The sequence below is a fragment of the Aquarana catesbeiana genome, linkage group LG12, assembly GCF_042186555.1.
Source record: "Aquarana catesbeiana isolate 2022-GZ linkage group LG12, ASM4218655v1, whole genome shotgun sequence".
Lineage (NCBI taxonomy): Eukaryota > Metazoa > Chordata > Amphibia > Anura > Ranidae > Aquarana > Aquarana catesbeiana.
In genome coordinates, this window is record NC_133335.1 from 97,843,999 (window position 1) to 97,916,087 (window position 72,089).

Genomic DNA, 72,089 nt, shown 5'->3' on the forward strand with positions numbered 1-72,089 from the left:
ATAAAATGAACCCATCTATCTCTCAGGAATGTTGGCGATATGACCACTCACCCCAATACTGGGGGGAGGTGGTTTTCTTAGTAAATAAGAAATGCCAAAATGTCTGTCACCTACCATGAATGTATGCTTATTGGAGGAGCTGATCCCTACGGTTGCGGAAAGGACTTTACTTAGCTTGCTCTTTTAACCACTTAAGCTCTGGACCATTTTGCTGGCCAAAGACCAGAGCACGTTTTGCGATTCGGCACTGCGTCACTTTAACTGACAATTGCATGGTCGTGCGACGTGGCTCCCAAACAAAATTGACATCCTTTTTTTTCCCCACAAATAGAGCTTGCTTTTGGTGGTATTTGATCACCCCTGCGGTTTTTATTTTTTGTGCTATAAACAAAAAAAAGCATCAATTTTGGAAAAAACACATTTTTTACATTTTGCTATAATAGCCCCCAAAAATATATAAAAAAGGTTTTTTTTCCTAAGTTTAGGCCAATATGTATTCTTCTACATATTTTTGGTATTAAGCATTTGGTTTGCGCAAAAGTTATAACGTTTACAAAATAGGGGTTAGTTTTATGGCATTTTTATTAAATTTTTTTTTTTTTTTTACTAGTAATGGCAGCAATCGGCGATTTTATTGTGACTGCGACATTATGGCGGACACATTGGACATTTCTGACACATGTTTGGGACCATTGTCATTTATACAGCAATCAGTGCTATACAAATGCACTGATTCCTGTGTTAATGACACTGGCAGTGAAGGGGTTAACCACTAGGGGGCAGTGTAAGGGTTAAGTATGTTCTGGGGAGTGATTCTAACTGGGGGGGGGCGTGGGTACGTGTGACATGTCACTGATCTCTGCTCCTGATCACAGGGAGCAGAGATCAGTGACACTGTCACTAGGCAGAACGGGGAGATGCATGTTTACTTTAGCATCTCCCCGTTCTTTCTCTCTGTGAGGTGATCGCGATCGAGTCCGCGGGAACTGACTCATGGAGGTCCCGGCTGGCACGTGCACACGATGGCATGATGGCAAATTTAAAGGGACGTACAGGTACGCCCATTTGCCCAGCCGTGCCATTCTGCCGACGTACATCGGTGTGCGCCGGTTGGGAACCGGCTAAAGCAAAAGCCATCACCATGTGTCCTGGGTAAAAAAAATCTGCATCTCCCTCTCTCACTCTAGAAACACTTGATTAATGTTAATTTACCCCTGTACAAAGAGACGTATGCGAATAGGGACTGTCCGAAAAAATATGACAAAGTATGGTCCAAGTGGCTAGCTGATCCAACAGCCTCTATGATTGATAGATCATAATTATATAGGTCTCTGAGGTCCTTAGTGACATTTTACCTATTTTTGGTTTGGGAACATCTCCTTTTGCTACGGTATCATGTAATAATTATTACGGAACAATTAATGCCATATTGTCTCTGCCAGTTGGACAACAGTCGCCCCATCTATTGAACTGACAGGTTATCACCTTTTACTGCCCCTGTGAGGGTGTACTGTGTCCTGGCCTATTATGCAGATTGTTTTGTTTTATTGTGTTTTGTGTTATTCTTAATGCTTAAACACCAATAAAAAGATTTATAAAAAAAAACCTCATGTGAATAACCCATGTAAAAGGAATTCTGACTTAACAATATATAAAGGAACAGAATCCCCTGATGGAAACCTGAAGGATAATACAGCTAATGGGAACCCTCTGATATAAACATGCCTTACATGATTCCTCTGTAGTGGGTGGTTATGGCAATCTGAGTTCTCCAGCTTTAAAAAGATGGTGGAGCACTGAAGCACTTTTCTGAAGCACCCCTTGTGTTTTGGATAGCACTATTTGCACAGCACGTTGGCACTTTGAAGGACTGTGGAGCTTAATTTGCAATTTTAGATGGCATGCTTCTTTTTGTATAGGAATATTTTTATTTGCACTTTTTTCACTTTAAGTGATTTGTCTGAATAATTGCACTTATATGTGATATAGCACTGTTTGATTATTACAGGTCAGCGCTGTTTATAGAGCAAAGGTATAATGTATATCAACCTACATGCATACCTAAAATCACACAACTACACATACCCTCACACACAAATATTATATATACAGTAGCTCACAAAAGTGAGTACACCTCTCACATTTTTGTAAATGTTATCTTTTCATATAAGACTGAAGAAAATACACTTTAATGCAAAGTAGTGAGTGTACAGCTTGTATAACAGTGTAAATTTGCTGTCTACTCAAAATAACTCAAAACACAGCCATTAATGTCTAAACCATTGGCAACAAAAGTGAGTACACACAAGAAAAGGACAATTCCATAGCTCAACTCACCAACCAGTCTGCTGACCAACCAAATTTACCTGTCTAACCGTATGTTAAAAGCAGGGGTTTAGTTAGCACACATTTGCAAACGCATGTGAAAGCTGCAAGGCCTCGTCAAGGCACCCTGTATTACTTGCAGTCCTAACACTAAATTTATAAGTGTCTCCACAGTGGAAGCACATGCATTGAATGGATAGGTGTGAGACAGGTGAGCCTGGAGGCCGCCCTAGCCCCCTTAAAGGGACAGGACACACACTGGACACCCAGCAAGAGCAGCAAAGGCGTCCAGTGTGTCCCCGACCCAAATATACAAACGGTAACAAGACACTGGTCACCGCCCACACCCATAACTGGCCTTCACAGTAAGGAGCACATGGAGGGCATATACATACAAGAAAAGGACAATTCCATAGCTCAACTCACCAACCAGTCTGCTGACCAACCAAATTTACCTGTCTAACCGTATGTTAAAAGCAGGGGTTTAGTTAGCACACATTTGCAAACGCATGTGAAAGCTGCAAGGCCTCGTCAAGGCACCCTGTATTACTTGCAGTCCTAACACTAAATTTATAAGTGTCTCCACAGTGGAAGCACATGCATTGAATGGATAGGTGTGAGACAGGTGAGCCTGGAGGCCGCCCTAGCCCCCTTAAAGGGACAGGACACACACTGGACACCCAGCAAGAGCAGCAAAGGCGTCCAGTGTGTCCCCGACCCAAATATACAAACGGTAACAAGACACTGGTCACCGCCCACACCCATAACTGGCCTTCACAGTAAGGAGCACATGGAGGGCATATACATACAAGAAAAGGACAATTCCATAGCTCAACTCACCAACCAGTCTGCTGACCAACCAAATTTACCTGTCTAACCGTATGTTAAAAGCAGGGGTTTAGTTAGCACACATTTGCAAACGCATGTGAAAGCTGCAAGACCTCGTCAAGGCACCCTGTATTACTTGCAGTCCTAACACTAAATTTATAAGTGTCTCCACAGTGGAAGCACATGCATTGAATGGATAGGTGTGAGACAGGTGAGCCTGGAGGCCGCCCTAGCCCCCTTAAAGGGACAGGACACACACTGGACACCCAGCAAGAGCAGCAAAGGCGTCCAGTGTGTCCCCGACCCAAATATACAAACGGTAACAAGACACTGGTCACCGCCCACACCCATAACTGGCCTTCACAGTAAGGAGCACATGGAGGGCATATACATACAAGAAAAGGACAATTCCATAGCTCAACTCACCAACCAGTCTGCTGACCAACCAAATTTACCTGTCTAACCGTATGTTAAAAGCAGGGGTTTAGTTAGCACACATTTGCAAACGCATGTGAAAGCTGCAAGGCCTCGTCAAGGCACCCTGTATTACTTGCAGTCCTAACACTAAATTTATAAGTGTCTCCACAGTGGAAGCACATGCATTGAATGGATAGGTGTGAGACAGGTGAGCCTGGAGGCCGCCCTAGCCCCCTTAAAGGGACAGGACACACACTGGACACCCAGCAAGAGCAGCAAAGGCGTCCAGTGTGTCCCCGACCCAAATATACAAACGGTAACAAGACACTGGTCACCGCCCACACCCATAACTGGCCTTCACAGTAAGGAGCACATGGAGGGCATATACATACAAGAAAAGGACAATTCCATAGCTCAACTCACCAACCAGTCTGCTGACCAACCAAATTTACCTGTCTAACCGTATGTTAAAAGCAGGGGTTTAGTTAGCACACATTTGCAAACGCATGTGAAAGCTGCAAGGCCTCGTCAAGGCACCCTGTATTACTTGCAGTCCTAACACTAAATTTATAAGTGTCTCCACAGTGGAAGCACATGCATTGAATGGATAGGTGTGAGACAGGTGAGCCTGGAGGCCGCCCTAGCCCCCTTAAAGGGACAGGACACACACTGGACACCCAGCAAGAGCAGCAAAGGCGTCCAGTGTGTCCCCGACCCAAATATACAAACGGTAACAAGACACTGGTCACCGCCCACACCCATAACTGGCCTTCACAGTAAGGAGCACATGGAGGGCATATACATACAAGAAAAGGACAATTCCATAGCTCAACTCACCAACCAGTCTGCTGACCAACCAAATTTACCTGTCTAACCGTATGTTAAAGTGAGTACACCCCTAAATGAAAATGTCCAGATTGGGCCCAATTAGCCTGTAAGGAAACGTCCCACCCTGCGTTTGAGTGCTTTCGTCATATACCGCTTCCTCCCAGTCTGAATATAGATATCAGATTTTCCAACCGCTCACAAGCACAAAACAAGACGATACTTGTTTAGTTGCTGAACATGAACTGTTTTATTGTAACCAAAATACAAGTCTTATATACAGTAGAAGAGGAGGTCCCCCTCCTGCTCATATCACTCTAACAATACACCTGTAACCAGAAACATAAATTAACATGAGCTAATTAATCCCTTAAAGCAGCCTATGTGACTCCCTAACTACACTACACATTATCATACATCTCATTATCAACACAGAACTCCTTCATACAATTGCAGGGTTAATTAGCACAAACAACTATGGGTGAAAGACTCTTCGAAGCTGTGGCAAGCCGGGCTAGACTTATTTACATTATAGAAGACAACAGACAGGTGGCTGGAGTTGATGACATTAGCATCTAACAGTATGTGTCCCAAGAGTATGAATCTGTCACTATTTCTAATATGGCATATACAGGGTTCCCAGAGTCTGTGTGTGTCTTGGGAGGGATATGAACCTGAATCTAAAGTAACACCACCTCAAGGCTCCCCAGGCACACAGCACACAAAGAGCACCATTCCCCCAAATGCCAGGGCACATGATCGGTAGGCAAGAGGCTAGCATTCAGTCCCCTCCAAAAGCCTCTGTCCTGACCAAGTTTGTCACAAAGCCATTTTCCCTCCTGGTGTCATGGGACTCGTAGTGTTACAAGGTCTCAGGTGTGAATAGGTTGCAGGTGTGTTATATTTGGTGTTATTGCTCTCACTCTCTCATACTGGTCACTGGCACCTCATGGCAAAGAACTCTCGGAGGATCTGAAAAGAATTGCTCTACATAAAGATGGCCTTTATGTAGAGCAATTCTATAATTGCTATAGAAGATTGGCAAGACCCTGAAACTGAGCTGCAGCATGGCCAAGACCATACAGCGGTTTAACAGGACAGGTACTACTCAGAACAGGCCACGCCATGGGCGACCAAATAAGTTGAGTGCACATGCTCCGTGACATTCATACCCCTTGAAATTTTACACATTTTTGTCATGTTGCAACCAAAAACGTAAATGTATTTTAACCACTTGCCGACCGCCGCACACCGATGTACGTCCGAAGTTTGGCGGCGGATATCGTTGTTATTGCATACCCCCGGTATCCCTGTTTTCGTGCGGCAGTTGGCTTTCAGATAAAATTCTCTGCGGCGGATTCACCGCAAGATCACATTTATCTTTGGTGGGAGAGGGCCCCCCCTCCCACCGTGATCCGGTGCCCTCCGCTGCTTACTGGAGCCGTCGGTAGCGGCGGAGGCGATCACGTCTGTCTCCCTTCTGTGCCTGGAGACGACTGAGGCTAAGATGGAGCCCACTCGTCTCCATGACACTGCTGGGCGGAAGCGACGTCAAAACGTCACTTCCGCCCATACGTCTTAAAGTCACAATTTTTTCAATGTCATTTTTTTAAATGACTTTTTTTTTTTTTTTTTTTATTGCATTTTAGTGTAAATATGAGATCGGAGGTCTTTTTGACCCCAGATCTCATATTTAAGAGGTCCTGTCATGCTTTTTTCTATTACAAGGGATATTTACATTCCTTGTAATAGGAATAAAAGAGACACCATTTTTTTTTTTTAAACCGTGTAAAATTAAATAAAATCATGTAAAATAAAAATTAAAATTTTTAAAAAAAAAAAAAAACCCCCGTCCCGACGAGCTCGCGTGCAGAAGTGAACGCATACGTGAGTAGCGCCCGCATATGAAAACGGAGGTGAAACCACACATGAGGTATCGCTGCGACCGGTAGAGCGAGAGCAATAATTCTAGCCCTAGACCTCCTCTGTAACACAAAACATGCAACCTGTAGAATTTTTTAAACGTCCCCTATGGAGATTTTTGAGGGTAAAATTTTGAAGCGTGACATGTTGGGTATCAATTTACTTGGCGTAACATTATATTTCACAATATAAATAAAATTGGGCTAACTTTACTGTTGTCTTATTTTTTTTTTTTATTCAAAAAAAGTGAATTTTTTCCCAAAAAAGTGCGCTTATAAGACCGCTGCGTATAAAGTATTGCATTGACTGCCATTTTATTCTCTAGGGTGTTAGAAAAAAAACAATATATAATGTTTGGGGGCTCTAAGTAATTTTCTAGCAAAAAAAACTGTTTTAAACATGTAAACACCTAAAATCCAAAAACGAGGCTGGTCCTTAAGTGGTTAATGGGATTTTTTGATAGACCAACACAAAGTGACAACCAAGGTGGAAGGAAAATGATAAATGGTTTAACATTTTTTTTTTTTACAAATATCTGAAAAGTTTGGCGTGCATTTGTATTCAGCCCCCTTTACTCTGATACCGCTAACTAAAATTTAGTGGAACCATTTACCTTCAAAAGCCACCTAATTAGTAAACCGAGTCCACCTGTGTGTAATCTTGGTATAAATGCAGCAGATCTGTGAAGCCTTCAGAGGTTTTTTGGAGAACCTTAGTGAACAAACAGCATCATGAAGGCCAAGCTTTGAACATTTCACGGATCACTATTTAATCCATCATCCGATGGGGGAATCTAGGATGGAAAAGGACCTGGGGGTCCTAGTAGATGATAGGCTCAGCAATGACATGCAATGCCAAGCTGCTGCTAACAAAGCAAACAGAATATTGGCATGCATTAAAAGGGGGATCAACTCCAGAGATAAAATGATAATTCTCCCACTCTACAAGCCTCTGGTCCAGCCGCACCTGGAGTATGCTGTCCAGTTCTGGGCACCAGTCCTCAGGAAGGATGTACTGGAAATGGAGCGAGTACAAAGAAGGGCAACAAAGCTAATAAAGGGTCTGGAGGATCTTAGCTATGAGGAAAGGATGCGAGCACTGAACATATTCTCTCTGGAGAAGAGACGCTTGAGAGGGGCTATGATTTCAATTTACAAATACCGTACTGGTGACCCCACAATAGGGATAAAACTTTTTCGCAGAAGAGAGTTTAACAAGACTCATGGCCACTCATTAAAATTAGAAGAAAAGAGGTTAAACCTTAAACTATGTAGAGGGTTCTTTACTGTAAGAGCGGCAAGGATGTGGAATTTCGTTCCACAGGCGGTGGTCTCAGCGGGGAGCATTGATAGCTTCAAGAAACTATTAGATAAGCACTTGAATGACCGCAACATACAGGGATATATAATGTAATACTGACACATAATCACACACATAGGTTGGACTTGATGGACTTGTGTCTTTTTTCAACCTCACCTACTATGTAAAATGGAAAGAGTATGGCACAACTGCAAACCTACCAAGTCATGGCTGTCCACCTAAACTGACAGGTCGTGCAAGGAGAGCATTAATCAGAGAAGAAGCCATGAGGCCCATGGTACCTCTGGAGAAGCTGCAGAGATCCACCGCTCAGGTGCTAGAATCTGTCCACAGGACAACTATTAGTCGTGCACTCCACAATCTGGCCTTTATGGAAAAGTGTCAAGTAGAAAGCCATAAGAAGTCCCATTTGCAGTTTGCAAGAAGCCATGCGGGGGACTCTGCAAACATGTGGAAGAAGGTGCTCTGGTCAGATGAGTCCAGAATTGAACTTTTTGGCCTAAAAGCAAAACACTGTGTGGTGCAAAACTAACACTGCACATCACCCTGAACACACCATCCCCACTGTGAAACATGATGATGGCAGCATCTTGTTGTGGGAATGCTTTTCTTCAGCAGGGACAGGGAAGCTGGTCAGAGTTGATGGGAAGATGAATGGAGCCAAATACAGGACAATCTTCAAAGAATACCTGTCTGCAAAAGACTTGAGACTGGGGCAGAGGTTCACCTTCCAGCAGAACAACGACCCTTAACATACCGCCAAAAGAGAGGGAGGCGAATGGCATTATTATGCTAGTATAGTGCCACATCCAGTATTGTAGAAAGAGAGAAGTTTCCCCTAGATACACTTTAAAAGCACATTGTAGTATCTAATGTAGGAGTAATCAGAGTAATTGTAGTAGAAAAAGATTTTTTATTAATAGTTAAACAACGTCATTAAAAATATAGAAATGAAACAATGCTTGTCTAAACAATTACGAATATTGTTACCATGCTAAAAAGCATATAGAATATCCCCCCCCCATCAACATGTTTCATGGTACAATTTTTGTCCTCCTTCAGGGGTATATGAAGAGGAGAATGTATCTATGACATAATTAAAAAATAGTTTCAAAAATGGGAAATTGTAATCATAATACATATTTGTATCAAATATTTGGTTTGTCGACTTACATAGTGTTTAATAGCAAGGTGGTTTTCAACATTTCATTATGTAACGTTTAAAAGTTAAGTAACGCGAAGAGCTGTGTCAATAAGGTTGCTATTTCAAGGCACATAGACATCCAAAAAGAGTAGTCTGAGAGAGACTTATTACTGTAGCTGCTGTGCCCAAGAGAGAAAAGTCTCTCACATTCCAAGGCAGGGGGATGGCCAGAAGGATATACTGGGGCCCAAGGTGGAAAGCCCTGAAAATAGAAAAAATTATACTGAATTGTAACTCCGAATAGGAGCAAAGATATATTTGTGTATACATTAATTTCCATGAGTATTGTCACAAGTAAAAAGATATAATGTACCTGAGTATGGTAGATGCACACAGACTGGGCAGGAGGGCCACAAAATATTGATAAAAAGTGACAGCAACTGCAAAATGCATAATGTTGATCCATCAGTTAGAAATTATTTAGTGGATATTTCTATATTTAATATATTGGATTGGGATTTAAGTGTGTGTGTGTGTGTGTGTGTGTGTGTATGTAAAAAATATATATATTTATTAAACTGGTGATAGTACATAATATCATATCTTACATTAACGGCCATAGTATATGTATTGTTATGACAGTTGAAATGGGGAATATTGTATATATTTAATTTAATTCAAAAATTGCTCTCTGAATTTTTTTATTTACAAGGGGTTAAATCCTAGTCATATAGGTAATTGTTATACAAATCCTTTTAGTGGCATGATTTAAAACATGATAAACTTGTGGAGAGCGTAGTGGTATTTGAAGTATACTAACAAAATGCCCAGGGTGATATAAATGAGCACGGTAGTAAATCTTATCCAAATCTATGGTTTTTTACCTTGAATAGAGAGTAGTTAGACATGCCAGTCGCACATCCCGACATCCAGCATATACGTGATGGGTGTGGGAGTATGCAGGCAGTGTCTTTATGTCAAACCCTCTCCAATCAGCTGGCGCAAGTAATTGCAAACAGCTGATGGAGAGGGGAAGAAAGCCGGGAGATCCTGTAAACACCCTCTGGGCTCTGTGTGCGCGCGGCCCCGCTCCCACAGCGCCTGCATGTCGGAGCGACGTCACGCACATCCAGCCCACCGACACAACCAGCCTGTCCGCCGGAGTGGCAAGATGGAAGACAGGCAAAATTTTATAACTATTTTCCCACAAATAGAGCTTTGTTTTGGTGGTATTTGATCACCACTAGGGTTTTCATTTTTTGCGCTACAAATAAAAAAAAAGACAGAAAATTTAGAAAAAAAGTTTGTCTTCGTTTCTGTCACAAAACTTTGTAAATAAGGAAGTTCCTCCTTCACTGATGAGGCTGCACTAACAGGCACTATTGAGGCAGTACTGATTGGCACTGATGATGAGGCATTTATATGCAGCACTGATGGACACTCATAGGTGGCACTGATGGGCACTCATAGGTGGTACTGGTGGGCACTTATGGGTGGCACTGTCAGATGGCACTGTTTGGCAGCACTGATCAGGAGGCATTGGCAGGCATCCCTAATGGGCACTGATTGGCACTAATTGGCATCCCTGAGGAGCTCTAATGGGCATCCCTGGTATCCAGTGGGCATCCTTGGTGGTCTCCAGTTGGCATCCTCGATGGGTCTGCACTGATGGTCAATGCTCCGATTATTAGCGCAGACCCCCCCTGTCAGGAGAGCATTAAATTGGCTATCCTCTATGTCACAGAATGTCCCACACTCCGCTTGAGTGCTTCCGGTCAGTATACCACTTCCTTGTAGTCTGGATACAGATATCAGATATTCCAACCGCTCCCAAGCATAAAACAAGGCAAAACTTGTTTCACTGCTAACATTGACTAACTCTTTATTTGAGATCTCACACAAATATATACAGCAGAATGACTAAAACCTAACCTAATTAACATGAGCTAATTTACTAAATCATTTACCCAGACCAGATGACTCAAAGACATGACCTGTAGGACACAGACTTGTGGGCACCAAGCTTCACACAGTAGTATAAACACAATAGCAGGAGCTAATTACAATTAACAATACAAACCACAATCTCCCCCCTCTTCAGCCTAGTCATCAACAACTATAGTAGGAGTAGACTGTTCGTCTCCTAGCCAGTCCTGGAGGCTAATGTGATCAGCTCACTCAATTAAGAGGTTGAGTTCAGAATCAAACAAACCAATAATAGTCTCTACATACATCCTGGGAGATATTGTGGACAAATATTACTGTCCCATTTTAATTAGTTCAAGATATATTTTTTCATTCACCCTGTGCCAGGATAGCACAGGGTGACTTAGACATAAGAGGTGTATGGGGAGCTGAAACAAGGGCATCCCCTACTTTCCAAGGGATTCTGAGTTCCACGGGCCCTCCCGTCACACTCTACTTGCACCTGTCAGCGTGAGTAGAGGAAAAGCCGATAAACAGCACTTCCTGGTTACCATGTGATGAGTTGTGATTGGACACAGCTGATCACATGGTAAAGATCCTACATCATAGGCTCTTTACCAAGTTCGGAGATGCGGTGTATCAGACTGACACACCCCACCACCGATCGCTGCGTGCATGTGCTAGTGGCTTATTCTGCTGGACGTCGTATGACATGTGCCGTGACTTATGGCTCTTGCGCGCACGTGCGGGAATGACTTTGTGCGGCTCCAGTCAGTCACAGAGCCAAAGTCCGCCGCCCGGAAGGAAGAGGAGCAAAGATGGACGTGGCCTGCGCAGAGGAAAGCGCAGGCTTTGTTTGCAGGTAAGTGTCACATAATGAGCGAGCATGCAATGCATACTCGCCCATTTATGCTTTTAATTTGCAGGGAGCAAAGGAGGAAGTAAAACCCATCAGGGTTTACTTCCTCTTTAAATATACAGTATTCTTTTCCATTTATATCAATGAAAAGGATGGATATAATAAATAAGACAGTAATGTTAATAACATTGTATTAGGCTCCAATAAGGGACCTTTAAAAATAATAGTAATACTAATAATAGGCTCCAACAGGGGACATTAACAATAATAATTATGATAGGTGAAAAGAAATGTCCAATACATGTGGAAAAAAGTAGGAAGAATCAATGGAAGTGCAAAAAATCACATGTGCAAAAGATGCAAGAAAAATACATAAATGAGTACATTAAAAATAGATCACTAAAAGGAACAAAAAGTTAATGTTTTCTCGTCTTCCACAGAGAATGGTGAATACAGGAGAAATAAATGTCCATGAAGTGGTGAACAAAGATGGTGTGGTAATGAAAAACCGAATCAGTGCTCATCAGTGTCCATATATATCTTCATAAATTAATTCTCGAACAGTCAGTCTCACAGAACTCTCACCTCATATACTGTATTAAATCCCATGGTTGAATGGATATAACTCTCCACCGCTTCCTTTTGGTTCTTTTTCCCGCTCATATATACTTCAAAGAGGGGCTAGGAGTACCTTCTCCAGCTGCACTCAGCCGTCCCAGTGCACTCCGGTGTATTAATGCAGCAATGATGGGGAAGAAAAAAAACAAAAGTGCCTCCAATAGTGTGGTGGGGTTTAAAAGACTAGGGTGCGTTTTATTGAAAACAATTAGGTGGACTCTTACATGTAAAAAAACAGGCAAGAACAGTTTAAAACTGGCGTTTTCGGTGCCTCCTTACGTCACTTCCGGTGTGCATCTGACTCCAGCCACTCCCTACGCGTTACGCCACATCACGTGACTGCATCTGGGGAACCGGATTGGCCGTACAGGCATTGTTTTTATGTGCTAAAACCGGAAGTGTTTGAGCGGCCATTTTCTTATGGACCGCTCGTTGTTTACATTGTGGCCATTTTGTTGGTTATCCATGCACACCACATGGCGGCCATTTTCTTGTAGTGTGATCGTTATTATTTCACACAGATGAGATGATAGTGTGAGGAAATTCAACCAGGCATAAGCTGGATGATGTAAATAACTGGTGGGCATCGAATAGGATATAAATGAGAATAATAAATATCATATAAGCCAAGTAAGTTCAGGCAAACTTGGAGAGGAGAACAAAATTTATATAGATGATAAATAAGCAAATGATTGGCTCCACAGATGTACTATGGCCAGGTAGGCTCTATAATATATAAGGAAAAAGATAAAACAGTGCTGCGTAGAATGTAAGTAAACAGCGGCCAACACAACTATGGACCCAAGTAGTAAATGTAAGTGTAAAAAGTGTAGCGCTATGAACCCAAATCAAAAATTAGAGGAAAATGTGTCTTAAACCTGAATTAAATGTATAAATAATGAAATACAATATAATCAAATATTGATATGAAAATGTTATAAAGTGCACTACATATGGTGCATATATAGTGTACAAAGCTATAAAGATAATACTGAAAAAGAAAAACCACAAAGTATCCAACTAAAAATATGTCAACAGTGATTCAAACATAATCAGTAAGAACCAATAAAGTCCAAAAATTCCTAAATGAGATTAACACCACAAGAAAATGTAAATGTCAGAGTCCACCAACGTTGCAGAGAGGGTAAGAATAGTAAAAAAAGCCACCACCAAGGGTCTTAGGGGGCTTACCAGAAGCAAATGACTTGGGAAGACTTATGCCATCCAAGTCACAAAGGCTATGAGACCAACTGGTCACAAGAGTACATCTCCTTGAACGGCCATGTTGGATCGCAGGTAGGAGTAGCAGATATATGGAGAAGCTGTATAGAAGTTAGGGACCACCAACGTATGCAGGGAAGATATTATTGGTGAAGAGGCCGCCACCAAGAATATTAAGGGGCTTACCAGATGATGTTGGCTTGGGAAGACTTATGTCATCCAAGTCACAAAGGCTTTGAGACCAGCTGGTCAGAAGGGTGCAGCACCTCAGATATCCTCAATAGATCACAAAACAGGGCGGCGATTCAGCATCCACAATCACCCGCAACGACACAAAAAGTCATTATCCCAATAGAAGGGCACAAACGAATGTTCATATACCATGCGAGAAATGGATGAAAGAACTCACATAGCATAATAACGTAAACCCTTATGTTGCTCTAGAGAAGTAACTGTTTGCTTCTATTGGGATATTACTTTTTGTGTCGTTGAGAGTGATTATGGATGCTGAACCGCCACCCTGTTTTGTGATCTATTGAGGATATCTGAGGAGCTGCACCCTTCTGACCAGCTGGTCTCAAAGCCTTTATGACTTGGATGACATAAGTCTTTCCAAGTCAACATCATCTGGTAAGCCCATTAATATCCTTGGTGGCGGCCTCTTCACCAATAATATCTTCCCTGCATACGTTGGTGGTCTCTTACTCCTATACAGCTTCTCCATATATCTGCTACTCCTACCTGCGATCCAACATGGCCGTTCAAGGAGATGTACTCTTGTGACCAGTTGGTCTCATAGCCTTTGTGACTTGGATGGCATAAGTCTTCCCAAGTCATTTGCTTCTGGTAAGCCCCCTAAGACCCTTGGTGGTGGCTTTTTTACTATTCTTACCCTCTCTTCAACCTTGGTGGACTCTGACATTTACAGTTTCCTGTGGTGTTAATCTCATTTAGGAATTTTTGGACTTTATGGGTTCTTACTGATTATGTTTGAATCACTGTTCACATATTTTTAGTTGGATATTTTGTTGTTTTTCTTTTTCAGTATTGTCTTTATAGATTTGTACACTATATATGCACCGTATGTAGTGCACTTTATAACATTTTCATATCAATAGTGTACAATAAAGACCCTTCACAGTTACAATTCTGGGGTATTGAAAAATACAACAAGTCATGGAGAGGTAGCCACACGGTTAGGACAATAAATCAAAAAGACTAAATGGATACATATTATGCAAACTCTCACCCTTGGAGGAATGAACGTAGAGTTCAACCTAAACTGTTTTCTCAGTAATTTTTAGTTTGGGTCGAATGTATCCATTTTTAATGTCTCAGAGGTCTTTCAATATTTTAAACATTACACTATATTGACTACCCTTTTTTTGCACTTTTTTATTTATTATTTTGTATTTCTCACTCTTCACGTTTCACTCATTACTGCATCTCACTAATTTATTTTTATTTTTTTTAATTTTTTTTTTTTTACTTTTTTACTTTTTATTTTTTATTTATTTTATTTTTTATTTTATTTCACCACTTCAGATTTTATTCGTTCCTGTTATCTCTATATATTTTTATTTCCTATATAGATGTTTTTATATATTTAACAATTTAGATGATTGCCTTTTTCTCTGGTGCATGACTGAGGCAGCCTGATATATTATAGAGCCTATCTGGCCATAGTACAATCATTTGCTTATTTATCATCTATATAAATTTTGTTCTTCTCTCCGAGTTTGCCTGAACTTACTGGGCTTATATGATATTTTATCATTCTCATTTATATCCTATTCGATGACCACCTGTTATTTACATCATCATCCAGTTTATGCCTGGTTGAATTTCCTCACACTATAATCTAATCTGTGTGAAATAATAACGATCACACTACAAGAAAATGGTCGCCATGCGGTGTGCATGGATAACCAACAAAATGGCCACGATGTACACAACGAGCGGTCCATAAGAAAATGGCCGCTCAAACACTTCCGGTTTTAGCACATAAAAACAATGCCTGTACGGCCAATCCGGTTCCCCAGGTGAAGTCACGTGATGTAACGCGTAGGAAGTGGCTGGAGTCAGACGCGCACTGGAAGTGAGGTAAGGAGGCGCCGAAAATGCCGGTTTTAAACTGTTCTTGCCTGTTTTTTACATTTTACATGTAAGAGTCCACCTTATTGTTTTCAGTAAAACGCACCCTAGTCTTTTAAACCCCACTACACTATTGGAGGCCCTTTTGTTCTTTTTCTTCCCCATCATTGCTGCATTAATACACCGGAGTGCACTGGGACGGCTGAGTGGAGGCACTTACAGCTGGAGAAGGTACTCCTAGCCCCTTTTTGAAGTATATATGAGCCGGAAAAAGAACCAAAAGGAAGTGGTGGAGAGTTATATCCATTTAACCATACGATTTTAATACAGTATATGAGGTGAAAGTTCTGTGAGACCAACTGTTCAAGAATTAATTTATGAAGTTATATATGGACACTGATGAGCACTTATTCGCTTTTCCATTACCACACCATCTTTGTTCACCACTTTATGAACATTTATTTCTCTGTATTCACCATTCTCTGTGGAAGATGAGAAAACATTAACTTTCTGTTCCTTTTTAGTGAACTATTTTTAACGTACTCATTTATGTATTTTTCTTGCATCTTTTGCACATGCGATTTTTTTTTTTTGCACATCCATTGATTCTTCCTACTTTTTTCCACATGTATTGGACATTTGTTTTCACCTACCATTATTATTATTGTTAATGTCCCCTGTTGGAGCCTATTATTATTATTATTATTATTATTATTAGTCCCTTATTGGAGCCTATTTAAGCCTAATCAGTTTTCTCAACTTTTTATTTGAGGTTTTCACTACTTCTATTGGTTGCACATTGCACTTTATGTGTTTTAAGAATATTTGCAAGTCTGCGCAACATCACGTTGCACACTTTACTTACTGTTATGTGCTGTGAACACTATTAGGTTTTGCTGCAGATTTTTTCACTTTATTTATTTTTTGTACTTTCACACATTCACCTATTACTCTGAGTAGCGCGAGGGACATTTATACACTTTCTAATAACCTTGTATTGAATGCACCCATGCGACTGACAGAAACAAGTGTTCAAAAAAAGACTAGAAAAATAGATTTGAATAAATCACCAGGACCAGGTGGCTTACACCCCAGAGTTCTCAAAGAACTTAGTCATATTACAACCAGACCGTTGTTTCTAATTAAGGACAGCTTACTGATTGGAATGGTACCAGCAGATTGGTGAAAAGCAAACATGGCACCAATATTAGAAAAAACAGCTGAGATATACAGCTGCAAACTGCATACCAGTCAGTCAAACATCAGTAGTATGTGAACTAGTGGAAGGAATAATTAGGGACCTTTTCCTAATAATTTACTGATGAAAATAGTATCAGTTGTAACTAACATGGATTTATGAAAGATCGTTCGTATCAGACCACCCACAACTTTTGCAGTTCATATTAAGCAGCTGCTTTTAATGAACTGAAAAAGTTGTGGAGAGGCTGTGTTATCAGCTTACTGCTGGGGCTTAAGGAATAGAGTAAGCAAGCCCAGCACTTTAGAGGACAGTATAGAAGTTGTATACAATACACCGCAATTGCTCCACAAACTGCAGCCTTCATATCTGAAGATCTTATGCTTTTGATCTGTGGGGCACCAGTGATAGTGCACATTTTAATTCACTGGATTACATGAGTGAAGTTTATCGTTTTGGCATATCTAATAAATCCCTTAAGGGGGACATGTGTCTGCAACCTATTGCATGGGTCATAAATTAAGGTGAGCTGCTAGTGATGAGGGGGTGTTCAGCACGAGGTGTTTCTTCCCCTCACAGAAGGAATGAAAAATAAAGAATTGGAGCCTGTTATTTGACACACATACACATGAACTTTTAATGTACTGTACCACAATTTTGTTGGTGTGGTGTTTTTTTTTGTTTTACTTTTTTACTTGTTACTTTTTTTTTTTCAACAAATATTTAGCAAATATTTAGTGGATATAGTGCAGTGCAGAATCACTTTTTATTTATACTTGATGTCAAAGTGTGGTATACCTATAGATTTTGAGCAGCAGAATTTTATATATATATATATATATATATATATATATATATATATATATATATTTATATATTTTTTTTTTTTTTTTTTGACTGACCCCTGAACCTCCATTAATTTTTTACTGACCTCTGTGTTCTCCGTTAATTTACTACTGACCTCTTAACTTCCTATTATTTACTACTGACCCTGGAACTCTGCCTCACTACTGACCTCTCAGTCACTTTTGAGCTGTCCGTCACTGCAGGGTTCAGAGGTCAGTACTAGGCAAGGAAGAGTTCCGGAGTCAGTAGTAACACAGAGTACAGAAGTATGTGACTGTCTCATCACTGCACGGCTTATCTCTGTTCTCCTTCTCCCTGGACTCTTTACCACACTCAGGGTAGTTCCTGCTCTTCACCCCCCTCTCCTATTCCCTGGTACATTCAGCAGAGCTAAATTATAACTAATCGCAGTCCTGCCTACTGGACCAGGAAATGGGAGAAGGGGAGAAGAGTCGAAGCTGCAGTACCCCGAGTACTGTGAAGAGTACAAGGAGAAGGACAGCAGTAAGCCAATCCTCTTTCTGTCTCTCCCCTGCAGCTGCATTTGTCACAGGTGGCTACAGAGGAAACGTTTATGCTGGGGAGGGGGCGGGTACTACAGGATGGCACGGAGTAAGGGTTTTGATTGACTGTGATTGGCTTATAGCCATGCCCCACTGCCATGATGACCTTTTTAGTATCTGCTCTCTCCCCAGTATAAAGCCATTTACAGTGAATCATAAACAAATAGTGTTTCTTCTGTAGCTACCTGTGACAAGTAAAGCTGCAGGGGAGACAGAGGGATAGCGTTTCACCCCTTCAGGCTAATTAGTGGAGCCAAATGCCGGAAAGTGTTCTAGTACTGGGCTCTGGGATTCAGCTTGGATTGGCGGGACACCGGGATTTAATGCAAATCTCGGGATGGTCCCACCCAATGAATATGAAAAGGGTAAATATGAAGTTCTTTTCTAAATGGCATTTCTAAATATGTGTGGAAATTGTTCAATTCATTCTGACAAAAAAAGAAAAAAAACATACACTTGCCCTAGCAATGTATATATTACCTGTTGTATAATTTCCTAATACATGGTTTCATTGCGATAAGATCCATAATCTGCATCTACTTTTCAATGGATGAAACCTACATCTTTGATCAATACCCCTTAGCACATATGATTTGTATGATGGGGTGGCTTACACAGAAAATCAATATGCCTGGTACAATGTCCCACAATATAAAGCAAATAAAGTATGAGTTTAATAAGGATAAAAGAACCACTACCTTTTTTTTTTTAAATATTTTTTTTTTAATGCAAGAAAAGGATTTGAAGGTCTGAGGATCAAAAATGTTAATTTTACATTTCAACTTAAAGTGGTTGTATAGCCAAAACATTTTCCACCTACATGCATTTCCTGGTGTTAAGATAAAAAAACATCTTGCAGCTTTCTGTCCTTCCCCACCTCCCTAAATACTTACCTGTGCCCTCAAGTGATCCAGCGCTGTAAATGGCTGCATCTTTTCTTACATCTCAAAAAATTGGGAAAAAACGCATATGCAAGAGTACCAGGGGCTGCACAACCCAAAAGTAGGATACAAAAAAATCGAAAATTTCCCCAAGGGGTTTTTAAAGCAGCAAAACATTAAGTAATAATATAGGAATAGAGTCGATCAGATATTCAAGATAGATTCAAATATGCGATAAGTTTATTATACAAACTCTGGTTCACGTTTAACAAACAGCATAAAACATCACTCATGGCCAAGAGGCCCCCAGGTGAACATATTGCCAGCAGTGTATACAAAATTGATATCCACATGAATACCCCAATGCATTTCGACCCATTCTGGTCTTCGGGGGGATTTTGATTCTAGGGAGGTATATCAAAATTAAAATTCACCTGGGGGCCTCTTGGCCATCTTGGAGTGATGTTTTATGCTGTTTGTTAAACGTGAACCAGAGTTTGTATTTTACAATAAACTTATCGCATATTTGAATTTATCTTGAATATCTGATCTACTCTATTCCTATATTACTTAATGTTTTGCTGCTTTAAAAACCCCTTGGGGAAATTTTTGATTTTTTTTTTTTTTTTTTGTATCCTACTTATGGGTTGTGCAGCCCCGGGTGCTCTCGCATAAGTGTTTTTCCCGTTTTTTCTGTCCATTTGGGTGGTTAAACACCCATTCCCCTTCCAACACATGAGAGACCCAACATAAGCTAAGGCATATTCCAATTGTTTGAAAAATGTGGCCTGGTATAGATTGCATCTACCATTCAGGCATAGGAGGACAATACTCCTGGGATGAAGGAAAACAATCATTTTTCCCTCCCCATTTCTCATCCAATTGGTTGAAGGAATATGCCCCTGGCTTTTCTAACAAATAAACTTAATATATATACATATGGTCAGACCAATTAACATTTTTAAATATTTAAATTTTTATATGTTTTTGTCACATTATGTTTTGGCATGCAGCGTTCATAGGCCCTTTCATTAGGGCCACTGTGGGGAGCCTCCCTCGTGCCGGCGGCGTCCCGTGATCAACGCCGGACTGTCTGTGACGTCACGTGTGTGCGGGTCTCCCTACGCACACATGTGATGTCATGACATCATGCAATTGCGTCGGAGGTGACAGCGATTGCCGGGGCTCGCGCCTTTCGGAACTCCGGGGGGGCACTCAGATGGCGCTAGATAGCGGTGTGGACGTGTGGGGGAGGGTGTGACGGGGAGGAGTTCGGAACCTGGAATTTGTAGGCTAGCCTTTTGAGGCAATATAAATTGGCAGTTCCCAGATGATCTCGAGTTGATCTCGGGAATGCCGCCATCACATACTGAGAAGAAGGTAGCACTAGGTAAGTGCAGCGCTTTAAATATATAAGACTGGCTGACATTGGTACTCCTTTCATTGAACCCATCATTAATCCACACCTTCCCTGCCTTGGGCCCTCTGTATTCCTAATTCAGCACACCCACTTCACTTCCCCAACACTTATGTTTTTGTCAATACTTTAACACTTGCGCCCAATCCCAACACACTCTTCATTTTGTTTAATCTAACTGATATATGGATTTTTCACTGTTATAGATACCTAATATACACTTTTAAGTCTTCATCATTCTTGGTTTATTTACACTATTCTTGTTTCCCACACCATATATCTTTTAGCGTTTTCTAACACGATTATTTCCACACCCATTATCACATGTGGCACACCCAGCACATTCACTTTTTCATCTTGACCTAATTGGGTATTATACCCCATTTAATATAATCCCACTTCATTTATCCCACTCACACTAATCCTAAGTCCAATTTTAATTTTTGATATACTTCCCTAGAATCAAAAATCCCTGAAGACCAGAATGGGTCGAAATGCATTGGGGTATTCATGTGGATATCAATTTTGTATACGCTACTGGCAATATGTTCGCCTGGGGGCCTCTTGGCCATGAGTGATGTTTTATGCTGTTGTTTGTTAAACGTGAATCAGAGTTTGTATTTTACAATAAACTTATCGCATATTTGAATTTTATCTTGAATAACTGATCTACTCTATTCCTATATTATTACTTAATGTTTTGCTGCTTTAAAAACCCCTTGGGGAAATTTTCGATTTTTTTTTTTTTGTGTCCTTTTCTTACATCTCTTTCTCTTCTCACAGGGTAGAGGAGGATCCAAGATCGCCAACGGGGGATTGCAGAAGAGGAGCTTCTGGCCCACTATGTGCAAAAGCATTGTGCAGAGAATGTAAGTATAACATCTTTGTTATTTTAATTTAAACATATGCCTTTAGTAACACTATAACAATCATTATTGGTTTTATATTCTCTTTGGGAGGCCTGAGAGCAGGAACATTGCTAGGTTTACAAAAGATCTGGGGCTAGAGCCCATAGCAGAGAAGTAAAGAAAGTTATGAGCTTGGGCAGGCATACACATGTGTATAAATATCCATCTCCTAGAGATATAGAATATCTCTATCTCTGTCGATCCCCCCTTCTTACTTCGGGGTCCCCTGTCTGCAGCAGCTGGGGGCCAGGGGAAGCAACTGTACCGTTTAACCCCTCAGCTCAAATGCTTGCTGCTTGTGGTGATCCAGACCGGACTAGGCTCAATCTGCTGAGCTGGTGGCCAGGAGAGGAACATGACTAGTTAATGTTATCAGGCACAAGTTCTTATCTATATTCGGAATTTCTGACAATTTATTCATTGTCCCGACGTCCACTTCTATACCAATCTGCCGGGAAATGTAATTGCTGGGAACCACAGCAAAAAGATTACTCCGCCTGAGCCCGAAAATCATCAAATAGTCCCAGAGGAGTAATCCTTGTGCTGCGGTTCCCGACAATTACATTGCCCGGCAGATTGGTATAGAAGTGGGCATCGGGACAATGATTAAATTGTTGGAACTGCTGAATATAGATAAGAACTTGTGCCTGATGATATTAACTAGTCATGTTCCTCCCTTGGCCACCAGCGGAGCAGATGGAGCCCAGAGCCAACCCTAGGTAAGAGACTTGGGCTTTGGGCCCAGATTCTGGTCTATAGCCCCAGTAGCCACCCCCTAGTGACGCCACTGCCTGAGAGTAAGCTTTAACCATGTATCCTAGCACAGTATGGTCAAGGCACCGTTCACAAAATTCTTCAACAGTTATGATACAGTGAATGTCATTCAGAAAGATTTAGATCCTGTGCATGTGATCAAATACAGAAATGTGTACTTAAATCCAAATTTTCTTTTTTTGGTTCAATTTTAAAATAGACATTTGCAAACATCAATATATATCAAATAAGAACAATTATACAATAGGTACAAACATCCAAATATGTCTATATCCAAAAAAATACATTGAGTATATCCTATTCAGTTCTTCCTCCTCCTATCCTCTTCCAGTTTTTATCCAAAAAGATTGCATACATTTACATAAGTAAAGTGAGCACCACGTCATAGCAGCTGAAGTTCAGAGATACATGGAATTCAGTACTGTAACCAGAATGGAATAATGAGAAAAAGCAGAGCCAGACACATGGAGGAGGAAGAACCCAAAAAGAGGAGGAGGAAATACCCATTTTTTTTTTGGTTATAGATTGGTATTAACAGTGAAGCAAATATCTTTGTTGTATTATGCTTGATGTGATATGACCGTATATACTCGAGTATAAGCCGGGTATAAGCCGGGTTTTTCAGCACTTTTTTTTTTTTGCTGAAAGTGCCCCCCTCGGCTTATACTCGCGTTACTGCGATCTGCCTACCTGATCAGCGTGTCAGGCAGTCAGATCTGATCAGCTATCCAGTGTACAAAAGCCACGCCTCCTTGTCCGTGATAGGGGAACACTCAGTTTCCCAGCAGTGAGTCAGTGTTCCGCCTATCACGGACGTCCTCTCGTCCTCATCCCATGGAACACTGAACACTGACTGCTGGGAAACTGAGTGTTCAGCCTATCAAGGACGAGGAGGAGGCGTGGCTTTTGTACACTGGATGGCTGATCAGATCTGACTGCATGACACGCTGATCAGGTAGGAGGCTTTTGTACACTGGATGGCTGATCAGATCTGACTGCATGACACGCTGATCAGGTAGGAGGCTTTTGTACACTGGATGGCTGATCAGATCTGACTGCATGACACGCTGATCAGGTAGGCAGATCGGCACAGGGAAGGCATGCAATGGATGGACACAGGGAAGGTATGCAATGGACACAGTGAGCCATGCAGCTGCAGATGGGCATTGTTGACCCTCTTTTCCACTTACAGTAGATGCTGCATTTCTCACCCTCAGCTTATACTGGAGTCAATAAGTTTTCCCCGTTTTTTGTGGTAAATTAGGTGGATCGGATTATACTCGGGACGGCTTATACTCGAGTATATACGGTACTTGAAAATTTGTACCTATTGTATAAAAGTACTAATATGCAGAATACAACTTTACTGTTAAAACATTCTTTTTATACCAACTTGTCACTAACCTGTTGGAGTCATGTATACAGATAGATATTAGTAATGGTTGAAAAGAAAAACAGATAATTTAACAGGGAAAACCAATCCATACATCAGGGCTCAAAATTTCAAGTTACTCGCCACCAGTTGCCCCACCCAATCCATACATTGCCCCGTCCCTAATTCCGCCCCTAAATACGCTCTCATAAATTCTCATGGAATGACACTGTTAAATGTTTTATGCAGAATTAAGTTACGCAATCAAATACTACCAACAACAACTTTAACAATATGGCACAGGGCACTGGGGGCAGACGAGAGGGACAGGGGCACTGGGGGCAGACGAAAGAGACATGAACTATTTACTAATGCAACTTCTGCTCTCCCTCTTCCTATGTACAAGCCTCCTCCTCTCTGTGTGCGGGTCCACGCTTGCATGTCCCCACTTCCCCCTTTTATTCAGTCTGGCAGTGAGGAGAGTAGCTGCAGCACAGAGGGTGGGAGTACAATCCAGCACCGAGATCCACACACCACACATTGAGACCAGTCTGCTCACACTGCACTGCTCTGGCTGAACTGCTGGAGACTTTAATAGAGCATAAGGAGAAGAAAACTGTACAAACTGGAAGGCTTGTCACTGCACTGCCTACCTGGGTAATTATCGCAATCCTCCGACTCATTCCTTCCTGCTTTCCAGCTACATCGGCTGGGATGGGAAGCTAGGCTCAGAGAGGTCATACTGTATTGTAGGGAGAGCACCTGTGTACTGCTCTGCCTGTGTGTGGCTCACCAGACTACTTTTCCTGGGCACGCACCTTTCCTCCTCGGCCGCCAATCACAGCGGGGCTCTAAGCATAGGTACAGATTGGACTGTTGGCCATGCAGCCTTGCCATCACTCGCCCCAGTTTAAATCCACTCACCAAATGCGAGCAGGAGAGTGCAAATTTTGAGGCTGCATACATGTTTGTTGGTTGCTTGGATTCATTATACACTAGAAACTGCCCACAAAGGCTTTTGCTGATTTTCAGGCTAAAATCTAGGCCTGTTTTTGGTGTTTTGGTCCCTTTTTAGAGCTGATCTGACCCCAGTTGGTGTCCAAGCAATTTGTGCTTCATTGCTACACAATAGAGTGATGTTCTGTACCAGATCCTGAATTTGTTACTGATTTACTGGCTTACTGTTACACCGGACAAGGTAATGCGACATATTTTCTACTGATACCACATTTCTTAGCAAGCAGTAGGGATGAGCCGAACACCCCCCTGTTCGGTTCGCACCAGAACATGCGAACACCGTTCGAACACGCGAACACTGTTAAAGTCTATGGGACACGAACATGAAAAATCAAAAGTGCTAATTTTAAAAGCTTATATGCAAGTTAATATCATAAAAAGTGTTTGGGGACCTGAGTCCTGCCCCAGGGGACATGGATCAATGCAAAAAAAAGTTTTAAAAACGGCCGTTTTTTTGGGAGCAGTGATTTTAATAATGCTTAAAGTGAAACAATAGTGTAATATTCCTTTAAATTTCGTACCTGGGGGGTGTCTATAATATGCCTGTAAAGGGGCGCATGTTTCCCGTGTTTAGAACAGTCTGACAGCAAAATGTCATTTCAAAGGAAAAAAAGTCATTTAAAACTACTCGCGGCTATTAATGAATTGCCGGTCCGACAATACACATAAGTTCATTGATAAAAACGGCATGGGAATTTCCCACAGGGGAACCCTGAACCAGAATTTAAAAAAAAATGGCGTGGGGGGTCCCCCTAAATTCCATACCAGGCCCTTCAGGTCTGGTATGGATATTAAGGGCAACCCCAGCCAAAATGTAAAAAAAAAAAAAAATGGCGTGGGGTCCCCCTCAAAATCTATACCTTACCCTTCAGGTCTGGTATGGATTTTAAGAGGAACCCTGCGCCAAAATTTAAAAAAAAAAAATGGCGTGGGGCCCGCCCAAAAATCCATACCAGACCCTTATCTGAGCGCGCAACCTGGCAGGCCGCAAGAAAAGAGGGGGGACGAGAGAGGCGTACCAGGCCACATGCCCCCAACATTGGGAGGGTGCTTTGGAATAGCCCCCCAAAGCACCTTGTCCCCATGTTGATGGGGACAAGGGCCTCATCCCCACAACCCTTGCACAGTGGTTGTGGGGGTCTGCGGGCGGGGGGCTTATCAGAATCTGCAAGCCCCCTTTAACAAGGGGACCCCCAGATCCCGGCCCTCCCCCCTGTGTGAAATGGTAAGGGGGTTCAAAAGTACCCCTACCATTTCACAAAAAAAGTGTCAAAAATGTTAAAAATGACAAGACATTTTTTGACAATTCCTTTATTTAAATCCTTCTATCTTCTATCGTCCTTCGGTTTCTTCCTCCTATCTTCTTTCTTCGATCGTCCTTCGGTTTCTTCCTCCATCTTCTGCTTCTTCTGGTTCTTCTGATTCTTCCTCCGGTGTTCTCGTCCGGCATCTTCCTCCGCAGCGCCTTCTTCCCTTCTTCTCGGGCCGCTCCGCATCCACCATGATGGGAGGCTCCCGCTGTGTGATGCTTCTCGTCTTCTGACGGTTCTTAGAAAATGGAGGGTGGGGCCACCCGGTGACCCCACCCCCTCTGACGTCATGGGGAAAGCCACAGGAAAGTCCCCGTCAAGTCCCCGTGCGTCAGAGGGGGCGGGGTCACCGGTGGCCCCGCCCTTCGTTATTTAAGAACCGTCAGAAGACGAGAAGCGTCACACAGCGGGAGCCTCCCATCATGGTGGATGCGGAGTGGCCCGAGAAGAAGGGAAGAAGATGCAGCGGAGGAAGATGCCGGAGGAAGAATCAGAAGAAGATGGAGGAAGAAACCGATGGAAGATGCATTTAAATAAAGGAATCGTCAAAAACTGTCTCGTCATTTTTAACCTTTTTGACACTTTTTTTTGTGAAATGGTAGGGGTACTTTTGTACCCCCTTACCATTTCACACAGGGGGGAGGCCGGGATCTGGGTTAAAGGGGGCTTCCAGATTCCGATAAGCCCCCCGCCCGCAGACCCCCACAACCACCGGGCAAGGGTTGTGGGGATGAGGCCCTTGTCCCCATCAAAATGGGGACAAGGTGCTTTGGGGGGCTACGCCAAAGCACCCTCCCAATGTTGAGGGCATGTGGCCTGGCACGGTTCGGGGGGGCGCTCTCTTGTCCCCCCCTCTTTTCCTGCGACCTGCCAGGTTGCGTGCTCGGATAAGGGTCTGGTATAGATTTTGAGGGGGACCCCACACCATTTTTTTTTTTTTTAAATTTTGGCCAGGGTTCCCCTTAATATCCATACCAGACCTTTTGTATTTGTGTACGAGGCCCTCATTGGCCAAACTGTCTATTAAGTGTTATTACCCTTTACCCATCAAAACACCAGAAAACACAAAAAAAAAAAAAAAAACCCACCCCAAACACCATGTTGTCATTATATTTAATTTGAGAGGAGGCCCTCCATGGCCAAACTATAAGTGTTGTTACCCTTTACCCATCGTAAAAAAAAAAAAAAAAAAAACCCGTTTATCAATTATTCAATTTGTGTATTTGTGTAAAAAGCCCCTAAAAAAAAAAAAAAAAAAGGGAAAGGGGGGAAAGGAAAAACACAGGAGAACCACAACCCCACCCCCTCCAAACCCTCCCCTACATATTGGGCCAGCGAACTAATTCCAATATTCCTTTCATCTTTCTTTCCTCTTCTTTTTTTTTTTCCTCTTTTCTTCCTTCCATAGGTCAGTCTCTTTTATTTTACATATTTACAAGGGCTGTACCTCCACCTCCTTCTCGTTTTAATCATCTCCGTCTCCTTTTTCCATCTCAACTAAACATTCCTTCCAGCCTGCCCATTTCTTTTCAAATTTCCTTTGTTGGCCCTTTAGCATATGAACCCATCTTTCCGCTTCCATTATTAAACTCACTTCCTTTCTCCAATCTAATATTGAGGGACCCTGTATCTGTTTCCAAAATTTCGGTATTATTTTTTTCGCTGCGTTTAATAGGTGGGGTGTTATGCCCTCCCGATATTTTCTATTAGAGCCCGGCATCCCATGGAACAAATAATGTAGTGGTTGAAATTCCAGGTGTCCCACCGTCAATTTCCTGATCCATGGAGACACCGACTCCCAGAATCTTTTAATTACTGGGCATGTCCACCACAGATGGAGAAATGTGCCTTTCTGCCCACATCCCCTCCAGCATCTATCACTTATGGTTGGAAACATTTGTGCCAATTTGACTGGGGTCATATACCATCTTGACAGGAACTTGTACGCCATCTCTTGTACCTTTGAGCTGATGGATGAGGAATGTGTTAGTGTAATCATCCTTTTAATTTGATTGTTAGTCAGTATCTGTCCCAATTCCTTCTCCCATTCCCTTATATAGTATGGAGTTGTACCTTCCTGTCCCTTAAGTATCCCTTTATACATTTGCGACAGCACGTTCCTGGGACTAGATCTCTGCACACATTGTTTCTCAAATATAGTGAGAGTTCATAGGTCTTATTGATGATTTGCTTTTATTAAAGAAACTCACTAATTGATTGTATTTCCACTCTGCCATATGCACTGTCCCATATCTAGACACCATCTCTGTCAGAGATAACAAAACTCCCTCCGGAGCAAACCTGCCACAGGTGGAATCTCCACCTCCACCCCAGGCCCCCAGATACCCCATCTCCTCCCCCGGGGGGAACCAGGTGAATCCCTCCAGAGGAGCCAGAGGTGATATCCAGGGGGCATAATCCCCATTCTTATTCAACTTGTCCCAAACTTCCAATGTATTCTGGGTTAATGGTGACACCCATTGAGACAACCCTCTTGACGTGCTCTGAATCCAAGGTGCTCCTGCTAAATTCCCCCCTGCCATTGCATTTTCTACTTGAACCCAAAGTTTTTTGAGTATCATGGTGCCAGTTCAAAATCCGGACTAGACTCATAGCCTTGTAATATAAGGCTATATCCGGTATTCCCAATCCTCCCTCGGCCCTATTTCTTCTCAGAAGGTCGTGGGCTAATCTGGGTCTTTTATCGTTCCATACAAACGCCACAAACATCCTACGCACTTGTCTGAAAAAAGACCCCGGTACCTTAATTGGTATTGTGTACAACATATAAATTAATCTAGGGAGTATACTCATTTTTATGGCATTAATCCTCCCAAACCAAGTTAGATATTGGCCTTTCCATTTTTTAAACTCTTCCGCTATCTCCGTCAGTAGTATGCCATAGTTGACTTCATATAGTCTTTTCATTTCAACACTAATACGTACCCCCAAATACGTCAGGGACTCTCTCTCCCAGACAAATGCATACGTATGTCGCAGCGTCATCTCCAGTCCCATTGGGACATGGATAGGAAGGATAATTGACTTCCCCAGATTGATTTTAAAATTAGATAAGGAGCCGAACTTTTGTACCTCCAGCATAAGTGCAGCTAACGATGTCTGGGGGGACGAGAGAAAAAAGAGTAGGTCATCAGCATATGCTGCGACCTTATGTTCCACCTGTCCTATTTGTGTCCCACTTATCTCTCTATTATTTCTGATTTTACGTAAGAATGGCTCTAATATTATTGCAAATATTAAGGGTGATAATGGGCAACCTTGTCTCGTACCATTTTGGATACTAAAGCTTTCTGACAACGTTCCATTTACTTTAATTCTTGCCTTAGGGCCCGCGTACATCGACATTATCCATCCCATCATCCGCTCCCCCAGGCCTATTCCCTTCAACATTTCTCTCATAAAGCCCCAATTCACCCTGTCAAAGGCCTTTTCGGCATCCATTGACAGAATGATCCTTGGGGCCCTATCTGGACCAGACTGCATCCAGTGGAGGACATTAAGCGCCCGAATAGTGTTATCTCTCGCCTCACGCCCTTCCATGAACCCAGTCTGGTCCAGATGTATCATCCCCCCTATGTGTCCCTGGAGCCTCAGAGCCAAGATCTTTGCTAACAATTTAGTATCCGAATTAAGAAGGGAAATAGGCCTGTAGTTTGCGCAGATCTGGGGATCTTTCCCTCCTTTTGGCAATACTGTTATATGCGCCAGAAGGGCTTCTGGTGGTAATGGGTTAGACGCATTAATTGAATTGAAGTATTTACACAGTGGTTCTCTTAATACTGGAAGGAATTTTTTATAATATATATTAGTCAACCCGTCTGGGCCTGGGCTTTTCCCTAATGGCAATGTTGCTATTACCCTTTCCAGCTCCTCTACTGTGATTGGGCGCTTTAACTCTTCTGTAGTTGTTTTAGACAGCCTAGGCATTGATGCTTCATTGATGTAATCCTGTATCTCTTTTCTCTCAGGGCTTTCATTATCTACTTCGGAAATATTGTATAATGCCTCATAAAATTTACTAAATTCTGCAGCTATGGCTTTCGTTCCAACTACCTTCTTACCTCTAACCAGTAAACTATGGACGTGTCTGGATTCCTGTTGCTTTTTAAGCTGTTTAGCTAGTAGCCGCCCACACTTATTACCCTGTTCATATGCCCTATTTGCGAAGAACCTAATTTTATTTCTAACTTTTTGTTCTAGGCACTGTGAGAGCTCCGTTCGTAAGGCCTCTAGGCGCCTATTATCTGTAGGGTCAAGCTTCCTCTTGTGCTTCCCCTCCAGTTCACTGATTTTATCTAATAGGTCTTTTATCTCTTTTTTCCCTTCTTTTTTTATGTACGAGCCATATGCTATTAAATCCCCTCTTATGACAGTTTTGTGGGCCTCCCACACCATTTGGTCAGATACTTCCCCTGTCTTGTTTATTTCAAAGTACTCTTTTATTTTAACTCCTAATTTCTCTACTATTTCTTCCCTATCCAATAGCGACTCATTCAAACGCCATGTTCGTTCCAGACCCCCCATCTGAATTAGTTGGAACGTTAATGCTATTGGGGCATGATCTGATGTAGTGATGGGACCGATTGTGCATGAAATGACATTCTCCAGGTGGAACTGGTCCACCAGGAGAAGGTCTAGACGCGAGTACATGTCGTGTGTTTTTGAATAGTAGCTAAAGTCTTTGATTCCTGCATGTAATACCCGCCAACAGTCCACCAGATGTTGAGAGCGTATAAGTTGTTTAATTCGTTTTAGGGCTCTAAATGACAAGGCAGTTCTTCCTGTTGATGTATCCATATTGGGATCCAGCACCAGGTTAAAGTCTCCGCCCATCATCAGACAGCCCTCTCTAAATTGTTCCAATTTCTTAAATATTTTAACAAAAAAATTTACTGACCCTTCATTTGGTGCGTAAATCGTCGCAAATGTATATCGTGCACCATGCAGTGTACCTTTCACAAATAAGAAGCGTCCCTCAGGGTCACTCTGAACTGTCTCCATTTTCCATGGACATGACTTCTTAAAAGACATTGTGACTCCTCTGGCCCTTGCGACTGGGGACACTGCATGGTACCATTGGTTCATAGTACTCTGGGGTAAGCTAGGGACAGAATCACCCTTAAAGTGAGTCTCTTGTAAAAAGACAATGTCCGCTCCATAATGTTGCAGCTCAATCCACAGGCGCTTTCTCTTGTTCGGTGAGCTTAACCCCCTTACGTTATATAAGATGATTTTCAAAGTTGTTGCCATTCTTTAAGTTTCCCTTATAGGCTCCCGGTATCTGCCCCTCATTATTTTCTCCCTGACCTTATTCTTGTTTATTCCATCATCGCTGACCCTACCTACCCACATATCCCTAGAACAATCCCTATTAAAATTAAAAATTACATTTTTTACTTGTTCCATGTAGAAAACCATACATACCCCATCCCTACACCATGATACTCCCCCCTGGAGTACCTTTACTAACCCAGGTGGAGGCCTGTGTAGATGTGCGTCCCACAAGCACAGGTCCCCTCCCTTCCCTGCTGTTAGCAGGTTCCTTAAGCCCCTTACTCGGGGTTGACCTACCGACCAAAAAACGGTCTCCATACACCACCACACTCCTTCATCCCCCCCCCCTCCCCCCAGGCCTTATCTATAATTCTTTCCCCATTATGATAAAACACAACAAAAAAAAAAAAAAAGGGGGGGGGAAATGAACAGCACAGCTTCATCTTTTTTTTTTTTTTTCACTTATGTACACTTATGCACTTTTATGTCCCCCCCCCCTTTTTTTTTTTTTTTTTTTTTTTACGATGGGTAAAGGGTAACAACACTTATAGTTTGGCCATGGAGGGCCTCCTCTCCAATTAAATATAATGACAACATGGTGTTTGGGGTGGGGTTTTTTTTTTTTGTGTTTTGATGGGTAAAGGGTAACAACACTTACTAGAATAGTTTGGCCAATGAGGGCCGCGTACACAAATACAAATTGATAAACACGCACACCTTTTTTTTTTTTTTTTTTCCCTCTCTCTTTCTCACGAAGGGTAAGAGGTCTTCTTGCACAAAGAGAGGAGGGGAAAGGAGTAACTACAGGATTACCAAGTGGTTTGGAAAGGGGGGGAGGGATAAGATTTAAGCAAATGTGGTAGTAGAAATGTAATGTAATAAGGGTCTGGGGTGGGTGAGGAGGGGTTTTTCTTTTTTTTTTTTTTGTTGTTTGTAACAATGTATGAAGATTGTTGTATTGTAAAATGGAAATATTAAAAAAATTCTGATTATTAAAAAAAAAAATATCCATACCAGACCTAAAGGGCCTGGTATGGAATTTAGGGGGACCCCCACGCCCCTTTACAGGCATACTACAGACACCCCCCAGGTACGAAATTTAAAGGAATATTACACTTTTATTGTTTCACTTTAAGCATTATTAAAATCACTGCTCCCGAAAAAACGTCCGTTTTTAAAACATTTTTTTGCATTGATCCATGTCCCCTGGGGCAGGATCCAGTTCCCCAAACTGTTTTTATGACAATACCATGCATATAAGCCTTTAAAATTAGCACTTTTGATTTCTCCCATAGACTTTTAAAGGGTGTTCCGCGGCTTTGGCGAACTGGTAAACAGCCGATGTTCGAGTCGAACATGAGTTCGACTCGAACTCGAAGCTCATCCCTAGCAAGCAGCTTCTATTTTATTTTTTTTATTTATTTCAGTTACTTATATAGCGCCGTCAATTTACGTAGCGCTTTACATATACATTGTACATTCACATCAGTCCCTACCCTCAAGGAGCTTACAATCCAAGGTTACTAACTCACATTCATACTTACTAGGGACAATTTAGACAGGATCCAATTAACCTACCAGCATGTCTTTGGAGTGTGGGAGGAAACCGGAGTACCCGGAGGAAACCCACGCAGGCACAGGGAGAACATGCAAACTTCAGGCAGGTAGTGCCCTTCTTACTGCTTAGGTGAAAGTGCTAACCACTACACCACTGTGCTGCCCAATTTTGAAAGTGTTTGCTGATTTCACGCAGAGAAAACAGGGAGTAAACCCCATGCTGTTCCCAATGTTTACCTTTTTAAGAAATATTTGATTAAAGGGGTTGTAAAAGTAAAATTTTTTAGCAAATATGTGTTCTCTGTGCTTTATACATAGTGAATATAGTTATTTCTGCTTAAAATATTTAGTTACCTGTTAAATAATTATGCTATTTCTCCACTTCCTCGTTCCCTCTCTTGATTCTCTCCTCAACTTTCGGGTTTTGGAGCGCGTTCACTAAAGCTATGTCAAGGCCTCAAAGAAACTACAATTCCCTTGAAGCTTAGCGGCATCGCGCATGCGCAGTGCCACTTTTTCGACGTGTCACATAACAAGCCTAGTTCTCGTTTCAATATCTGGCTAAATATTGTGATATATATTGTTTAAAACAACTTTTTCTAGTTGCTGCTGTCCTTTTAATCAAACTCTGCAGCCGAGCCGGCGATCCTGAGTCCAACTCTCAATGCAGCAAATAAGGGGGCGGAGTTAAGGCGGGGCTGTGCAGCTTAGATGGTCATTCAGTACAATAACAAGGCACAGGAGGTGGAACTACAGCGTCTTGGACACGCCCGCGGACCCCCTGCCTCCCGTGCCTGTGAACGTACACGGCGTCTTCCCGCAGGGATGTAGTCCCAAGGAAGAGGGCGAGTACACTGACTAACGCCAGAACCAGAACGGCTCGGATGATGGGGGGCAAGCTGACAGAGGAGGAACAGGAAGTGAGAAATTCAGACAAAGAAAAAATACATTTAGAAGGGAAATCGAAGGAAAAGGTAAGTGAACCAACAATGCACTAGCTTAAAGGAACCTAATTAGAAAATAAAAAACAAACCTTTACAACGCCTTTAATGAAGACTGTAGACATACATATTTCCACTATACAAATACCACCCTCACTATTATATGCTTTCATGGAAATAAAACTGAAAATAGAAGATAGCAGAGCTAGATTTATTAGGATGAGCGCTGTTCAGAGCTGCAGGCTGACCTTTTGTGTGAGATGGTAATACAATCATATGTGGTAAACAAATTACACATAAAAAATGTAAAATACCAAACGTTAGTGGCTAAAAAAGTAAACTACCAAACACTAGTGGCTGAAACTGTAAAATATGAAACACTAATGGTTTTTAAAAAGTGTAAACTCCCAAACACAAGTAGGTAAAAGAAAGTAAAATGTGAAACAGTGACTAAAAAATTGTAAATTAACCAACACTAGTGGTTGAAAAAAAATTAAAATATGAAACACTATTGGCAGAAAAAAATGAAAGCTGACAAACACTAGTGGCTGAAAAAAGTGTAAATTCCCAAAAGTAAACCACAAAATAGTGGTTGAAAAATATAAATTGTAAAACACTAGTGGCTGAAAAAAAATAAAATATGAAAAACGAGTGGCTTTAATAAATGTAAATAATTACCAAACACTAGTGGCTGAAAAAAAATGAAAATATGAACCAATAGTGGTTGGAAAAATGTCAATTACCGAACAAGAGTGGCTAAAACAAATGTAAACATGAAACACTAGTGACAAAAAAATGTAAACTACCAAACACTAGTGGCTGAAGAAATGTAAAATGGCAAACACTAGTGGCTGAAAAAAGTGTAAATTCCCAAACAGTAGCTAAAAAAAGAAACCATGAAACAATAGTGGTTGAAAAATATAAATTGCAAAACGCTAGTGGCTAAAAAAAAAATTAAATATGACACTAGTGGCTTTAATAAGTGTAAATTATCAAATACTAGTGGCTGAAAAACAATTTAAATATGAAACACTGGTAGCTAAAAAAAAAAAAAAAAAAAATGAACCACTGCGAGTTAAAACAATGTAAATGACCAAACACTAGTGGCTAAAAAATGTTAAAAAATGAAATGGTAGAGGCTGAAAAAATGTAAGTTACCACACACCAGTGGCTGAGAAAAAAATGTAAATGTGTACCAATAGCGATTGAAAAAAATTAAAATTAGCAAACACTAGTGGCTGAAAAAAAAAATTAAATTTTGAAGTGCTAGTCGTAGAAACATTTCAGTTAGCAAACCCTAAATTGCCAAACAGTGGCTGAAAAAAAATGAATACCAAGCACTTGAGGGTAAAAAAAGTAAATTACCAAGCACTAGTGGCTGTAAAAAATAAAAATATGAACCACTAGTGGCTTAAAGGGGTTGTAAAGGTAATTTTATTTTTTTTAAAAAATAACAAACATGTTATACTTACCTTCACTGTGCAGCTCGTTCTGCACAGAGTGGCCCCGAACCTTCTCTTCTGGGGTCCCTCGGCGTCTGTTTCAGCTCCTCCCCGCAAGAAATAACCACCTTAATGCGAGCTCCTTAGTTGTTGCGGGCGCGCTCCTGTGATACAGCCGGCGGCTATAGCCGCATCACTCGGCCCCACCCCCCGGCGCGCCGCGTCATCGGATGTGATTGACAGCAGCGCGAGCCAATGGCTGCGCTGCTTTCAATCCATCCACTGCAGCCAATCAGCGACCAGGCTGAGCTGCAATAGAGATGACGAGAACGAGCAGCGGAGATTCGAGGTGTCAGGTAAGTAAAACGGGGGGGCTGGGGGCGGCGGTATTGTCAAAAGTTTTTTCACCTTAATGCATATAATGCATTAAGGTGAAAAAATTTTTACCTTTACAACCCCTTTAAAGGCTAAACAAATGTAAAATATGAAAGGCTAGTGCCTGAAAAAAATGTCAAATACCAAACACTTGTGGCTAAAAAAAAAAAGTAAAATACTGGGGGCGTACCCGGCAGCCGTGTGGAAGAGCTCCCGGAATGACAGACAGCATCCACCCGCTACAGCAACCAAATAAAACCCTGTGCTATTTACAGCATCGCTACACAAAGTGGGTCCCGAGGAGTAAGATAGGGAAGCGCAAACTACGTTTTTCACTTCAGCGTGCGTCTCACCCCCTTAGCATGGGGCAGGGTCCCGTAGCCCCGCAGCTGTACGGAATAACTCGCAGCATGGTGAGCGGCTGTCCTCCCTGAGGGACATGGGTAAAAAAAAGAAAAGCACCTCTAAGTGTAGTATTTAATAAGATATAAAGTTGGCAAAACGACAATTGAACACTCACATGAGACATGGTAATACTTGTCTATATAAAAAGGCTCCCAATGGAGTTGGTATCAAACAGGTCTGTCCAGGTATGCAGGGACCACGGTATGACACAGAGAAAGGCCGGCCAGCTCCCTGCCGTTCTGGGTATAGATGGTGGAAGGCAGCGTGGTGCACAGCGCTGTAGATGGTGTGTGATGTCACCGGGAAGCAGGGCACAACCTTTCAGAGCATGTGCGAGGCTCGTACTGAGCATGTGCGCTCCTTTCTCCCTGTCATACTGCAGTCCCTGTATACCTGGACCGACGTGTTTGTATAAAAAGGTTCCTGATGGTGTTGGTATCAGACAAGTTTATTACCATGTCTAACGTGTGTGTGTTCAATTTTCATTTTGCCAACTTTATATTCCATTAAATACTACACTTAAAGGTGCGTTACTGTTTTATTAATCATGCCTCACAGAGTTGAATCCACTCCTGAGAAGAGCTTCTGCCCTAAGTGCTTCAGTATTTTAGACTTTCCCTTAGCCCACTTCCTGGCCACCTCTCCATACTACCAAGGGCATTCCCTTGAACTATTTAAGACTTGGACTGGCCTTTTCTATTGGCCTTGCATAGGTTATTCTCTGTGCACTTGCATTATACACAGTTTTCCCTGAGTCACAGGCACAGTTCTCCCTATGATCACAGTGGCTCCTCTCCCAAGGACTCCACTTTCAGCGGCCCACAGGAGACCAGGCAGTGGTGTGCATCAAGCAGTCTCCAGGATGGTGAGCAATCAGGATTCCTTTTCGCATGACGCCACAAGGGAACTCACTGAACAGCTGGAAGATTTTCAAACTACTGATCTTCCCCCTCACTGCTACCACTATTAAGGACATGTTGGTAGCTCAGCGAAGCTGGCCCCCCTACAATCAACACAAATAAAAACTCAAGTGTGTTTCTTTAGTGCTACGTTTGTGCTGTTTTGTGCCGTAAAAATTTACATTTGTGCTGCTCTTATTTTTAAGATATTAGCAATTGTTTTTTTCCAGACTATGACATCACCTAGCCCCCCCTAAAACACCCAAATGGCACAAAACTGGTCTTGTTGGTTAGTGCTGGTTTGTGCTGCTAAAATTTTTATTTCTGCTGTTATGGTTTTAAGTTATAACAGTTTTTTTTTTTTTTTTCAAACCCCAACCCCCCCTACAATCAGCACAAATAAAAACTCAAGTGTGTTTCTTTAGTGCTACGTTTGTGCTGTTTAAATTTCCTTTCTGACTTTCATAGTTTTTGCATTATTAATGATTTATTAAAGGCCACCAAAGGTTACTCAGCCCCCCTACAACACCCAAATGACACAAAACCAGTCTTGTTGCTTAGTGCTACATTTGAGCTGTGTGAAGTTGTCACCCCATGTTTGTAAAACATGAATACAAACATATCATTCGTTTGTGCTGCAAAAATGAGCGTTTGTGCCGGTTTGGTTTCTGAGATATTAAACATTCAATTCAATGTAAGCCCCGCCCACTTTGCACCCCATGCTGCTGAATTTTAAAAACAAACACGCCATTCTTTTGTGCCGCATTTGTGCTGGTTTGGGCTGCAAAAATAAACGTTTGTGCCACTTTGGTTTTGGAGATATTGTGCGTTATAGTTGCTGAAACCCCGTGTCCACAGGATCTCACAGCGCGGGTAGCAACTTGGATCCCCTACAGTTGCTGGACGAGATAGCAGACGTGGACAGGCTGCTTTCCAAGCTCAGGGCAGAGACGGCGTCCAAAGGAGCGAAGTGGCTGCAGAAGCAGCTCTCTGTCCTGCGAGATCGAGTCTCTGGGTCAGGGGGGCAAGAATCCGTACGAGCTTGGAGGTCTCGGCCCCTGGAGCGCTTCTCTCTCCCCTGGAGCACTTCTCTCTGGTCTCCTCCCCCAGAGCTCAGTGCCACATTGGGAGTCCCATGCGGGCCCCTTCAGGACTACCTGCAAAGCGATCAGCTGTGCTCGCGAGTGGTGCTCCTGGAAGGAATCCCCTTCATCAGGGGCAGGGCTTCTGGGGGTGTCTGTGTCTCTCCCCGGCCCGCCCCGCATCAAACAGGTGGGCTCCTCCCCCGGCAATGAGTCAGTGAGGGCAGAGCCTCAACGGGGGAATCGTGCTGCTACGGCCCCCTGGCCCTTTACCTCTGTGGCCGGGGGCTCTCCCAGGACCAGCCAGCACCAGGTGATGTAAGAGGTGCAGAGGAGCGGTGGAGTGAGACCAGCGGCGAGCACCCAGGGCCCTGGGCGCTCTGGTAAGGTGACCCAGAAATTGGTGGGTGAAGCCGGCGCAAGCAGGTAGGGCCAGCAGCCGCACGGATCCTCGGCATCCAGGGCCACTACTCCTGGGGTGCTGCCGGAGAGAGGAGACGTGGAGATAGATGAGGGAAACGGAGGGCAAGTTGCCTGCTTCAGAGGTGGAGGAGTCTCATGGACGCCCTGCATCGATGGAGACGGGACCTGTGGCTGGTGGGATCCTTCCTAAGCAGCCTGGTAAGTCTACTACTTCTAACATGTCTGTGTTTTCTGCTGTTGATGATAATGTGTGTCTAGGGGGGAGGGCCCTGTCCTGCACGGAGTTGGCGGCTCTGCGTTCTGATTTGCTCACACATTCTGCCCCTTCTAGTGCAGGCCGTGGTCACACCACATCTAGGTCAGATGAGTGGTTGCAGGTTCCTTTTGGGTTTGAGGGAGCTGGTCCAGCCATTTGGACCAGAAACTAGTGCCCAAGCCATGCCGTCAGTGTGGATCCCGCTGGTGGGTCAGAGGCGACGAGGCTGGCTTCGGTGTCCAGGGTTGATCCCTGCGGTGGTGCCAGCCGCAGTGGCAATCGCAGCGCTGGGCCAGTCTGCAGCGGGGCACAAGTTGGCGTTGAGGGACAAGGCTGAGTCCTCGGGGGAGGCCGTTACCAAACAGGATTCAGTCAGATTGGCTAACTCAGCGAAATGTGAGGTTTACGTTTGTTTTGAGGGGCTTCTGGGTGCGCACCTGAACCTGGAATTCCGCAAAAAAATTTGGAAGGGTGAGTTTGTGGGGATTTTCTCTCTGCTACCCCTGGAAAAATTTTATCTGGATAGGGTCAAGTCAGAGGAGAGCAAAAAGGAGGATGAAGAAAAACGGCTGTACAGGCTTATCCCGTGGACTTTCCTTAATTGGCTGCAGGCTTTTGCCATTATGGCAAGTGTAATTGGGGAGAAGAATCCGGAACACTGTTATCTTGACGCCATCAGGGAGGCCTACAGGGTCTACGTGGAATCCGCATGGTTGAGGTACGACGAGCAGTTCCGGCAGCAGAGATCTATTCACCCATCCTTGTGGTGGGACCACAAGGACATTAGTTTGTGGATGCGACTTATGACCTCGGCATGGGCCCCTAATCAGTTTTTTCCAGGGGGGCCGGTGGCACATCTACCCCTGGACAACCAGCCACAAAGAAAAGGGGTGTCTGCTGGCAGTATAATGAAGGCTCCTGTAAGTTTGGGGGGCTTGCCGTTACCAGCACAAGTGCTCTGGCTGCAGAGGTTTGCATCCCTTGTCCCGCTGCTTCAAGCGGGAGAAGGGCCGTGCCAGCGAGTCTGTTAAGAAAAGGGATGACATTAGTGAGGGTGAAAAGGATGCGGCCTTTCCTTGATAGATATCCGGATCAGGAGGCTGCTCGGTTGACAGGGGTGGGTTTCTCCGAAGGCTTTCGCATACCTTGTTCCCTGGCCTCTGTTCCACCATTGTCCCAGAACTTGCTTTCGGCCTTGCAACATCCTGCAGTGGTTTCTGAGAAATTGCAAAAGGAACTAGCGTTGGGCCGCATGGGTGGCCCTTTCCCCTCGCAGCCTTTAGTGGATTCGGTGATCTCGCCCCTGGGGGTTGTGCCTAAGGACCTTAAAGTGTATTTTCACGGTGACAATCTTGGGTTGGTACAAGTCATCAACCGTGTCACAGCCTGGTTGCCACCAGTGGTCTGACTTCTTTAGCACCTAGTGTTAGGTTGTCTACAGTTAAATGTTTTTATGCTTTTCACCTCACGGGAGTTGAGAACGGCTTAGCTGATGCATTGTCTCCCTTTCAGTGGGGCAGGTTCCAGGAGTTGGCACCGGCAGTGGAGAAACGCAGGGTCCCTTGTTCCAAATGGCTGTGGAGGATTGCTTTGGGGTTGGATGGATCAGACGGTCAGTGCGTGACATGACGTGGACAGCCTATAATAAATTATGGCAAGAGTGGTTGTTTTTGCTGCAGCAGGCTGAGGTGGAGCAAGAGGGCCCGGAGGTGAGGTTGCTGGTCCTTTACTTTGTTTCATGGAACCTTGAGGATAGGGTGTTGGTGTCAGTTGTGGAGCGGAAATTGGCAGGATTAGCATTTTTCTTCAAATTGCAGTTTTGGGTCCGACAGGTTTTAAAGGGGTATCGTACGTCTCAGGAGTGCATGGATTCCAGGCGCCCTGTTTCGTTTAATATTCTGCAAAATGTTTTAGCCCAGTTGGTTTCCCACAGTTCCTCAGCCTACAAGGTCTTTGTTTAAAACTGCCTTCTCTCTGGCTTTTTATGTAGCTTTTCGGATTAGCGAACTAGTCATCCCTTCCAAGAGGGTCCATGGGGGTATGTTGGATCGGGAGGTCACCTGTGAGGAGGACAGGATATCCCTGCTTTTGCGATGGTCCAAAACTGATCAGGCTGGCAGGGGCAGAAGGGTTCAGATTTTTGCTGTGCCCTTGTGTCTGGTGGGTGCTGTCAGTTTCTCACAGTGCGCCCGGAGTCCTTTTTGTTACATGCAGACGGGTCTCCCTTGTCCAGATTTCAATTCATATCCATTTTCCGTAAATGTTTAAGGGCATTGGGTTTGGAGGAGAGAGAATTCATCTTGCACTCATTCCGAATTGGGGCGGCCACGGAAGCCGCCAGGTGTGGGTTGGATGGCAAAGCGGCCAAGCGTATTGGTAGGTGGGAATCAAAGAGGTTCCAGCTGTATGTTCATCCTCATCTGTTGTCTGATTGGGGGGGAGGTCATTTTGTGAGTGTTCTGCATTAGTAAGCCTGTGTTTGCATGCTTGTTTGGTGTTATTTGTGGTGTTTTCAGGTGGTTTGATGGACCCTGTCTGGATACTGGGCCACTCCTATGTGTTTTGGGGGGCCAGGCGAGCAGACGTTGGGCCCAATGGTAGGCAACTAGGCATTTCTAGGCAGGAAGCTTGTGTCCGCTGGTTGGGGGTACCGGGCATGCTGTGCAGCAGAATGGTGCCGGAAGTGCATCAGTTTGCAAGACTGGATAGACCGCCGAACGTTCTGGTGCTACACGTCGGTGGCAATAATTTAGGACCGAGGTCCATGTTGGACATCATTTGTGATGTCAAGTTTGATTTCCTGCGGCGCGGATATGCTCGTCGTGTGGTCCGACATCATTGCTCAGACGACTTGGCAATTGGTTAGGTCAGTGGAGTGGCTCAATAAGGCCCGCAGGAAGGTCAACGAGGAGGTAGGCAGATTTGTAGTTAGGAATGGGGGCCTGGTTATCTGGAATTTGGAACTGGAAACGGATACTTGGGGATACCTTTGGGGTGACTGGGTACACCTCAATGTGGTGGGAGTTAATTTGTGGGCCCTGGGGTTGCAGGATGGTGTTCAGAGAGCTTTGAGGGTGTGGAGGGGCACTCAAGGGTAAGGTCTTCCCCTTGTGCGCTGTGGAGAAGAAACCTTGGATAAGGAAGGATTCGGGACCCATCGGTGGTATAGGTCCCTCTGCTGTATTCCAGGTAACGTGGTTTAGCTGGAATTGGTTAATGAGTGCACTGCGGTTAGTGTGTTTATCTCCGAGCCAGTATGTCGGCTGGAGGCCTAGTATAGTAAAAGGTACCGCAGTGCATTCTTGAATATACAATAGTTTGGGGTTCCTGCAAAGACCAACGCGATTAGTGACTGATGGGTTTTTGGTTTAATAAATTATTTTTTTACGGTTTATGTTAATTTAAGTTTATTAATAAAGAGGCTCCTACAGCCATTTTTTTACGCCATTTATGGTGTGATCTCCATTAATGGGATTTAATGGTATGGGTGGGATGGAGTATGGGGTTGGTCTGGCAGTTATTGTCTAAGGATGGAACATCTGTTCTACAATGGTCATGCCTTTTCCAGGGTGCAGTGCCCGTTACAGTGGGAGGAGCATTACATTTAGGAAACCCAAGCTGAGTATAGGTCCTGTAAGTTCTGTATGTAAGATTTAATAACGAGGTGTAAAGTCAGTGTGGTTTGGCAAAATATAACGCACAATATCTCTGAAACTAAAGCGGCACAAACGTTTTTTTTGCGGCTCAAACCAGCACAAACGAATGGCATGTTTGTTTTTAAAATTCAGCAACATGGGGTGCAAAGTGGGTGGGGCTTACATTAAATTGAATATCTAATATCTCAGAAACCGAACCAGCACAAACGCTCATTTTTACGGCACAAATCAGCACAAACGCGGCACAAATGAATAGTATATTTTTATTCAGGTTTTACAAACATGGGGTGCCAACTTCACACAGCTAGTGCCAGCTCATCTGCCACCAGCAGGTTCTGCCTCCACATCCACCTGCTGACTGCTGCCACCACGCAGTCTACTGGACTGATCACAGGCACTCATACCTCGCTGTGCTCCCATGGCTGCTGTCTAACCAGGAGCTCACTAACCAGGTACGTGACAGGAGGGCGGGGTGATGTCATCGTCTGGAAAAAACAAATTGCTAATATCTTAAAAATAAAAGCAGCACAAATTTTTATTTTTATGACACAACAAAGCACAAACTAAGCACTAACAAATAATATGTTTATTTTTAAGATTTAATAACATGGGGTGCAATGTGGGTGGGGTGTTATCAAATATAAACAAGCTGTTATAACTAAAAAACCATAACAGCACAAATAACAATTTTAGCAGCACAAACCAGCACAAATGAGGCACTAACCAACCAACCCAATTTCATGTATTTTGGGTGTTGTAGGGGGGGCTCAGTGACCTTTGGTGACCTTTAATAAATTAACGCAAAAACGATAAAAGAGAACGAAATTTTAAACAGCACAAATGTAGCACTAAAGAAACACACTTGAGTTTTCATTTGTGCTGATTGTAGGTGGGGCAAAGTGGGTGGGGTTTAAAAAAAGTTATAACTTAAAAACCATAACAGCACAAATAAAAATTTTAGCAGCACAAAAGAGCACAAACGTAGCACTAACAAACAAGACCAGTTTTTTGTCATTTAAGCATTGCAGGTGGGCTGAGTGACCTTTGGTGACCTTTAATAAATCATTAATAATGCAAAAACAATAAAAGATGGAACAGAAATTTTAGCAGCACAAAACAGCACAAATGTAGCACTAACCAACAAGACCAGTTTTGTGCCATTTGGCTGTTGTAGGGGGCTAGGTGATGTCTGGAAAAAACAATTGTTAATATCTTAAATAAAAGCGGCACAAAACAGCACAAACGTAGTACTAAAGAAACACACTTGAGTTTTTATTTGTGCTGATTGCAGGGGGGCCAGCTTCGCTGAGCTCATGTTGGTGTCCCTCAAGAGCTCCCTACCAGAGATATGATCACTTTTATGTCCCAAATGAAAGGAGAAATCTTCACTTTAGGGGATAGAGTGAACCATGTTGAATTTAAAATGGGGGAATTTGCCACGCCCACAATGAATTAGTGGATGCCCACAAAATCCATTAGTTAATGCAATTTGCAAGGAAAAACTCCTCCTTTGCCAGGCCCTTACAGCGACATATCTCTCTATGCAGACCTATCCCAGTACACTCTGCTAGCATGGAGAAAATTAGTGTCACTGACAAAAAATCCTGCGCATTCATGACATCTATAGGCGAGGCTTCCCTGCTAAACTTCTGACGACCAAAGACAAGCGCACATCACTATGTGCTCTGAAGAGGAAGGGCTACAACTGGCAAAAAAAGGGGACTGATTTCCCCCCCCCCTCCCCCGCAAGATGACCCTCTGCCCTCCTAACCCTCCCATGGGCAGTCTCTCTGGATAGGCAGCAAACACCTGGTTAGCCGTCTCAGGGTTTCCTCCCTAAGTTTACCTCAGGCATTTTTATGTGAACTTTTCTCCACTAGTTCTTCAAAAATCCTCACTTAAGGGTGGAGCCGCATACCTCACTCTTTGGGTCTTACCTCCAATTCATATGAAGTGGCATTTGCCATACAATGCTATTTTTATTGTTCATGTATGTGTAGCGCTTACCCCCGAAGGAGTGGCTTATTAATTATTATATGCGTAATTTACGTTTACTACCTGACCCATCGCAGCCCATAAAATCCAAAACAGTCCATATTGTATTTTTCTCTTGCTTTATTAAGTAAGATGAACTGGGATAGAAGGGTTTCTTTTGAGATGCTCCTTTGTTGCTTTGTAATCTTTTCTTTGCTTCTCATGCAAAGACCTAGCATCACTGCGGATAATAATAAATCACTCCATGTGATTTTTTTCATCGGGGAAGATGGAAGTAGATTTGATAGAGAATAATTGATAAAGAGTCACTCTGAATAACTTCTTCATCTGCAGAACTTTTCAAGAACAGTCTGTATCTCTATATGTGTACTTGCAGCTTTACCGCTACCTTTTTACCACTACTTCCCATCTGCATGGTACTTCCAAGTTGAGCTAAAGAAAAGTCACTCTGAATAACTCCTCCCGCTTGACTGATTGGAATCCCGGGGCATTGTTGAACCCAAAGTCACAGGCCATCAACACCTGTCTCACTGACTTGCGTACCAACATCCCTCAGCCTCTGGCAGTACCCTTCCCTTGGGCTTTCACTCACGTGATCAATAGTCCATGTGCCACTCATAAACGATCGATCGCCCAGTTTCCTTCCGCTTAGTTGCTACTTCTTCTGCAATGATTCTTTGTTCCCTTTCCGCTTTTCTGGCACACTCCCTTCCCTGCAGGGGCGGCCAACGACACCAGCGACTACATGCTGTATGGTGTCATCTACTCCTCTACGGATGCTGGTTCCCCACCCTCAAGGGGGGGCTCCGTTGGCTCCTCAGAGGGGGAACCTCTCCCCTCCAGGAACCAGGCTGGGCTTCTCTCCAAACTCGAACTCCTGACTCACCATGTGACCTGGCTTTTTATGAGAGTCCCGCCTCTTACCTACGGGTAAGAGGAATACCCGAATCAGTGGATCAGGATAGGCTTCTCCCAGTCGTGACAGGCCTTTTCAACAACTCCTGGATCACCCTGAACAGACGCCGATTCTTATGGAACGCATACACAGGGCCACGGGACATTATATGCTATGTAAATGACTTCTCCATCAAAGAACTTCTTCAGAAAGCCCGTGATAAAACACATCTGGAATATGATGGCTACCCCATTCACATTTACCAAGATCTCTCAGCGATCACATTGCGACATCGCAAAGACTTGCGCCCATTACTGGAAGTCCTCAGGACAAGAGGAATACGATACCGATGGAAGTTCCCCTTCGGCCTCTCCGCATCATACCAGGGCCGCTCTGCGCTCCTTAGAGTCCCTGAAGACCATGACACTTTCTGCCGCACATTGGACATACCACACGTTGCAGTTCCAAACTGGTTTGCAGAATTCGAAGTGTCTTCTCCCAATCAAGGTCCACAAGTGGAAGAACCGATGGACGCACACAACTCTAGCTTTCGCAGGAGATGATCACCGTCCACCGCTAGACCCTGTTCTTATTCGGATCCACGCCATCCACCCTCCAGCCCCATGACAGTGCCCCTTCCCCGCTGAGATCGCTAACACTCCCGGTCTCCACGTGTGATGTCTGCATAGATTGGACAATCTTTTCCCTCTTGTTCTTGCCCTATATACCTCTTTTTCCTGTAGGCAGTCAGAGATCCTCACCGGGCTCACACTAAGCACACGGATACCCTGCTGGTGTAACATACTCTCAACATCCAAATCTTTGAAAGCCGCTCCCTAAGGCCTTTGAATACTACGACCATAAACCAAAACGGCTGACTCACTAACTTCAAACATTATCCCCAATGATGTGATCACAATACTCCACTTTATACCATCGAACATTTACATCCTAATTGTCTGCCTGCTTTACGATGAAAAGGCATTGAAAACAGAGACCACTAACCCGCTGACTGATTGGCACAGTGCATGCCCTCTAGCCATCACACCATTAGACATTGGCTGCACACTCCTCAACTTGTGTCGGCATTCTTTACCTCCTCAACCACAAGACAGACAAGTTCTAATACCGTTACAAACAGTCTACAGACATATGGGTAATATACAATGTGCCTTAATGACTTGATCTGTTCCTTACGCTGTTATACCTCCCACTATGGGAAGACATTTAGACCTCGCACCACACAGAGTTCATATGAGGGTTTATCGCATACTTTACTATCTTTTTTCCTTTCTTTTGTTTTTTTTTTCCTTTGCTTAAACCACCGGGGAATGATCTAAACCATGCAATTCTAAAAGCCTAACACAATCTCATATCACAGCACCCTCTACAGGCAACTGGGATACAGGGCATAGATATTTCAATGTGATATTACATCACCCACATCACAAAACCCTCTACAGGATGCTGGGATACAGAGCATAGATATTTAAAGGGGATATCACATTACTTACCCATGTACCTTAGGGCTCACACATTTCTAAAATTTTTTTATAAACGAGCCTCGGGACCAGAGGTCTTACGAAATTCTCCATCATTTGTACCCTAGGATTACAATAGTCTCTCTACAATGCATCAATTGTACACTTGAACACCTGTGCAAATGTTATGGAACCCACTATACTCTATCCAGGACATCCTTGATGTAGATCAGATACCCATACACATTCCTGTTATGTTACATACAGTTCTAATATTATTTCATTCTTGATCAATTGTGGTCCTGTTGTAAAAGATTATTGAAAACATACTAACGTTCCGTATGCTCGTTTGAAGAAGCATATTTGATATAGACCTGATGCCTAGTCATTGTCAAAGTTGTTACTAATGTTAGAAGTTGACTGTTAATCTCCCTGACAATGTTCTTAACATTACTCTCATAGCTGGCTTAGTTATCCACCACCCCGAACGAATGCCCACCCCCTACTGTCATCGCTGATAATGACTGCGAAATACACCGCCCCGCTGAACCTTTCTTGCCCGATATCGGCATACCTCTTACCAACATTATTGAAATCGTTTTCTACACACCCACGTTCTCAAAACTTTTTTATCCCACTCACACCCCCAGCTCTATGATTTAAGGCTGCTGGGGAGACGGACCTCACCGGTCGTTCCTTTTTTATCCATATCTCCATATCTCTCAATTGACAAACCAACCCCCTCACAGTGGTTAATCATACCTTAATATACCCGTAAACCTTACTGTAGGATCACAGCCACTGATTTTCACCGGCAAATATAATTTTGTGGCCCGGTACACCAGTTTAGGTGAGCTCAGCGAAGCTGGCCCCCCTACAATCAGCACAAATAAAAACTCAAGTGTGTTTCTTTAGTGCTACGTTTGTGCTGTTTTGTGCCGTAAAAATTTACATTTGTGCTGCTTTTATTTTTAAGATATTAGCAATTGTTTTTTCCAGACTGTGACATCACCTAGCCCCCCTACAACGCCCAAATGACACAAAACTGGTCTCGTTGGTTAGTGCTACGTTTGTGCTGTTTTGTGCTGCTAAAAATTCCATTCTATCTTTTATCGTTTTTGCGTTATTAATGATTTATTAAAGGTCACCAAAGGTCAGTCAGCCCCCCTACAATGCCCAAATGACGCAAAACTGGTCTCGCTGGTTAGTGCTACGTTTGTGCTGTTTTGTGCTGCTAACATATCCGTTCTATCTTTTATCGTTTTTGCGTTATTAATGATTTATTAAAGGTCACCAAAGGTCAGTCAGCCCCCCTACAATGCCCAAATGACACGAAACTGGTCTCGTTGGTTAGTGCTACGTTTGTGCTGCTAACATTTTTATTTGTGCTGTTATGGTTTTTTAGTTATAACAGCTTGTTTTTATATTTGTGCTTTTTTGTGTCATAATAATAAAAATTCATGCTGCTTTTATTTTTAAGATAATAGCAATTTGTTTTTTCCAGATGATGACATCACCCCACTCTCCTGTCACATACCTGGTTAGTGAGCTCCTGGTTAGAAAGCAGCCATGGGAGCACAGTGAGGTATGAGTGCCTGTGATCAGTCCAGTAGACTGCGTGGTGGAAGCAGTCAGCAGGTGGATGTGGCGGCAGAACCAGCTGGTGGCAGATGAGCTGGCACTGAGCTTGGCTGGTGGCAGACTGTGGGTAAGCAGCTGGAAGCAGGAGACAGATGAGACCTTGCTGGGCTGAAGAGCTGTAGCAGGCTGGATGAGCAGGATGCAGGGTCAGATGAGCCAGATCCATAATGGTCAGGCAGATCAGGCATAGACGGCACACAACAGGATAATCGGGTCACAAGCCAAGTCAGCAACAGGAGGTAGATCAGGCAAGAAGAGAAGGCAGAAGCAGAATCCAGAGACAAGCCAAGGTCAGGGCAGGTAGCAGTCAAACGGAGGTCAGGAGCAAGCTGGGTTAGGATCAGAGGTCAAACACAGGAATCAGGAATGAACACACAGAAGCGGCACACCAAATTGCAGCCTGTTTAAATAGTCTGTCTGGTGCCAGCATTGGTGACAGGCTCACGCTCATCTGCCCAGCCAGTTGCCAGTCTGCGCATGCGCATATGTATGTACAGGGAGACATCATTTGTGCTATGCGAAAGCCTTCCCTGACACCCCCTACAGCAGCCAAACAAAATGAAAACGGGCTGGTTGGTTAGTGCCACGTTTGTGTTGATTTGTGCCTATTTACTTTCCATTCTGTGACGGCGTCTCTTCGTCTGACGGCTCTTAAATAACTGGGTGGCCCCGCCCCCTCTGACGCACGGGACATGACGGGACTTCCCTGTGGCATTCCCCGTGACGTCACAGGGAAGTCCCGTCAAGTCACCGTGCGTCAGAGGGGCGGGGTCACCGGGTGGCCCCGCCCCCCGTTATTTAAGAGCCGTCAGACGAAGAGACGCCGTCACACAGCGGGAGCCTCCCTTCATGACAGCATGGGTGCGGAGCGGCCCGGAGAAGAAAATGAAGAAGAGAAGAAGGAAGAAGAGAAGAGGATGAAGAAGAAGATGAAGAGAAGAGCGGGAGCCTCCCCTCATGCCATGGGTGCGGAGCGGCCCGAGGAGAAGAAGATAGAAGACGCCGCGGAGGAGATGCTGGACGAGAACGCTGGAGGAAGAACCAGAAGAGCCAGAAGAACCAGAAGAAGATGAAGGAAGAAAGAAGAAGCATTTAAATAAAGGAATTGTCAAAAACTGTCTCTTGTCATTTTTAACATTTTTGACAGTTTTTTAGTGAAATGGCAGGGGTAAGTACCCCCTTACCATTTCACACGGGGGGGGGGGGCCGGGATCTGGGGGTCCCCTTGTTAAAGGGGGCTTCCAGATTCCGATAAGCCCCCCGCCTGCAGACCCCCACAACCACCGGCCAGGGTTGTGGGGATGAGGCCCTTGTCCTCATCAACATGGGGACAAGGTGTTTTGGGGGGCTATCCCAAAGCACCCTCCCAATGTTGAGGGCATGTGGCCTGGTACGGTTCAGGAGGGGGGGGGGGGGGCCGCACTCTCGTCCCCCCCTCTTTTCCTGCGGCCTTTGTTTTTTGTTTTTTTTTTTTTGGTGTGGGGTTCCCCTTAAAATCCATACCAGACCTGAATGGTCTGGTATGGAATTTAGGGGGAACCCCACGTCATTTTTTTTTTTTTTTTTGGCCGGGGTTCCCCTTAATATCCATACCAGACCTAAAGGGCCTGGTATGGAATTTAGGGGGACTCCCACGTCTTTTTTTTTTTTTAATTTTGGTTCGGGATTTCCCTGTGGGGAATTCCCATGCCGTTTTTATCAATGAACTTCTATGTGTATTGTCGGCAATGCAATAGCCGCGGGTAGTTTTAAATGGCTTTTTTTCCTTCGAAACGTCATTTTGCTGTCAGACTGTTCTAAACACAGGAAACATGCGCCCCTTTACAGGCATACTATAGACACCCCCCAGGTACGAAATTTAAAGAGATATTACACTTTTATTGTTTGACTTTAAGCATTATTAAAATCACTGCTCCTGAAAAAACGTCTGTTTTTAAAACTTTTTTTTGCATTGATCCATGTCCCCTGGGGCAGGACCCGGGTCCCCAAACACTTTTTATGACAATAACTTGCATATAAGCCTTTAAAATTAGCACTTTTGATTATTCATGTTCGTGTCCCATAGACTTTAACGGTGTTCGCGTGTTCGAGCGAACTTTTTTCCTGTTCGCATGTTCTGGTGCGAACCGAACAGGGGGGTGTTCGGCTCATCCCTACTCCTGACCTCCGTTTGACTGCTACCAGCCCTGACCTTGGCTTGTCTCTGGATTCTGCTTCTGCCTTCTCTTCTTGCCTGATCTACCTCCTGTTGCTGACTTGGTTTGTGACCCGACTATCCTGTTGTGTGCCGTCTATGCCTGATCTGCCTGGCCATTATGGACCCGGCTCATCTGACCCTGCATCCTGCTCATCCAGCCTGCTACAGCTCTTCAGCCCAGCAAGGTCTCATCTGTCTCCTGCTTCCAGCTGCTTACCCACAGTCTGCCACCAGCCAAGTTCAGTGCCAGCTCATCTGCCACCAGCTGGTTCTGCCGCCACATCCACCTGCTGACTGCTGCCACCACGCAGTCTACTGGACTGATCACAGGCACTCATACCTCACTGTGCTCCCATGGCTGCTTTCTAACCAGGAGCTCACTAACCAGGTACGTGACAGGAGAGCGGGGTGATGTCATCATCTGGAAAAAAACAAATTGCTATTATCTTAAAAAAAAAGCAGCACAAATTTTTATTATGACACAAAAAAGCACAAATATAAAAACAAGCTGTTATAACTAAAAAACCATAACAGCACAAATAAAAATTTTAGCAGCACAAATGAGGCACTAACCAATGAGACCAGTTTTGTGTCATTTGGGTGTAGTAGGGGGGCTGAGTGACCTTTGGTGACCTTTAATAAATCATTAATAATGCAAAAACGATAATAGAACAGAATTTTTAGCAGCACAAAACAGCACAAACGTAGCACTAACCAACGAGACCAGTTTTGTGTCGTAGGGGGGCTGACTGACTTTTGGTGACCTTTAATAAATCATTAATAACGCAAAAACGATAACAGGTAGAACGGAAATTTTAGCAGCACAAAACAGCACAAATGTAGCACTAAAGAAACACACTTGAGTTTTTATTTGTGCTGATTGTAGGGTGGGCAAAGTGAGTGGGGTTTGAAAAAAAAAAAAAACTGTTATAACTCAAAAACCATAACAGCACAAATAAAAATTTTTGCAGCACAAACCAGCACAAACATAGCACTAACCAACGAGACCAGTTTTGCGTCATTTGGGCATTGTAGGGGGCTGAGTGACCTTTGGTGACCTTTAATAAATCATTAATAACGCAAAAACGATAAAAGAACGGAATTTTTAGCAGCACAAAACAGCACAAATGTAGCACTAACCAACGAGACCAGTTTTGTGTCATTTGGGCGTTGTAGGGGGGCTAGGTGATGTCAGTCTGGAAAAAACAATTGCTAATATCTTAAAAATAAAAGCAGCACAAATGTAAATTTTTACGGCACAAAACAGCACAAACGTAGCACTAAAGAAACACACTTGAGTTTTTATTTGTGCTGATTGTAGGGGGGCCAGCTTCGCTGAGCTGTTTAGGTGACCAGGACGCCACTTAGTGCCGGCACCTAATACTCTTCCCCTTCAATAACTTCTCAAAACCCTAGTGCCCAACCCGAACCCCCCCCCCCCCCTCTTATCCTACCCTACCCCCTGCCACAGCTCTGGCTATCCTGCTAGGTACTTACAAGTACTTTTGACATGGTGCCGAAATCCCGGGTGACCAATAAACCCATGATTAAAATAGTTTCACTCAATGTGAAAGGCCTCAATACACCGGAAAAACGATTCAAACTCCTCCTTACCATGCACAGATACAATGCGAGCATTATATTCCTACAGGAAACGCATTTCCGCTCTGACAATATCCCGAAACTGCTTAATGCCCATTACCCAACCGTACTTCACGCTACCAACCCCCTGCACAAAACGAAAGGGGTTTCAATCCTCATTGCAAAAACTTGCCCTTTTCAAATCACTGACTCGCTTATAGATGCAGATGGCAGATATCTCTTTTTAAAAGGCTCAATTCTAGGTAAAACAATAATGTTGGCAAACATATACGCCCCAAATAAACACCAAGTACCATTCTTTAGATCTGTCACTACTGCACTCACGACTTTCAAGGAAGACACCCTTGTACTAGGGGGAGACTTTAATGTCCCACTAAATCCCACCCAAGATACCTCCACTGGTTCCTCATCACTCTCATATAAGGCCCTAAAAGAAATCAAATCACTCCTCCAACGGTTACTACTCCACGACACATGGCGCACCCTGAATCCCAACGACAAAGACTACACCTTCTATTCAGCACCTCACGACTGATACTCCAGGATAGACTATTTATTCCTGACACAAAATGACCTATCGTTGCTCCACCAAACCTCCATCGAGCCCATGACTATCTCCGATCTCATCACCCTATCTCCTTGTCATTACAACTCCCCAACACACCACCGCGTTCACAAATATGGAGGTTAGACTCCTCATTACTCACTGACCCCTCAATTGCTGCAGAGGTAGAATCCACTTTACAAAGCTTCTTCCTTGAAAATAAACCAGAAGACACATCCCCAATGAATAACTGGGAAGCTCATAAAAGCGTAATCAGAGGCACTTTACTTGTGGTGGCGGCCAAAAGAAATAGAGAAAGGAGGAAACAATACTCAGACTTGATAGAAAGGATCCGTAGACTCGAAGGTGTACACAAACAATCCCGAGCACTCATCACTATAAATGATATGATACAAGCTAGAAAAGATTTGTTAGACTTATTGGATAAACAGATACAGCACAAATATATCCTTTCTAAAAAAAAATTCTACGAATATGGCAATAAAGCTAGTAAAATGCTAGCAAGAGCTTTACAAGTGTCACAATCCAACAGGATGATACACTATATCACTAACCCATCTGGCCATAAAATAAACAAGACCCCAGACATTGCTCAACAATTCGTCCAATATTATAGTAAACTGTATGACCTCCCCACCCTCGCGCCATCCACGGATAGCAACACGCGCACCCAACTGATAACTGACTTTTTAAAACAGTATAGTCCAACTCCTATATCAGAATCAATAGCTCACGAGTTAAACTCCCCATTAACACGCACAGAAGTTGACAATGCACTAAAACAAATGAAAGTGGGTAAAAGCCCCGTGCCCGACGGCCTGACTGTCAGATACTACAAAACTTACGTAGGAATACTTACCCCTTCTTTTTTGACAGCCTTCAACTCTTTTGCCAACCCAACCAACCCTCCACGAGATCTCCTAACAGCCCACATAACGGTATTCCCCAAACCAGACAAAGACCACTCCTTAGTTACCAACTACAGACCTATCTCACTACTCAACGTTGACCTTAAATGGTATGCAAAAACATTGGCAAACAGACTCTTACCTTTGATTCCCCAACTTGTTGGCCTTGAGCAGGTGGGCTTTGTTCTCGGAAGGGAAGCGAGAGATAACACTCTCAGGGCTATCAATGTCCACCATTGGCTCACGTCCACTAAGAATAAGGGGTTCATGCTTTCCCTCGACGTGGAGAAGGCATTCGACAGGGTGGCATGGGATTATATGTTGGAAACCCTTAAAGCTATAGGCCTCCCCCCAAACGATGCTAAACTTCATATTAGCACTTTACTCTAGTCCCACTGCCAAAGTTCAAGTAAACGACCACCTGTCGGATGCCTTCCCCGTGTCGAATGGAACTTGCCAAGGATGCCCACTCTCCCCTTTAATTTTTATTCTATCTCTTGAACCTTTCCTACGACGTATCAAAACAAATCAAGACATTAAAGGTATACAAATAAAACACCGGATGTATAAATTAGCAGCATTTGCGGACGACATTCTCCTCTCTCTCAAGGACCCACTTACAACAATCCCAAATCTACAAAGACTTCCAAGCTTTTCACACCCTTTCAAACCTTCAAATCAATTTCTCGAAATCAACAGCCCTCAACGTCTCTCTTACCCTGGAAACCTGTCAACAATGCCAACTTAATTTTCCATTTTCCTTGAATAGTCATGCAATTCCATATTTAGGCATTCCCCTACCAACCTCCCTCGCTGATCTATACTCCCTAAACCATGACACACTCTTACGAAAAATACAAACAGACCTAAAGAAATGGTCCTCTGGACACTTCTCCTGGTTCGGCAGGGCCGCGATCATCAAAATGAACATTCTACCTAGAATTTTATATCTCCTACAAACTATCCCAATTAAATTACCACAAAACTTCTTTTCTACTTACCAAAAAGCATGCACGACCTTCATATGGGGTAAAACGCGTCCAAGATTAACTCTTGGGAGGAATAGGACTTCCCGATATGCGTAAATACCAACAAGCCTGCCACCTTGCTAGGATCATAGATTGGAACATACATTCTGCGCATAAAGATTGGGTCCAATTAGAACAATCATTGTCAAATCTGCCAATTCAACACCTTCCGTGGGTCAATCCCCTCTACCTCCCTTCTGAATATAAACATCATCCACTTATTCACCCTACACTACTCATTCCGTAATGCTTGCAACAAACATGACATTTCGTCAGTCAACGGCCCAATGACGCCACTACGCCTAAACCCTGCACACATCTTTCTTAACAGACCACTGGCCCTACTCGACTGTCAGAGCTGAACATTTTTTTGAGGGAGGTCACCTTTTATCTCACTCCGCTTTGGCTTCAAAGTTGAAAGTAGACAACTTCCCTTTTGGACGTATGTCCAACTACGAAATTTCTTCAACAAACCTAAACCTAGACCTGACTGGTCCAGACTCACAACCCCCTTTGAAAACTTGTGTTTAAGTGAAATACCACAAACGCACCTGATTTCGCAAACTTACAACCTCTTATTTAACAATCAAGCCCTAACTAACCACTGGACCAACCGACAGTGGGAACAAGATCTCACTATACAGCTCAGTGACCCAGAATGGGCCAACATTTACACTTTGATCCACAAAGGTTCGATGAATGTGCAAATTCAGGAAAACGCTTTTAAATTACTCTCTAGATGGTACAGGACACCGCTTCTGCTACATCATTTCAACCCTGCAATTCCCCAAACTTGCTGGAGATGCAAAAAAGACACTGGCTCATTATTACATATCTGGTGGTCCTGCTCTAAAATCCAACCTTTCTGGAAAGAAGTTCACGCACTGATCAAACAAATTACCACATACTCCCTGGATTTCGATCCCAAATAGTTTTTACTACATCACTCTTCTACACCAATACAAGCCTACCTTCGTTCTTTAACCATGCATTTGGTGAACGCAGCTAGAATGTGTATACCTCTCAAATGGCGCTCCACTGACCCTCCTACTGTAAAGGAGTGGTTTCATCGCATACATCAGTTCACCACAACATGGACATGTTGGATACACTTCAACACAACTGATGAATACAAAAAATATCTGGCATGATTTACATACCGAAGCTGTGGCAGGAAGTAGGAGACTCCTTGTCCCCCTGTCCCAGAACAACTCCTGACTTCTCCCCACACCTTTATTTTTCCTTTTACCTCAATTTTGCTTCCCTTCCCCAGAAGATCATACCAGATTTTTCCAATCATATGCATAGCTACATAGCTACACTCTATTCTACCGTACAGACTTTCCCCTCCCCACATACCTATCTGGCTTATCACCTACTACCCCCCTATATCCTTATCCCTCCATACCTGACACCATACCAATCTTCACTATAGTTAGATCTGAGAATAACTAACTCTAAACTCGATAATCCTCCACTCAAGGTACTAAGACTTAATTAATACTTATGACACTGTGTAGTTTTACAATCATAAACTGGAATATAACATATTGACTTAAACTTTATTGTAACAGAAATTGTACCATTTCTATGCTTCTCTATACAACCGTATATGTATAACTTTCTTCTTTTAATTTTGCAATAACAGCGGCTGCGCCCGCATTGCTGTATACACGTATGAATCCTTCAATTTCTTTCTGTATATGTTAGCTTTTGTTGGAAAACTTCAATAAAATTTTGATTAAAAAAAAAAAAAAAAGGTGCTAGATATGTTTGACTTTTTTTTTTTTTTCTTTTCAGTTTACTACTTTCGAACACCAGTGTTCAGTACAATCAACGCTCACCATTACCAACGACCGCTATACCAGTTATTTTCCACCAGATCCATTACGTTCATCCAAATTGTGAGTCCTAAGATTATCGACATACATGTCCCTTTTCACTCTATTACCTCTAGATGGCTCCATTGCTCTTCACTTCTTTGTCACAACATGGGGCTGAAAATTATCTCCATGAATGCCCACGGTCTTAATAGCCCATTTAAAGAAGTTGGTCATGAAATGTCGGGAAAATGTAAGGAGATGTGATTTGCGTTCAGGAGACTAATTTTTAAGCCCCAAAAACTCTGAAATGCTCTCCTAAATCATTTCTGCATCTATTTTGCTAATGCTTCAGTCAAGAAAAATGGGGTACTAGTTGCATTTCAATTACATTCCCAAGTAGCTGACCCCCATGGCAGATTCCTAATCTTAGTATGTGATATAAATAATGTAACCTACACTAAAATTCCTAAAAAGCCTTAATGAAAAGTCTTTTCAGCCTTCTTGTGTTGTGTAGAGATTATAACTGTATTATTGATAGATGTTTGGACTTCTCTAACCGAAAGTTCTCTCTCACAGATGTACTCTTGCCTCTTTTCTCCGTGAGTCAAGTCAGTTTGACCCTTGGAGGTGCCTACATGCCTCGGATTTTACATAACTTTCCACCCCTCATAAGTAGTATTACAGAATCAACCTTTTTTTGACCAATCTTCCCACACTCCATAGAGTTTCATGTGGAGATTCTTTCTATGACTTGGACGGACCAAGCACCAATTTCAGTGACTCTCCAGGAGAAGCACATGGCTCCTCTGGTATTTCTCTGGTGTAATGACACTTCCCTGTATGCATCGCCCAAACCCAAGCTGCAACTCCAGGAGCAACTGAAAGACTTCTTCCAGCTAAATTCCTCCTGAGACTAACGACTTTACCCTTTGGTGTTCACACAAAGCATTTTGTAGAGGTTTATTGCTTCAGTTGTCCTCGAAGGAGAAGAGGCGGAGGTCGCAAGCCCTGTCTGTAATCTTAGATAAAATTAAAGATTTAGAAGCACTCTATAAACAGAATTTATCCTCTCAAACCTTGAGTTGCAAAAATATAGATTAGACCTCAAACAGAACCTGCTGCTGCAACATGAAAAATCTCAAAGATTTAAGGCCACATATTACACAGGGCAACAAGGCTTGCCAGCTGTTAACTAATCATTTGCATGCTAGGCAAACCAAATCTAAATTGTCATCTTTGTTACACCCTTCCATAGGCTCCAAAGTCTTCCACCTTAAGGAGATCGCTGACTCCTTTAGGTCATATTATTCTTATAATTTAAAAAGATGACCCAGAAGCTACTCAACCTACTAATGCCAAAATAGCAGATTTCCTTTCTAGTCTAAATTTACCCTCAGTGACCCCCAATCAGCTTCAATCTATAAACCTTCCTACCCCTGAAGATTAAATCCTTGCAGCCATCAAGACTATGCCGAAAAAGAAGTCACCGGGTGCTGATGGCTTTTCGGCTGAGTACTACCAAACATTCTCCAGCATACTCCTTCCTTATTTGAGTAAAACTTTTAAAATGCTTAGGGCGGTTATTGTTGCCTTGCCTAAGCCGGGGAAAGCTCCTGACCGGCCTCAACGTTCTTCCAATTTCTTTATTGAATACTGATCTGAAATTGTTAAGATTGTTGAATGTCTCTCCTACATTACTTCAAGCTGACAAAGTTGGTTTTATCAAGGGTAGGCAAGCAGCAGATGGCACGCAGAGGACGTTTAATTTTTTGAGAATAGCGGAGGTGCGGAGCCCCCCTACGGTTTTTCTGGCGTTAGATGATGAAAAAGCATTTGACAGGGTCCACTGAGGATACCTTCAGGTCACTTTAACCAAATTCAGTTTTAAGGGTCTAATCAAGGATGCTATTGCAGCACTATATACCTTCCCCATGGCACAAGTCTACACATCTAACGCACTTTCAGACAATTTTCCAATTGCGAATGGGAGTGTCCCCTATCCCCCTTATATTTTCCCTACTAATGGAGCCTCTAGCAGCCCTAATCAGATCTCATCCTTCAATTAGAGAAATCACCATAGCCGATCGTCCCCACATGATAGAATTGTTTTGTGGATGATGTGATCATAACCCTCACAGACCCCATGACTTCTCTCATGGTGGAGAATCGGCCCTAAATTGGTTTAGTGAAATATTTTATTAACAACTCAACATAACAAAATCCTCCGCTCTTCCAAAGATGTTTTACCAGCTATTAAGACTTGCTTTCAATATCAATGGGAAGCTCATAATTTAGCAAATCTTGGCATTACTCTTACTGCCAACACATCACAGATATTTGAGGCTAATTGCAAATCACTGCTACATTCTCTTGCTATTTTTCTAATATTGAAAAATTTGAACTCGCATGGTTGGGCAGAGTAGCAGTATACAAGATGTTGATTTTGTCCAAGATATTATACTATTTCCATACAGTACCTATCCCCGTCCCTAAAATCTTTTTCCGCACTGTTGATGGAATGCTTAAGAGGTATATATAGAAGGGTAATTAAGCTTTTTCTCAAACCTAAAAGAAAGGTAGGGTAGGATTATCAATGCTTACCAAATATTATGCCAAATTGCTTAATCAGATAAAGGCCTGGTTTATACCTCAGGATAAGAATTGGGTGAGCATTGAAAGGTCTATGACGCCTAAACGTAATTTGCATTCCTTGGTATACGCCAAGATGATCTCAATTCCTACTCGCACACCTTTTACTACCCTCCTATCTCTGCTTTACTAGAAGCCTGGGGGTTCTTGGCAAATCATCCTAATCCTTGCCACCCTACCCAGCAGCTAGGAATCCAACTAAAAGCTTATGAACATCTGCTCCAATCAGTTAGTCACCCCATGGATCCAAATGGGCCTTATATCCCTTCAAGAGCTAAAGCCGCAAACAGTGGGGAAACATACTTACACTTTCGTACGGATACATGCTTTCCCTCAAAAACATACCCTTACAGATATTATGACTGACTCAAAATTGTGGCAATACCTACAGCAGCCAGTACCCAACAAGGGTGGCCTATCGTGGTTCTAGAAGTATCTTCAATACTCTGACTCTTTTAGTAAATCAGTCCACATGGTAAGTTGGGAGAAAGAAATTGGTAAAACCTTTTCGGATACTGAATGGTAGCATGCCTTAGCTAACAATATTAGTGTGACTTATTGCATTAATTATTGTAATAATGCCCTTAAGATTCTATACCAAGGATATCTAACACCGTACAGATTATCTAAATTTTATTCTGATGCTTCCCCTTTGTGTTGGTGCGAATGTGGCCTTACCGGAAATGTAATGCATATATTATGGGACTCTGAAGCTTTTAAAATGTGGTGTTTTTCCCTCATATCTCAAACTACAGGTATACTTCTCCCCCCATCCCCACATTTAGCATTATTGGGCTTAAGGGTAGATTGTTTCCCTGTACAATATAGAACCCCAATTTCACATATTCTTATTGCTGCAAGACTAACAATAACCAAAGCATGGAATACTACGCACGCACCTAACCTCACGGATGTAATCAATAGAGTTTACTTCCATTATATGAATTTTTTTTAACAATCAATAGTCATGGCCTCAATTACTACTATTCTAAATGGGCTTATTGGGATTCAAGCTATCGGACTTATGATATTTACATAGAGGTATTTACAGTCTGTTTATTTATAGTGAACAAAATACTGGTGCGAGTTGTATTTTGTTTTTTTTTATTCTTTTAATGTCTCATTCTGTTGTAGTATTTAAATTTATTTTGGTTGAATCTGCTAGCACGACGTGTGCTATTATCAGTCTATCCACATTCTTGGTAGCATTACAAAGCCTCTGTGTAAATTCATCTAAGCAGAACTTTTGATATGTGGAAACGATAGATCAACATTGTTTTAGTTGGTACTGTTCATATTTTTGTGTTACTTTAAGGCAGCTTTCACACTGGAGCGGCGGGCTCGTTGGTGGTAAAGCGCCGCTAGTTTTAGCAGCGCTTTACCACTGTTTAAGCGGCGCTTTTCAGACATTGGCGAACACTTTTAACACTTTTAACCCCCCAAGAAGGTGTTAAAGGGTTAAAAGTGCCCGTGTTGTGCTTCCAACACGCTTTTCAGGCGCTTCAAAAGCGCTGCCCGTTCATTCCAATGGGCAGGGGTGGTGTAGGAGCACTGTATACAGAATGCACTCGGGCTTTCACACTGGGGAGGCATTAGAGACAGTTTTCAGGCGCTATTTTTAGAGCTAAACGCCTGAAACTGCCTGTTTGATAGTAGCCTAAATGAAATAAAGTCCAAAAAATATGAATATATGAATGAATATGATTAAGTATAGAAAAAACAAAAAAGTCCATACAGTGAAGACAGGTCTAATTATCTGGAAAGCGTATACATTTGCCCTGTTGAACAAAACCTATCAAGGTCTGTATGCGCATCAGCGAGAAATCACCCCTCACTTCAAGCCGCTATTCAGCTGCTTATTGGATGCCAATGATGGAAGTCACCATATACATTTATCCTTAGGAAACCAGATACTACCTGCAATACTAGACAGTGAGACTAATAGAAAGGAAGCTGAGAAATTCAATTTGTCTCCCTTTAAGAATTGCACTTTTTTCCCCAATCTCTCCAGCTCCAAACTCCAATTCTTAGATGTAATGGCTGCATTAGTTCTTTCCTTTATTTTTTTCCTAGCGATCCTGCTTTTAAACAGAACATCGCTAAAGTGTAATGCTGAAAAGCAGGATCGCTAAAAAAGTGTTCTGAAAAGCAGGCTCGCTAAAGTGTCCCCCCACTGAAAAGCAGGCTCGCTAAAGTGTCCCCCCCGCTGAAAAGCATGCTCACTAAAGTGGTGTCCCACTGCAAAGCAGGATTGCTAAGGTGTTCCCCCCCCCCCCCTGTGAAAAGCAGGATCTCTAAAGGTTCCCCCCCCCACTGAAAAGCAGGCTCGCTAAAGTGGTGTTCCGCTGAAAAGCAGGATCGCTAAAGTGTCTCCCCGCTGAAAAGCAGGATCGCTAAAGTGTCCCCCTGCTGAAAAGCAGGATCGCTAAAGTGGTGTCCCGCTAAAAAGCAGTATTACTAATGTGTCCCCCCCCGCTGAAAAGCAGGATTGCTAAAGTGTCCCCCCTCTGAAAAGCAGGCTCGCTAAAGTGGTGTCCCACCGAAAAGCAGGCTCGCTAAAGTGTCCCACCGAAAAGCAGGCTCGCTAAAGTGTCCCGCTGAAAAGCAGGCTTGCTAAAGTGTTCCGCTGAAAAGCAGGCTCGCTAAAGTGTCCCGCCCGCTTAAAAGCAGGCTCGCTAAAGTGTCCCGCCCACTTAAAAGCAGGCTTGCTAAAGTGTCCCGCGGAAAAGCAGGCTCGCTAAAGTGTCCCGCGGAAAAGCAGGCTCGCTAAAGTGTCCCGCGGAAAAGCAGGCTCGCTAAAGTGTCCCGCGGAAAAGCAGGCTCGCTAAAGTGTCCCGCGGAAAAGCAGGCTCGCTAAAGTGTCCCGCGGAAAAGCAGGCTCGCTAAAGTGTCTCGCGGAAAAGCAGGCTCGCTAAAGTGTCCCGCGGAAAAGCAGGCTCGCTAAAGTGTCCCGCGGAAAAGCAGGCTCGCTAAAGTGTCCCGCGGAAAAGCAGGCTCGCTAAAGTGTCCCGCGGAAAAGCAGGCTCGCTAAAGTGTCCCGCGGAAAAGCAGGCTCGCTAAAGTGTCCCGCCAAAAAGCAGGCTCGCTAAAGTGTCCCGCCCACTTAACAGCAGGCTCGCTAAAGTGTCCCGCCCACTTAAAAGCAGGCTCGCTAAAGTGTCCCGCCCACTTAAAAGCAGGCTCGCTAAAGTGTCCCGCCGAAAAGCAGGCTCGCTAAAGTGTCCCGCCGAAAAGCAGGCTCGCTAAAGTGTCCCGCCGAAAAGCAGGCTCGCTAAAGTGTCCCGCCGAAAAGCAGGCTCGCTAAAGTGTCCCGCCGAAAAGCAGGCTCGCTAAAGTGTCCCGCCCGCTTAAAAGTAGGCTCGCTAAAGTGTCCCGCCGAAACGCAGGCTCGCTAAAGTGTCCCGCCGAAACGCAGGCTCGCTAAAGTGTCCCGCCGAAACGCAGGCTCGCTAAAGTGTCCCGCCGAAACGCAGGCTCGCTAAAGTGTCCCGCCGAAACGCAGGCTCGCTAAAGTGTCCCGCCGAAACGCAGGCTCGCTAAAGTGTCCCGCCGAAACGCAGGCTCGCTAAAGTGTCCCGCCGAAACGCAGGCTCGCTAAAGTGTCCCGCCGAAACGCAGGCTCGCTAAAGTGTCCCGCCGAAACGCAGGCTCGCTAAAGTGTCCCGCCGAAACGCAGGCTCGCTAAAGTGTCCCGCCCACTTAAAAGCAGGCTCGCTAAAGTGTCCCGCCCACTTAAAAGCAGGCTCGCTAAAGTGTCCCGCCCACTTAAAAGCAGGCTCGCTAAAGTGTCCCGCCCACTTAAAAGCAGGCTCGCTAAAGTGTCCCGCCCACTTAAAAGCAGGCTCGCTAAAGTGTCCCGCCGAAAAGCAGGCTCGCTAAAGTGTCCCGCCGAAAAGCAGGCTCGCTAAAGTGTCCCGCCGAAAAGCAGGCTCGCTAAAGTGTCCCGCCGAAAAGCAGGCTCGCTAAAGTGTCCCGCCGAAAAGCAGGCTCGCTAAAGTGTCCCGCCGAAAAGCAGGCTCGCTAAAGTGTCCCGCCGAAAAGCAGGCTCGCTAAAGTGTCCCGCCGAAAAGCAGGCTCGCTAAAGTGTCCCGCCCGCTTAAAAGCAGGCTCGCTAAAGTGTCCCGCCGAAAAGCAGACTCGCTAAAGTGTCCCGCCTAAAAGCAGGCTCGCTAAAGTGTCCCGCCTAAAAGCAGGCTCGCTAAAGTGTCCCGCCTAAAAGCAGGCTCGCTAAAGTGTCCCGCCCACTTAACAGCAGGCTCGCTAAAGTGTCCCGCCCACTTAACAGCAGGCTCGCTAAAGTGTCCCGCCCACTTAACAGCAGGCTCGCTAAAGTGTCCCGCCCACTTAACAGCAGGCTCGCTAAAGTGTCCCGCCCACTTAACAGCAGGCTCGCTAAAGTGTCCCGCCCACTTAACAGCAGGCTCGCTAAAGTGTCCCGCCCACTTAACAGCAGGCTCGCTAAAGTGTCCCGCCCACTTAACAGCAGGCTCGCTAAAGTGTCCCGCCCACTTAACAGCAGGCTCGCTAAAGTGTCCCGCCCACTTAACAGCAGGCTCGCTAAAGTGTCCCGCCCACTTAACAGCAGGCTCGCTAAAGTGTCCCGCCCACTTAACAGCAGGCTCGCTAAAGTGTCCCGCCCACTTAACAACAGGCTCGCTAAAGTGTCCCGCCCACTTAACAGCAGGCTCGCTAAAGTGTCCCGCCGAAAGGCCGGCTCGCTAAAGTGTCCCGCCGAAAGGCCGGCTCGCTAAAGTGTCCCGCCGAAAGGCCGGCTCGCTAAGGTGTCCCGCCGAAAGGCCGGCTCGCTAAGGTGTCCCGCCGAAAGGCCGGCTCGCTAAGGTGTCCCGCCGAAAGGCCGGCTCGCTGAGGTGTCCCGCCGTAAGGCCGGCTCGCTGAGGTGTCCCGCCGAAAGGCCGGCTCGCTGAGGTGTCCCGCCGAAAGGCCGGCTCGCTGAGGTGTCCCGCCGAAAGGCCGGCTCGCTGAGGTGTCCCGCCGAAAGGCCGGCTCGCTGAGGTGTCCCGCCGAAAGGCCGGCTCGCTAAGGTGTCCCGCCGAAAGGCCGGCTCGCTAAGGTGTCCCGCCGAAAGGCCGGCTCGCTAAGGTGTCCCGCCGTAAGGCCGGCTCGCTAAGGTGTCCCGCCGTAAGGCCGGCTCGCTAAGGTGTCCCGCCGTAAGGCCGGCTCGCTAAGGTGTCCCGCCGTAAGGCCGGCTCGCTAAGGTGTCCCGCCGTAAGGCCGGCTCGCTAAGGTGTCCCGCCGTAAGGCCGGCTCGCTAAGGTGTCCCGCCGTAAGGCCGGCTCGCTAAGGTGTCCCGCCGTAAGGCCGGCTCGCTAAGGTGTCCCGCCGTAGGGCCGGCTCGCTAAGGTGTCCCGCCGTAGGGCCGGCTCGCTAAGGTGTCCCGCCGTAGGGCCGGCTCGCTAAGGTGTCCCGCCGTAGGGCCGGCTCGCTAAGGTGTCCCGCCGTAGGGCCGGCTCGCTAAGGTGTCCCGCCGTAGGGCCGGCTCGCTAAGGTGTCCCGCCGTAGGGCCGGCTCGCTAAGGTGTCCCGCCGTAGGGCCGGCTCGCTAAGGTGTCCCGCCGTAGGGCCGGCTCGCTAAGGTGTCCCGCCGTAGGGCCGGCTCGCTAAGGTGTCCCGCCGTAGGGCCGGCTCGCTAAGGTGTCCCGCCGTAGGGCCGGCTCGCTAAGGTGTCCCGCCGTAGGGCCGGCTCGCTAAGGTGTCCCGCCGTAGGGCCGGCTCGCTAAGGTGTCCCGCCGTAGGGCCGGCTCGCTAAGGTGTCCCGCCGTAGGGCCGGCTCGCTAAGGTGTCCCGCCGTAGGGCCGGCTCGCTAAGGTGTCCCGCCGTAGGGCCGGCTCGCTAAGGTGTCCCGCCGTAGGGCCGGCTCGCTAAGGTGTCCCGCCGTAGGGCCGGCTCGCTAAGGTGTCCCGCCGTAGGGCCGGCTCGCTAAGGTGTCCCGCCGTAGGGCCGGCTCGCTAAGGTGTCCCGCCGTAGGGCCGGCTCGCTAAGGTGTCCCCCCACGCTGTAAAGCAGTCTCGCTAAGGTGTCCCCCCACGCTGTAAAGCAGTCTCGCTAGGAGATAATAAAGGTAAGAACTAATGCAGCCTCATAGCTAAGAATTGGAGATTGGAAGAAAAGTGCAACTCTTAAAAGGAGACAAATTGAATTTCTCTGCTTTCTTTCTTTCTATTAGTCTCACTGTCTGGTATTGCAGGTAGTATACATTTATCCTTCATTCCCTAAGGATAAATGTATATGGTGACTTCTATCATTGGCATCCAGTAAGCGGCTGTATAGGAGAGGCGTCTTTTACCTGAAGTGAGGGGTGATTACTTACTGATGGATCTAATTATCTGGTAAGAGGAAACATTTCCCCTTTCTGTCCAATGGGGAGAACACCTGTTGAGAATTGAAGGACACCTTCTTCTTCACTGTATTCATTTTCGTCAAAAGAATTTTCATATGATTTTCATATAGTGTGTACACAACTTTCGACAGGCGATTCCGAATTTTCATACTAAAATTCTCAAACGGACAAAAAGTCCAAAGTTTTTCTCGTACTGGAAGACAACAAACGATTTTCGTTTTCTAATGTGTACTGTTTTCGTATGAATTTCATACAAAAATATCAGAGACTGCTTGATCAGAAACAAACAACAAAAAAAGCCTTTGTCGTACAAGAATTTTCATTAAAAATAAATTGTTCATTCATCGGTACCGATTTGCTGTGAAGGATTGAGAAAAATCGGACTAACGTTCGCCCTATTTTCTTAGTGTGTACGCCACTTTAATTATATTCATCTTTTTTGGACTTTGATTTATAAACACTCGTGAATATTAATGCACCATTTATGTGACAGTGCAACACATTTATATCTATATCTGGTTATATTGCTGTGTTGTGAATGCTGCTGTTGATTTTATATAATTTATCATTGTTGTGTACACTAAGCGCAGTTTTTCTCTATATATACATTTCTAAAAATATACTGCCTGACCTTGTTTGTAATTTTTTTAATCTTTAATAAAAAATATTTGACAGAAAAAAATGTAAAATATCAAACAATTGTGGGTAAAAAAAAAAAAAAAAATTAAATTACCAAACAGTGGCTGAAAAAACTTTAAGATTATAAAACACTAGTGCAGTGATGGTGAACCTTGGCACCCCAGATGTTTTGGAACTACATTTCCCATGATGCTCATCTAACCTGCAGAGTGCATAAGCATCATGGGAAATGTAGTTCCAAAACATCTGGGGTGCCAAGGTTCGCCATGACTGCACTAGTGGATGAAAAAAAATTAAAAATATGAAACACTAGTGGTTAAATGTATATTACCAAATACTAGTGGCTGAAAAAATTAAATTAACAATTGTGACAAATGTAAACTACCAAACAGTAGTGAGTCAAAAAAACATATAAAACATGAGTCGCACTAGTAGCTTAACCACTTCCATACCAGACCATAGGCAAATAAGGCCGGCAGGAACATCTCCTCCCTCTGGGTAGACGTCATATGATGTCCTCCGTCATATGCTGTGAGGGAGATGTTCCTGCCAGCGTCGTCTATGGCCGTAGTGCTGTTTCCGTGTTCTCTTCCTCAGTGCCCAATCTCCCCTCAAATAAAGAGTACCTGTCACCAGCCCATACCTCATAGAATATACGTTGGGGTGTTTCCATTGTCCTGGTGCTCCAGGACCTTCAAAAGTGTGATCGGTAGTCAGGATTCGGAAACTAAATGTGTAAAATTTATGCTCCTAGAACGCCTGAAAGTAGCAAAAACACCTAGTATCCAAAGGTATGGTGAGGGCCCCCTTAGGGTCGTTAATAGACAGACCAAAACCAGGAAGTAAAAAAGTATACACTTATTACAAAATAACAATAGTATACACATAAGAACAATACATATGAGGCATAAAAACCATATCTAATACCCTAAATGATAGTTGTATGGACTGGTTACTGTCCTGGTGCAGGATGGACTAGTGGCAGTCAACACTGTGTATAACACCTTACATGTTACGGACTAAAAGTCCTTCTTCAGAGATTTTTGTTCAGATGTGTATAGATTTTCTACAAAAGTATACAAGTAAATTAAACATTAATATAGGGTGATAGTAGTCAATAATCTTTCAGCTAACCAACAAATTATGTCACGAGGGCCACGTACCTGATGTGAGACCAAAGTAGCGGGGAGGCCTCCCTTGCACCTCGGGTTCTTAAAGCCTCTGGAGATGGAGACGGAGAATTGGTGGGGACACCGAGTGGCAGGGGTGCCAAGGATGCGGAGCACCGTGCAGGCCTTAGTCCGGGATCTGAGCCGAGGTCAAGTCCAGTTGGGCAATGAAGCATAAAAGGGTTAATTAGAAGAAGAATGGTTGAGATCCAAGCCGGGGTCGGTTCCAAACTGACAGCTGAGTACAAAAGGGGCAAAGAAGTAGAATGGTTAAGGTACAAATCCGAGGTCAAAGGCAAGCAGCAATCAAGAGTAGTCAAACAGGTTTCCATGTCACAATGGGTTCAGACAGATCACACACTAGCACAGGAACAAGGGACTGAAGATAATCTAGCAATTTGGCAGTGTCTGGGCTGGGCTTATATAGGGAAGTTTGAGGTCACTTCCTGTGCGCCTCCTGGGCATTTTCCAGCCTTTTTCCATCAGGTTGATGTCACTTCCTGTGCGCATCCTGGGCATTTTCCTACCCTTTTCCATCAAGTCTTCTGCGTAGGTGCGGGTTGGCACCCTGAGGCATCTTTTGGGGCATGCTCAGTTGGCACGGATTTCCTCTTGCGGCAACGCGCCATTGGTGCATGCGTAGTAAGCTGTGGACTCTTGCACTATGCAATACATTAACATGACATATGATGACAATCATGAACTGAATTACTTACATGTAATCAATTCACATTGAACATACGTATGAAGGGAATAGGATGATCGAGACACTCTTAGGTCACAGGGGCATATATCTCCCAAGTCCGTCAACACCAGAGCTGAATTAGGGCGAGGAACTTGCTTTCCTGCGAGGACTCTGAATAGTGGAGAGAAAAACAGCAACCACTGGTACTGGACCAATATCACTAATATATGTAAAAAATAGTATCAATCAAGTACTGTCAGGACGTGCCCCAGAAAAGCCAAAGCTGGAGCCATAGATTAACCCCCACAGCAAAAAAGGTCATAGACATGGGGTAAAGGTATACTGAAAGTAGATAGATTGAATAAACCAACCTGGGGGATGGAGTATGCAGCCTATTAACCGAGTGCTCCTTCAGCGTCTGCAGAGAGGCCGAAGGAGACGGTATAAAAGCGTGTGTACCATCATCGAAGCCTTTAAAATGCTGCAGCATGTACCCTACACTGTGGTCGAACAGTTCGGGGGACTCCTCACCACATGATGGTGGGGCTAAGGAAGGAGTGACTGATGCCATTGAGCCGATGGAATAGGCCGCTTTGGCAGCTGCATTGGCAGCCAAACTTGTCTTAGCCTGGGTGACAGAGGATGAGGACAGCTTTGTGATCCACTCTACCAACTCTTCTGCATGTTGTGGCTCAACACGGCCAGCTGTCGAAAAAAAGGACAAGCGTGCCCCACAGCCACGTGCTGAGGATGCACCGTGTCCATGACCAGCACTGTTGGCTGTAGACACAGAGCCTGCTTACCCTCCTTTTTTGTGGCCTGTGAGCGTCTGCCTTTCCTTGGTGGCTTTCCAGACATGCTGTTAAATTGGATTAGCAAAACACCACCTGAAGTTTACTAGAAAAATTACACCAGGAATGCCCTGCAGTCAGGTATAGGCTTGGCTAGACTAGAATGCAGTGGATGTATAGGATACTGTATATGTATCTTTATGCACTGCAGATCACTGAATCACCTGCCTGCCTGAAAATGTCATTGAAAATGTACACCAGGAATGGCCTGCAGTCAGGTATAGGCTTGGCTAGACTAGAATGCAGAGGATATATATGTAGGAGACTGTATATATATCTTTATGCAATGCAGATCACTCAATCACCTGCCTGGCCTGCCTGCCTGAAAGCGTCTTTGAATACGTACACCAGGAATGGCCTGTAGTCAGGTATAGGCTTGGCTAGACTAGAATGCAGTGGATATATATGTAGGAGACAGTATATATATTTAATGCACTGCAGATCACTGAATAACCTGCCTGGCCTGCCTGCCTAAAGTGTACACAAGGCCAACGTGCAGGTGGCCTTATATAGTGTGGGGCGTGGACTTAACCCCCTGAGCCATAATTGGCCAAAGGCACCCTGCCTTTGGCCAACTATGGCGCTGTGATTGGCCAAAGCATCACACATGCGGGTCATAGTGCATGCTTGGCCAATCATCAGCCAGCAATGCACTGCGATTACGCAGTGCATTATGAGGCGTGACGCACCGCTCGAATTTGGCACGAACGCCCCATAATGTTCGATCTTCGTCGAACGATCAAACAGCCGATGTTCGACTTGAACTCAAAACTCATTCCTATCCACATCCTGTTATTTAAGAATTTATACTTAATAGAAATTGGGACACTGTCCCCTGAAAATAGGACTTTTAAGGATGCACAGCTGACACTGAGGTGAGCACAGAGTTTTTTTAAAACCAAATTTAATAGATACAAAAATTTAAGTTACATACAGAGCTATGTACATCTCATGATAGTAGCAATAGCATAACACAGCATAGTGTAAACATTGATACTTGTTCCCAATGCTGATAACAGTTCATATATGTAGGGGTATCTATTAAATTTGGTTTTAACCACTTCAGCCCCAGAAGAATTTACCCCATTCCTGACCAGGCCATTTTTTGCGATATGGCACTGCTTCGCTTTAACTGACAATTGCGAGGTCGTGTAATGCTGTAAGCAAAAAAAATTGATGTCCTTTTTTTCCCACAAATAGAGATTTCTTTTGGTGGTATTTGATCACCTCTGCGGTTTTTATTTTTTGCGCTATAAACAAAAAAAAAACAATTTTTTGAAAAAAATATTTTTTACTTTTTGCTATAATATCCCCAAATTTTTTTTTCAAAAACATTTCTTAATCAGTTTAGGCCAATATATACTCCTACATATTTTTGGTAAAAAAAAATTGCCATAAGAGTATATTGATTGGTTAGCGCAAAAGTTATAGCGTCTACAAACTATGGGAAAAATTTATGGCATTTTTATTATTTTTTTTCTAGTAATGGTGGTGATTTGCAATTGTTAGCAGTACTGCGGTACTCCGGGAGGAGACATATTGATCTGTTTCCTGTCCCCTGACAGAACAGGGATTTGTGTGTTCACACACACAAATCCCGGCTCTCGTGCTCGCAATCGCTGGTGGCTGGCGGCGACCGGGTCCCCCCGCCGCGCAGCTTGTGCATGCCTGCTATATTTCTTAAAGGGGACAGCGTATCTATATGGCGGTTTGCGCAGCGGTGCCATTCTGCCGCCATATATGTATGTGAGGCAGTCGGGAAGTGGTTAAAGCAACTCTGTGCTCACCTCAGTGTCAGGTGTGCATCCTTAACCACTTGCTGACCGCCTCACTCTGATATACGTCAGCAGAATGGCACGGGCAGGCAGAATCACGTACCTGTACGTGATCTGCCTCCCACGGGCAGGGGGTCCGATCAGACCCCCCCCCCCCGGTGCCTGAGGCGGTCGGCGTTTGTCCAGCGGCGATCGGAGGTGAGGGGGAGGCCATCCATTCGTGGCCCCCCTCTCGCGATCGCTCCCGGCCAATAGAATTATTCCTCTGCCTCTGTATAGTACACAGAGGCAGAGGAAATGATGTCATCTCTCCTCGGCTCGGTATTTTCCGTTCCGGCGCCGAGGAGAGAAGACTGCAATGTGAGTGTAAAACACACACACAGTAGAACATGCCAGGCACACATAACACCCCCCTTTACCCCCCGAACCCCCCCCCCATCACACTGACACCAAGCAGTTTTTTTTTCTGATTACTGCATTGGTGTCAGTTTGTGACAGTGTGGTAGGGCAGTTAGTGTTAGCCCCCTTTAGGTCTAGGGAACCCCCCTAATAAAGTTTTAACCCCTTGATCACCCCCCGTCGCCAGTGTCGCTAAGCGATCATTTTTCTGATCGCTGTATTAGTGTCACTGGTGACGCTAGTTAGGGAGGTAAATATTTAGGTTCGCCGTCAGCTTTTTATAGCGTCAGGGACCCCCATATACTACCTAATGTTTTAACTCCTTGATTGCCCCCTAGTTAACCCTTTCACCACTGATGACCGTATAACCATTACGGGTGACGCTGGTTAGTTCGTTTATTTTTTATAGTGTCAGGGCACCCGCCGTTTATTACCTAATAGAGGTTTAGCCCCCTGATCGCCCGGCGGTGATATGCTTCACCCCAGGCAGCGTCAGGTTAGCGCCAGTACCGCTAACACCCACGCACGCAGCATACGCCTCCCTTAGTGGTATAGTATTTGAAGGATCGATATCTGATCCGATCAGATCCATACTAGTGTCCCCAGCAGTTTAGGGTTCCCAAAAACGCAGTGTTAGCGGGATCAGCCCAGATACCTGCTAGCACCTGCATTTTGCCCCTCCGCCCAGCCCACCCAAATGCAGTATCGATCGATCACTGTCACTTACAAAACACTAAACGCATAACTGCAGCGTTCGCGGAGTCAGGCTTGATCCCTGCGATCGCTAACAGTTTTTTTGGTAGCGTTTTGATGAACTGGCAAGCACCAGCCCTAGGCAGCATCAGGTTAGTGCCAGTACCCCTAACACCCACGCACGCACCGTACACCTCCCTTAGTGGTATAGTATCTGATCGGATCAATATCTGATCCGATCAGATCTATACTAGCGTCCCCAGCAGTTTAGGGTTCCCAAAAATGCAGTGTTAGTGGAATCAGCCCAGATACCTGCTAGCACCCGCGTTTTGCCCCTTCGCCCGGCCCAGCCCACCCAAGTGCAGTATCGCTCGATCACTGTCACTTACAAAACACTAAACACACATAACTGCAGCGTTCGCAGAGTCAGGCCTGATCCCTGCGATCGCTAACAGTTTTTTTTTTGTAGCATTTTGGTGAACTGGCAAGCACCAGCCCCAGGCAGCGTCAGGTTAGTGCCAGTAGCGCTAACACCCACGCACGCACCGTACACCTCCCTTAGTGGTATAGTATCTGAACGGATCTATATCTGATCCGATCAGATCTATACTAGCGTCCCC

The 72,089-nt window shown here is 44.2% G+C and overlaps 1 long non-coding RNA gene across 1 annotated transcript; it reads left to right on the plus strand.

The window, feature by feature from the left end:
- Window positions 1-21,145: 21,145 nt before the first annotated feature.
- On the plus strand, window positions 21,146-56,951 carry LOC141114506 (uncharacterized). The gene is made up of 3 exons (XR_012236913.1): window positions 21,146-21,274; window positions 56,230-56,333; window positions 56,829-56,951. It is a non-coding gene; the product is annotated as an uncharacterized lncRNA (long non-coding RNA).
- Window positions 56,952-72,089: the final 15,138 nt, after the last annotated feature.